Source organism: Phyllobates terribilis, unplaced genomic scaffold (assembly GCF_046119375.1).
Source record: "Phyllobates terribilis strain yellow unplaced genomic scaffold, ASM4611937v1 Scaffold_19__1_contigs__length_20705806, whole genome shotgun sequence".
Lineage (NCBI taxonomy): Eukaryota > Metazoa > Chordata > Amphibia > Anura > Dendrobatidae > Phyllobates > Phyllobates terribilis.
This window is the reverse complement of record NW_027362779.1, coordinates 8,908,079-8,980,167: the sequence shown is the minus strand read 5'-3', so window position 1 is coordinate 8,980,167 and position 72,089 is coordinate 8,908,079.

Sequence of the window (72,089 nt, the reverse complement as noted above, 5' to 3'; positions counted from 1 at the left end):
AGTAAATGCTCTGCGGGGATGTAACCGTCCACAGGGACAAGTCCTAATGATATGAGCGGTGATAAGATGTCAGCAGACATGGGCTGAATATAATACATGTACATGTCCTACCTCCTACATACTCCATGACCATACACAGGTGAGATCTAGTAGGGAAGGAGCAGAGCATGGAGGTCACAAAGGGACAGTCAGCGAATGTCAGGATGTCCCTCTCCAGATAGGCCCCTTCCACATGTTTTGGAGTATCCAGGTCCCGCTTGGAAATTTTCTTCATAGCGAAGATCTTCTGTGAGTCTTTATGGTGAACTAAGTGGACGGACCTGGAGAGAAGAAGAAACCATGGTTTATAGTGAATCCTTATTAACAGTCCTTCTATAGAAGTCATTATATGATCTTCTGTTCTAATGTTTAATACCAGAAGTCCGACCATTACTAGAAATCCACATCTAGAAATACATGAGATAATACTACATAGACCATCTATGGGAGGGTCTGCACAATACCACGTCTGCCAGACCCTCACCCAGGTCAAATTATCATCTATGGGAAGTCTGCACAATGCCACGTCTGCCAGACCCTCACCCAGGTCACATTATTACCTGTGGGAAGTCTGCACAATGCCACGTCTGCCGGACACTCACTCAGGTCACATTATCACCTGTGGGAGGTCTGCACAATGCCAAGTCTGCCAGACCCTCACCCAGGTTACATTATCACCTGTGGGAGGTCTGCAAAATGCCACATCTTCCACACCCTCACCCAGGTCACATTGTCACCTATGGATGTCTGCACAATGCTACGCCTGCCATACCCTCACCTAGGTCACATTATCACCTATGGGAAGTCTGCACAATGCCACGTCTGCCGGACCCTCACCCAGGTCACATTATCACCTTTCACCTCAGATCATGTCCCTATGATAACACTGAATGGCAGAGCACAGAGGCTGAAGCATTGTCATAGGGAACCCTGAGAAATGTGGCTTATGCCAACTGAAATCTCACCCAAAAGATCCGCTGCTGATCAGCTTAGATGTTTCGTAGTCGCTCATACGCGGCTTTCTCGCCGGGATCAATGATTCCATCAAGTCCTAGAAAAGAAGAAGAAGAAGAAATGATATTAAGATCTAGAACAGACCTGGGCAAACTGCGGCCCGCGGGCCACATCCGGCCCTTTGACAGCTTCTGTGTGGCCCGCTGACACAGTCAGCCAGACGCAGGAGAAAGCCTGAGCTATTATCTTACTCAGACTCAGCATTCTGATTGTAGCTCCGCCCCCCTGTGGATGCCATCTTCTCATTGGTGGATGTGGGGATGCTCAGTTCCTTGCTTGCAGAGCAGAGCTACTGTAATGTCTTCAGGTCAGGAGTGTTCAAGAAGAGGGAAACTTGGACTACTACACCCATCTGCTGCACATAGTGGGCAAGTGACATCTAAGTTGAGCCCCATGGTGTAAAATAACAGCTAGGAGTTGACATTGTGTCTACTGTGCTGATCAGTTCACAGCACAGCACTGCCTCCTTTCTCAGACCGCAGCTTACACTCAGTGAGAGCAGCTAATTATCTGCAGCTTACTGAGTCTTCCCCTGGCAGCTCAGACTGATCGGAGAGAACATTTGTATTCCTAGTGAATGACTCCAACAGTGAAGTGCCCCTCCTCACCTGGGATATTCTATGTGCTCCCCAAACTGCACCCCACATACTCTGCTGCCTCTCCACCTTTGAGTGAGGGTTAACCCTTACCTCACCCTTTACACTGAGCTTTTGAGTTATTGCGCTGTGTTCTATGTCCTGTGCAGGTGAGGTAAGTGTTAAGCTCCTCACAATGCTCCCTGCTGTGATCTGTGACTTATCACAGCCATAGACTTTAATAAAGATCCCCCCCACCTGCCTGTTACCTCCTGCCCCACATGTGATGTGGATCTATGCATGTGGAACAGGGGTGGGCAAACAACTTTTTTTTTCCACATGCTCCCAATTTATGTATTGATTGATCAATTGCCAATGCTTGCTATGATAAACTTTATTGTAGCAAGTATTATCAGGGTGTGTTCACACAACTGTATTTTCGGTCCTAGTGCTTTTCGTGAAAAAAATAAAATAAACCTGACTTCACACGGACAGGACTAGTAGCAATGCTTTGCAATTGAGCTATTCAGATTACAGTTTAAGTCCATGGCCCCCACTATCAGTATTTGGCAGAATTTTTTTCTCAGGAGTGGGAGCCAAAACCAGGTGAGGAACAATCAGAGAATAATAGAAGATATAATAGAAACAAGTCACCAGTTCTGCATTTATCACCCACTCCTGAGAACAAATACTGACTGAATACTGATAGTGGGGCCGTGGCCTAACACAGACCAAATATCCGTGTGAAAAAGATCACAGCACACACCAGTTTCTTCTGTGTATCGGATAACACTCACTTATTGAAGTCAGAGTTTGCAAAAAAAAAATTGAATCACATATTAATCATCTGTACGGCATCTGATTTTTACAGATACATTTTGATTACAATCATACGAAACTGTATTTGTTTTTGTACATTTTATTCACTTCTGATATATAAAAATGGATCACAATACAGATGATAAAAATAGTCTGCCTTTCTGGATGACAATCATGACATCGCTCGTGTAAACGTAATCATATAATCACCTTCTTTTTATAAAGCGATAAAATTAATATTGAGCAGAATTAAAGGGGCGGCCTAAAACAGAAGGTAAATTTCATACTAAATGTCTATTTAATTCAATCCAATCACTTATCTAGTACAGTTCAATTAAAAATTCCCTACCATTTCCTCTCTACTCTAACTTCTTGTTTGTTTTTTCTCATCCAATGATGTTTTGTTGAGAATTCCAGTGCATTTTGGGATACTCACATGGGACGTCATCAAGGGGAAAAGGATGCAATCACTGACGCTGCTTTCCTCACATTTAAACGAAGCACCATCAGTGACCTCTGTTTCGGAGTCTGGGTTAGTCCCTGCTTGCTGCGTGGTGTCCTTACAATTTCCACTGACAGCGCACTCTCTTGCTGGCTCATCACTTCTCTTTAGAGCCAGCAAGGGAGTGCACTGTCACTGTTCATTCAAAGGAATATAGTGCCGGGAGCTCATACTGTCCATAGGTCATAATTTATAACCGATGCATTATCAGTAGAGCAGGGACTAGCCCAACCTCTGAAACAGACATAATTGATGCCACTTCATTTCATGGAGGGGGCAGAAGCTGCGGAAGTGACCACAGCTTCTACCACCTTATGACGTCCTGTGTGAGTATTCCAAACAAAATGCCATTGGAGGTTAAAAAAAAAAGACTGGAAGTCAGACTGGAGAGGGTATATTAGGGAATTTTCAATTGAAGTATATAAAAAAAGGAGATTAGAAAATTACATTATTTAGATAAATGTTTAGTATGAAATTCACCTTTGGTTTCAGACCACCCCTTTAAGTTCATCCGACTGGTTCGGCCCTCAAAAGCAGTGCCAGTTTCTCATGTGGCCCCTTGGGAAAATTAATTGCCCACCCCTGATCTAGAAGCTGCTGGAGAAAATCTCCAGATGCAGAAACGTCTCCTCCTATATTATGTCCCAGCTGATGTCACTGATCCGATAGGTGAGCAGAAACCTGCTGACGGATTCCCTATAATATAAACGCTATTATCTAATGCAATAGTGTCATCTCCTCTAATAATAGAGGCGCCCCCTGGTTATATGGGGGATAATACTGGACGGGTCATTCACACCCCGTGATCTGGTGATACACAGACATCTACCTCTATAATACTTACACCGGCAGGTTCTTGGATCTCCGGGATCTCTAAGATTACACTGTCAGGATCCAACAGCTCAGTTGTTTCTAAAATAGTGATAAAATGATGAAGAAATAAAATGTATTAGAGGATATTAATCCTACAGACATAATACAACAATATAATGGAGAAATGACTATTCTGTATGGAGGACTATGTGGGGCCCATTATTCTGTATGGAGGGCTATGTGGGGCCCCTTATTCTGTATGGAGGACTATGTGGGGCCCATTATTCTGTATGGAGGACTATGTGGGGCCATTATTCTGTATGGAGGACTATGTGGGGCCCATTATATTGTATGGAGGACTATGTGGGGCCCATTATTCTGTATGGAGGGCTATGTGGTGCCCATTATTCTGTATGGAGGGCTATGTGGGGCCCATTATACTGTATGGAGGACTATGTGGGGCCAATTATACTGTATAGAGGACTATGTGGGGCCCATTATTCTGAATGGAGGGCTATGTGGTGCCCATTATACTGTATGGAGGGCTATGTGGGGCCCATTATTCTGTATGGAGGACTATGTGGGGCCCATTATACTGTATGGAGGACTATGTGGGGCCCGTTATACTGTATAGAGGACTATGTGGGGCCCATTATTCTGAATGGAGGGCTATGTGGTGCCCATTATACTGTATGGAGGACTATGTGGGGCCCATTATTCTGTATGGAGCACTATGTTGAGCCCATTATTCTGTATGGAGGGCTATGTGGTGCCCATAGTACTGTATGGAGGGCTATGTGGGGCCCATTATTCTGTATGAAGGACTATGTGGGGCCCATTATACTGTATTGAGGACTATGTGGGGCCCATTATAATGCATGGAGGACGGACTATGTGGTCCCATTATACTGTATGGAGGACTATGTGGGACCCATTATACTGTATGGAAGACTATGTGGGGCCATTATACTGTATAGAAGACTATGTGGTCCCATTATACTGTATGGAGGACTATGTGGGGCCATTATACTGTATGGAGCACTATGTGGAGCCCATTATTCTGTATGGAGGACTATGTGGTGCCCATTATACTGTATAGAGGACTATGTGGGGCCCATTATTCTGTATGGAGGACTATGTGGGGCCCATTATTCCGTATGGAGGACTATGTGGGCCCATTATTCTTTATGGAGGACTATGTGGGGCCATTATTCTGTATGGAGGACTATGTGTTGCCCATTATACTGTATGGAGGACTATGTGGGGCCTATTATTCTCTATGGAGGACTATGTGGGGCCCATAATACTTTATGGAGGACTATGTCGGCCCATAATATTGTATGGAGGACTATGTGGGGCCTATTATTCTCTATGAAGGACTATGTGGGGCCCTTTATACTGTGTGGTGGACTATGTGGGGCCCATAATACTGTATGGAGGACTATGTGGGGCCCATTATTCTCTATGGAGGACTATGTGGGGCCCATTATTCTGTATGGAGCACTATGTGGGGCCCATTATACTGTATGGAGGACTATCTGGGGCCTATTATTCTCTATGGAGGACTATGTGGGGCCCTTTATACTCTACGGTGGACGATGTGGGGCCCATAATACTGTATGGAGGACTATGTGGGGCCCATTATTCTCTATGGAGGACTATGTGGGGCTCATTATTCTGTATGGAGGACTATGTGGGGCCCATTATTCTGTATGGAGGATTATGTGGGGTCAATTATCCTGTATGGAAGACTATGTGGGGCCATTATACTGTGTGGAGGACTGTGTGGGGCCATTATTCTGTATGGAGCACTATGTGGGGCCATTATTCCGTAAGGAGGACTGTGTGGGGCCATTATTCTTTATGGAGTACTATGTGGGGCCATTATTCTTTATGGAGTACTATGTGGGGCCATTATATTGTATGGAGGACTATGTGGGGCCATCATTCTGTATGGAGGACTATGTGAGGCCTATTATTCTGTACGGTGTAATATGTGGGGTCCATTATTCTGTATGGAGGACTATGTGGGGCCCATTATTCCGTATGGAGGACTATGTGGTGCCGATTATACTGTATGGAGTACTATGTGGTGCCCATTATACTGTGTGCCGGACTATGTGGGGCCCATTATTCTGCATGGAGGGCTATCTGGGACACATTATTCTGTATGGATGACTTTGTGGGACCCATTATTCTGTATGGAGGACTATCTGGGGCCCATTATTCTGCATGGAGGACTTTGTGGGGCCGATTATTCTGTTTGGAGGACTTTGTGGGTCCCATTATTCTGTATGGAGGACTATGTGGGGCATTATTCTGCATGGAGGACTATGTGGGGACCATTATTCTGTATGGAGGACTATGTGGGGCCCATTATTCTGCATGGAGCACTATGTGGGGCCAATTATTCTGCATGGAGCACTATGTGGGGCCCATTATTCTGCATGGAGGGCTATCTGGGGCACATTATTCTGTATGGATGACTTTGTGGGACCCATTATTCTGTATGGAGGACTATCTGGGGCCCATTATTCTGTATGGAGGACTTTGTGGGGCCGATTATTCTGTTTGGAGGACTTTGTGGGGCCCATTATTCTGTATGGAGGACTATGTGGGGCATTATTCTGTATGGAGGACTATGTGGGGCCCATTATTCTGTATGGAGGACTATGTGGGGCCCATTATTCTGCATGGAGCACTATGTGGGGCCCATTATTCTGCATGGAGGACTATGTGGGACCCATTATTCATTATGGAGGACTTTGTGGTACCCAGTATACTGATTGGCTCGTGACTTTTTCCAAGTTTTTCATTTTGGCTCTCTGTATGTTTGATTAGAGAGTGGAAAGAGTAAATGTGAAATGATCCCATGTTCTCTATAATATCCGGATTTTTCCTGTAGAAGGTTGTGTGATCGGCTCACCTGTAGTCAGATCGCTGCTCGGTCCCGGCTGACTCTTATTAGGGTCAGGGGTTTCTGGGGTCACATTTTGCTCATCTTCGGTGTCGCCTTCTGGTGTCTCCTGATTGATAGAATATATAGAATTAGCACGAGGAACCTTCCACTAAATCACCAAATCCACAAATCAGGAAGGACTGAACCTGCATTTACAGACACACCAACTGTAACTATACAGATCAGACGCCATCATGAGGACTTTTCTCAGATAAAATGGATTAAGATGAGGTAACATTGCAAAAACATTAATATGGATAATAGAGGGAGACAGAGGCGGAAATACAGACTTCCCACCACTGAGCTGTGACTACATCAGCAGAATACAGACTGCCATCAGCAGAGACAGGCGGCCATATTACCTCCTGTGCTTGCCAGGGGCTGACAGGGAGGCCGATAAGATCTAACACCAGATCTTCTGATATCTGACTGGTGATCTGGAGAAGATCAGAAAACAAGGACGTGTGATAGAGAAGATGATGGATCCTTACCGGGCGTTCCGATGAGCGGGCCGGACCTTCCAGTACACACAGGACTTTTTCGGCCAGTTCTTTAACAAAAGACAAATCTCCATATTGAGATCTTTTTTCAGCCTAAAAAGAAGAAAAGAAACACAAATGAAAAATCTCGAGATGAGAAAGATCACAATGAAGGCGGCCATTGTATCTGACGTCTGCTCCTCTCTGCAGATACATTGACTACATATCTGGGGTCTTGTCCTGTTTTATATTGGAAGAAAGAAGAAGCTTCTATCCCACCGTTATTATCCATTATTGTGGAGAAGATTTGTGCGGAGCGTCCACCATTTACCTGCTGTGGAATGTCCTAATGTTCCATAGCGAGAAACTGCAAGTGCTCAGTCACTATGGAGCCAACAACGGCAGCCATGACCCTGTGTAGATTGTACACAGTGACTGTGAGCTCTGATGTCATAATGGCCGACCATCACTAGTGATGTCATCATAGAATCTTGTGATGGAATCTTATAGCGGCTGCTCTGCACAAATACATGCTGCCAAGCAATATTTAAAGTGTGTGGGGGCTCATGCTGTATATAGGGGGCTATGTGACGGCTCAGCTATTTATAGCGGGCTATGTGAGGGCTCATACTGTATATAGAGGGCTATGTGAGAGCTAGGCTGTATATAGTGAGCTATGTGAGGGCTCATACTCTAAATAGGATTCTGTGTGTGAGCTCATACTGTACATTGGTGCTATGTATGGGCTCTTACTGTATAAAGGGTGCTGTGTGTGGGCTCTTACTGTATATAGGGTATGTGTGTGGGCTCTTACTGTATGTAGGGGGATGCCAGCACACTTAATTCTGCTCAATAATAAGTGATACAGTTAATAATATAAAATATAATTAATATGTTAATATTGAGCAGAATTAATTTCAGCCTATTGGTTCGGCCTCCACAACAGTCACATTTCTCATGTGGCCCCTCAGTAATATTACTTTCCCACCCCTGCTCTATTATGTATAGCGCTCAGTTATGTGTAGTGCACCCGAGCACCTGCATGTTAATCGAATGACTTATCACATGATCTATCAAAGGCAATCTTGTGCCATGTCATGCGATACATCGGGTGCTGTGGCCCCACACCTCCTAAACTGCCCAGGGCCCTGGCTACTCTTAATCAGCCCCTGCTTCTATCCCACCATTATTATCCATTATTGAGAAGTTTTATGCGGAGCGTCCGCCACTTACCTGCTGTAGTAATGTCCTGATGTTCTGAGGTAAATCCGTCAGATACTCTGAGGTGAGATGACCTCGGTGGTATTTGGTCAGGCAGTCTCTTACGAGCTCCATCACCAGCCGGTGAGTGAAGCTGAGGACGCCATCGGGTGGTAGAAGCACAATCTCAGGGCGATTGGTGGTAAGAATCTCCCATAGAGCTTCTACTTGAAGATTGTCCAAAAGTAATTCAGCCATAGAAGCTGCAAGTGCGATCAGTCACTATATATAATAGCGAGAAACTGCAAGTGCGCTCAGTCACTATGGGATAGCGAGAAACTGCAAGTGCGATCAGTCACTATAGAATAGCGAGAAACTGCAAGTGCGCTCAGTCACTATGAAGCCAACAAAGGCAGCCGCGACCCTGTGTACATTGTATATATAGTGACTGTGAGCTGTGATGTCATAATGCCCGACCATGACCTGTGATGTCATCATGGAATCTTGTGATGGAATCTTCAAGGAGTGGCTCTACACACATACTTGCTGCCTAGCAATATGCTTTTTTGGCTGTACTGTTTTATTTCCAAATACAACACAACCAGGATAAGGGAATGTTCACACGTTGCGTTTTTGCAGCATTTTTTTCCACACCAAAAACCAGGTTGTACTCAGGAAAAACACTGCATACAATCCACACTTATTTGCTGTGTTTTTGCAGTGTTTATACTTGTGTTGTTTTTTTTTCATTCATTTGAATGGGTGAAAAATGCTGCAAAACCCCTGAAAGAATTAACATCCTGCAAATTTAAAATAAAAAAAGGAAAAAAACGCAGCATATGAATGAGACTTTAGAAATCTCATTCACTAAGCTGGTACTGTAAAACGCAATGTTTTAGCAGCAGAAAAATAACCCTGAAAAAAATGCCACTTGTGAACATTCCCCAAAGATATAATAGTCATATTATGGGAAATATTGTGTATATTTATTCCTCGCGTGTCTTTTTTTTACCAAATAACATTTACCTCATTGGTTGGAGACTTTACTATTAACAACTGTGACAAATATTGAAGAATTAATGATAAGTGACCCAAGTGATCAATCATTTACGTCATTAATGGTGATGAGCGAGCACTAAAATGCTCGGGTGCTCGTTGCTCGGGTCGAGCACATTGGAATACTCGGGTGCTCGACCCGAGTAACGAGCCCATTGTAAGTCTATAGGAAACTCGAGCATTTTTCAGGCGGCTCCCCGCGGCGGTCTACAGAGGGCCTAAAAATTGCCCAAATCGATGGGAATAATGCTCAAATGACATGGTAACAGCATGGGGAAGACCCCTGGAAGCATCTATGACTCCCAGATCACTGCTGTCAACAACGTGGTCAGAGGTATTACGCCACTTTTACAGACTCACAATAAAACTTACAAAAACGAAACCAAAATGGATTTTCCTGGGAAATATGTTAAGGAACATCCTTTCCAGGGTAATGACTTGTATATAAGGCAAAATAAATAACCAAAAACAAAAATGCTCCTCCACACCTTGGGCTATGTTCACACGTAGCGTTTTTGATGCGTTTTTACACTTTTGCATTGCTTTTAACCAACACAAATGCATTCACCTGGGAATGTCATTTTAACATTTTACAACATTATCTGGCCATGTGGTGTGTGACACATCATCAGACACATGCATACAGTGCTGAAAAGACGTGGGAACAGCATGGGGAAGACCTCTGGAAGCATCTCTGACTCCCAGGTCACTGCCTAAAAGTGTGCCCATCATAAAAGATGCTTGGCGCATGCGAAGATGCCTCCCGCCATGCACCTGTCGTTGCAGACTTGCAACAATCACCGTCCACGTCCTTGTCCCACTGCAGCGTTCACTTGTCCCTTCTCCATTCCTTGGAATGCAAGCGCAAGTATGCAGGTAGCCACCCACCTACCCACCCACAGGCTGCAATACTATACTGCCAAATTTTTGACAGCTGCTTGCACTTGAAATGTAGCCTTTTAGGCTCGTGGAGGCGGAAGTTTTTCATAACCTCATGCCGGCGGCGGCTGGGTGTCCATACTCGGTCCCCAGCCGCCAATATATTTCCCAGTATCGCCTCTGCCTTCCACAAGCACGGGTCCCACAACATTACCCGTGCCCCCCCAGTGCACTTACTGGGAACGACCGCCTAACCAAACACATGTGGACAGGTGAATGTGGCCAGGGACGGTACGGAGCCAGTCCGCAACTTTTTTTTGCTGACAGTTGTATTTAGCTCGGTGAAAGGACTGGCATAGAGGGAAACCGTATCTACCCTGGGTGTCATTTCTCCCAGGAAGTCCTGTAATTGAGCTTGTTGCAGAAGCAATGGCAGCCCGTCCAACATCAACTCGCACTTGTCGGTGGTGCTTTGACACACACACATCTTTCTTTGCGCATTTAATTTCTTGAATACAGAGTTGGACAATGGCCTGATCTGTAATGCATTTTGAGAAATAACATGCATAAGCATGGCCGATCAACATTAAAAAAGCAGCCACAGAGTGTCCGGAAACCTTCCCCCACACTTTTATTAGCCAGGGCTGCTTTTCGGCAGGGTTGGACGGGCCCACCAGAGAGGGAAACCGTATCTACCCCGGCTGTCAGTTCTCCGTCACCAGGTTCCGCCCATTGTCACACACGACCATGCCTGGCTGTATGTTCAGCGGTGAGAGCCACAGATCAGGCTGCTGTGTTACAGCTTTCAACAACGCTGCAGCGCTGGGCGGTTTGTCACCTAAGCATTAAGCATGTTATCTTCAGCACAGCCTGTTGCCGCTTGGCCAAGGCAGTGCTGCAGTTCTGTCAGCTTGTGACTGATGTGGTCATTACTGCTGGTACTTTTCTGTGGGAATTTGCTTGCCTCCTACCAGCCTGGTATATTTCCAGTAAACTATGGTACGACGCCATGGTATTAGCACTGCCCCAGTACCAGTAGCGAAGCCTTCCCCAATTTCCTTCTCAGGAATTTTATTTGGTAGACTGAGTGGCTGCCCAAATACATTTTCTCACAAAGGAGCTGAAGATAGCGTGGCAGTAGGTGCAAGTTTCTCCAGCCTGTTAGATATTAGAGGGTGAATGGCAGCATTGGATCAGTGGTTAGCACTGAAGACTTGTAGCGCTGGGATCCTGGGTTCAAATCCCAGCAAAGTCAACATCTGCAAGGACTTTGTATGTTCTCCCCGTGTTTGCGTGTGTTTCCTCCTCAGTAAAAAAGCAGCCATAGAGTGTCCGGGAACCTTCCCATACACTTTTCTTAGGACTGCTTTTCGGCAGGGTTGGACGGTCCCAGCAGAGAATCCTCTGGTGTGCCTTGGCTTCTACCTCAGGAGAGTTCATGATAGCGCTAACTTTGCAGCTGCTATGGGGCTCTTGAGCAGGTGAGAAAGGTCAGAATCAAATCCTCTGGTGGGCGCAATGTTTTTCAATCTGAAACAGCTTATCAGTGGGAGTTGTATTTCACCACAGCCATATTCTTTAGCTCGGTGAAAGGACTGGCATAGAGGGAAACCGTATCTACCCCGGCTGTCAGTTCTCCGTCACCAGATTCCACCCATTGTCACACACGACCATGCCTGGCTGTATGTTCAGCGGTGAGAGCCACAGATCAGGCTGCTGTGTTACAGCTTTCAACAACTCTGCAGAGCTGGGCGGTTTGTCACCTAAGCATTAAGCATGTTATCTTCAGCACAGCCTGTTGCCGTTTGGCCAAGGCAGTGCTGCAGTGCTGTCAGCTTGTGACTGATGTGGTCATTTCGGAGATGGAGGAGGAGGTGCAGGAGCTGAACAATGTGATTACATTGAGGTTAAATTGGTGACGCTGCTTTTTATACTAAAGAAATATCCTATTGTTTTGTTTACGTTATTTTTTAAGACAAATGCATTCACTGGGAAATGTCATTTTAACATTTTACAACCTTATCTGGCAATGTGGTGTGTGACACATCATCAGACACATCCTGTTTTATTTATGATGGAGGGACTCTGAAAGTCATAAAGCCTATTTTTATAGGGACATCAGATGGCCCTCACTATTCTTAAAAGGTCAGCAGTCTGCCCTAGCTATTGTTAGACAGCCATCAGCCGGTTATGCTTTGTTGTTCCCATTATTAACAAGTGGGTCTCCTATACTGTTTTTGCGTATCCAGTGACTGCAAGGGCTGCCAAAAATTTGGACACAACCCAATACCCCTTTGAAGAGACATAGAGGAGGGTCTCAGTAAAAGAAATGTTCCCATTATAAAGGTGCAGGTCTCCTATAGTGGTAATGCCCATGCTGTGACTGCAAGGGCTGACCAATTTTAGGAAAAAGCCCACTAAGAATTTAAAGACACACAGAGCAGGGCCACAGTAACAAGGTACGACATGTTCCCATTAGAAAGGAGAGGGTCTGCTATACAGTTATAGGGTATGCAGTGAGTCCAACGGCTGAAAAATTTTAAGAAATACCCCACAAAGAATTTAAAGACACACAGAGCAGGGCCACAGTAACAAGGTACGAAATGTTCCCATTAGAAAGGAGAGGGTCTGCTATAAAGTTGTAGGGTATGCAGTGAGTCCAACGGCTGACCAATTTTAGGAAAAACCCCACTAAGAATTTAAAGACACACAGAGCAGGGCCACAGTAACAAGGTACGACATGATCCCATTAGAAAGGAGAGGGTTTGCTATACAGTTATAGGGTATGCAGTGAGTCCAACGGCTGACCAGTTTTAGGAAAAACCCCACTAAAAATTTAAAGACACACGGAGCAGGGCCACAGTAACAAGGTACGACATGTTCCCATTAGAAAGGAGAGGGTCTGCTATACAGTTATAAGGTATGCAGTGAGTCCAACGGCTGACCAATTTTAGGAAAAACCCCACTAAGAATTTAAAGACACACAGAGCAGGGCCACAATAATGACAATTTCCCATTAGAAAGGAGAGAGTCTCCCATAGTGTTGGCCTATGCAGTGAATGCAAGAGCTGCCAAAAATTTGGAGGCACTTCAATGCCCCTTGGAAGAGACGTGGAGGAGGGCCTCATAAAAAATGTTCCCATTAGAAAGCAGCGGGCCTCCTATACTTGTAATGCCCATGCACTAAGTGTATGGGCTGACAAACATTTACCCCTGGGGGGTATACATGAACATACTGTATAAAAAAAATTTTTTACGGGCATCATAAACACCCTTTAAAAAAATTATGTGGGTGTTGCATCACGGACCACGGTCACCCTGGTGATATGGTGGTGGAGGATGAAGAGAAGGAGGAGGACAAGAGCAAATAGCCAAAATCAGTAAGTGTATACCCATGTGTGGGTGTAAAAAGGTGCATGGGAATACATCTCCCAAGAAAAGACACTGGATTGGAGTTTATGTTACGCTGCTATCATTTGGTGGTGATGAGAAGTCTGGCCCAATCCACCCCTTGTTCATTTTTATAAGAGTCAGCCTGTCAGCATTTTCAGTTGACAGGCAGATGCGCTTATCAGTTATAATTCCACCAGCGGCACTAAAAACCCGCTCTGATAAAATGCTGGCGACAGGGCAGGCCAGGCCAGGACCTCCAAGTCATAGAGAGCCAGTTCATTCCACGTATCCAGCTTGGATGCCCAATAATTATAAGGCACAGAGGAATCACGGAGGACGTTGGTACGGTCGGCAAGGTACTCCCTCAGCATCTTCCCAAACTTTGCACTCCTTGTGATAGTACCCCGCGCTTCAGGGCCTGTGCGATGGGAGGGTCTGAGAAAACTCTCCCAGAACTTTGACAGTGTTCCGCTGCCTCTGCTGGATTGAAGTTGTGTCTCTCTCGCCTGTACTCCTTGGTTGTCCAACAAAGTGTGCCCTCTGCCCCCAGCGTTTTCAGATGGGAATTTTCTTAATAGTTCCGCAACAAGGGCCTTCTGGTACTGCCCCATTTTTGTACACCTGTCTGCCTCAGGAATAACAGATATAAAGTTCTCCTTGTAGCGTGGGTCTAGAAGTGTCACCAACCAGTAATGACTGTCACCCAAAATTTTGAGAACGCGAGGGTCATGGGAAAGGCAGCGTAACATAAACTCAGCCATGCGTGCCAGACTACTAACAGGCAAGACTTCAGTGTCCTCACCAAGAGGATGACTGACCATGCTCTCCTCCTCCTCCTCTCTGTCCTCTGGCCATCCACGCTGAACAGACGGTATGACAGCTGTGCAGGTAGTACCATCTATAGTGCATGAAACTAGCTCCTGTCCTTCCTACTCCTCTTCCTCATTGTCACCCAATCTACGTTGGGATGAGATGAGGCTGGGCTGTGTGTAATCACCCTGTATGGTTCCTTGCTCCATCTCATCATGCTCTGCCTGCAATGCATCCTCTTTGATTGTGAGCAGAGAGCGTTTCAGAAGACAGAGAAGTGGGATGGTGACGCTAATTGTGATGTCATCGTCGCTCACCATCTTGGTGGAGTCCTCAAAGTTTTGGAGGATGGTACATATGTCTGACATCCATGTCCACTCCTGAGGTCTTATGTGTGGAGTCTGAACTGAATACCGACGGCCTTGTTGATGCTGGTAGTCAACAACTGCCCTCTTCTGCTCACAATTCCTTCCCAACATCTGCAGTGTAGAGTTCCAACGCGTGGGGACATCACACAGCAGTCTGTGAGCCGGTAGCTGCAAACGTTGCTGAAGCACTGCAAGGGCGGCGGAAGCTGTAGCTGACTTTCTAAAATGGGCACACTGGTGGCGTACTTTAACAAGCAGATCTGGCAGCTCCGGGTAGGATTTGAGAAACCGCTGAACCACGAGGTTAAGCACATGGGCCAGGCATGGTACGTGTGTGAGCTCGCCTCGCCTCAGAGCCGCCACCAGGTTCCGGCCATTGTCACACATGACCATGCCTGGCTGAAGATTCAGCGGTGTGAGCCACAGATCTGCCTGCTCTTTCAGAGCTGTCCACAACTCTTCAGCATTGTGGGTCTTTTCACCCAAGCATATTAGCTTCAGCACAGCCTGTTGCAGCTTGGCCGAGGCAGTGCTGCAGTGCTTCCAGCTTGTGACTGATGTGGTCATTTCGGAGATGGAGGCTGAAGAGGAGGAGGAGGCTAAGGAGGATGAGGTGCAGAAGCTGTAGACCGTGGGGGCAACGCTGATTGACCTAGGGCCCGCAATCCTTGGCGTCGGTAGGACGTGTTCCGTCCCAAGGTCCGACTGGGTCCTGGCTTCCACTATGTTAACCCAGTGTGCCACCAGCGAGATGTACCGTCCCTGCCCACAAGCACTTGTGGATGATATGCATCTCCTGCTTTAACAGACACAAGAGAGGACAAATCTTGCCAAGTAGCTGAGTATGTCTTCTGAATAGCCAAAACTGCACGGTAGAAAGGCATGGGTTGTTTCTCTGGGTCTGGCAATTGGTTGCAGAGTGTCATGGCTTGAGTCGGTGTGAATTTTACATACATGATAGGTTCTGGTTTGCCAAGAGCAGGTGGTGGTATGATAGGCTTAAGGGTTAAATTAGATGGTGGTCTAGGTAGGCTTGGCAGCAACTTTTCTTCATCCACATCATTTTTAATTGGTACTGGTGTGATGGGAGTCACATGTGTTTGACAAGCATCTTTCATTGCCCTTGCAGTGTCAGTCTGTTTACTGACTAGACATATCTCGGTTAGATGGCAAGAAGGCTTAGAGGCCTCTTCTATCACTGTCTGTACTAGCTCCCTTGCACATGCTCTGACTGGGTATCCAAAGATACCGGAGCTAATTAAAGGAAGTGCTATAGTCTTAATGCCAGCAGTCTTGTTTGCAATGTCTAATGCTGCGTGTACAGTCTGGCACAAGAGCCGTGCACTATTATCTGGATAGGAAGGGTCATAGATGGGCCCCACTGCATGAATAATAGTGTTACAGGGTAAATCGCCTGATTCGGTAACTGTGACCATTGCTGGCTGGAAAGGACCATGTCGTCATACAATATTATCACTTTCCCTTTGAATACTGTCTCCCCCTGCCATGACAATATCTCTAGCCAGGCCACCCCTGTGCTGCAGGTGGCTATTGGTAGCATTCACTATAGCATCCACCCGCTGAGTGACCATGTTCCCTACACCCACAGAGATTAGTACCCCAGCCCCTGTCTGACACTGGGCAATCATTTTCTCAAAAATAGGATCCCAGTCCTCTGGGGGGCCCGACACAAAGCTGCCATTATCCACATGTTGATATGATGGGGCAACAGATGGAGCCCCTTCACCCGAATGAGGGACAGGTGATGTAAGAGCTGGGAACATTGGTGTCGGAGGTGGGGAAGATGCTGAGGTAGATTGCTGAGGTGGGGTGTAATATTGTCCTTGCATAGTCACAACCGGATATATAGAAACTGGTGGAGAAACTAATTGGGCATTAGGCTTTGGAATATCTGTCGTCTCATTGTTATCAGGCCTTCCGGGTGGAGTAAGATGGCCGCCACAGAAAGTACCTGTGGGTGGGACTTCCTTTGAGTCATGCATTCCAAAGGTGGGAGGGCACCTGGGTGGTGTGTCTGTCCAAGAGCAGTCAAGAGAAGGCGCTGTGGCTACAAAGTCACTGGGGAGGGGGGATGGTCTATGAACTCCACAATGTAAACCATTGTCACCAGAGTCTAAAGTTTGCACATCACTCCTAGAACATGTCCACCCCCTGAGGCCATTATAAGGTGGTGGCTCAACAGTTTTCAAAGCAACATTAAAAACATGGTTCTTAACATACATGTAATATACATCATCATTATCATCTGTTCTCTCTTCCTCTTCCCATCCCTCTTTTGCTATGTCATTTGCCATAGCCACAGATAATAAACCTGTTTCCTCTAGTTTACCCTTTTTTTTTTTTTTTTTTCTTTAAAGCTATTTTCCACAGCCCCCGCTGAAGTCTTCCCCTCCTATTCATTCCTACAATGTCCATTAACTGTTTAACCCTAGCAACATACTTAACCCCTTCCCTGTCAGCTACCAGTGTTTGAGCCGTATAGCTGTTATTCGACACCAACTTTCTTTGTGAACAGTCTCAAGAATTTATGCATGGCTGACGAACGTTGACACAATACAAACAGAAAGACGGACCAGACAAAGTGAATTCTTGTGTCAGTATGACTCAATGAAACAGAATAATCTCCTTATTAATAACCGCAGATACTAGCTGGCCAGCCTAGCTTCTGTTTCCTACCCTCGTGCGTTCTATCTTCCAAGAACAGGATGTTTTTTTAGGGAGCGATACAGAACTGCAAAACTTTCTTTTTTTTTTTTAAACCTTCCTCACATCATCCCCCCTACGTTCTCTCAAGAACAGGAGGTATATGGAAATGCAATGTGGGATTCCATCCAGGAGAATACTCCGTTCACAAGTCACACACGACAGCTCATCCACTAAGTCAGTCTCAAACACAAACAAATTAGAATAAGCAAAGGTTACAGTGGATTGGAATGTGAGTGGGTTTCGATAACACCAGCAGGGTCACCCCTATCCCCACTTAAGGATTACCACAACAGACCGACTCGTGCCCTCTGCTAATCTATGAACGACTGGAAACACAAGCAAGTCTGTAATTACAGTGTAATTAACTAGAGTTACCGTGTAAGGGGGGTGATCAGGCCCATCCAGTCATCCACGATCCACAGCTGGACACCTTCATTCGGTCTGCCCTGGTGTGGTGCCCGTGTGGTGCCCCAGTTGGGCGCCAATTGTGGAAGTGAGGTTCAAAGGACCCCAACCCTTTGCTTATCCCTTGCCAAATTAAATTATTCAAGTGTATACGTGAAGCTTTGATATCGGACAGACAGAGTCAGATACTGAACTTCTCTTGAAGAGAAATGGCGCAGGAAAGATGTGTTTATTATTCCAGCATAACATATATATGTTCAGTATGGAGGAAAGTCCCAATAGGGTGTTGCCCTGAGGCAATTGAGCAATCACAGTGGTCTCTGGCCCATGGTATAGATAAGTCTCATTATCTTGTCCTATGGGGTTAAATGTTTCCTCCCCAGATATTCTCCTCATTCCTCAGGATATTCTCTTGGGAGGTGTCATGTTGAATCCTTTGTCTCGTCTCCTTCTTGTAAACAATTTGAAAGTCCACCTCTATAACCAGCTCCAACTAATCCTTTCAGGATATTTATATAGTGACACACGAGTACAGATATCTGATATATATATATATCAAGGTTTTCATAATATATATTAAAGTGAGGGTATATATGACTAAATGATATCCAATATAACAGATATATGCAAAACAAGATTCATAACATATAACAGAATATAAGTATAGATATTTAGTATACATCAGAGTTTCATATAATGTTTTTTAGTAGATTTTAGAATCTTATCTTTAACACACTTATCCACGTCTCCGTGGTTAGGTGGACTTTACCGGTAACTGCATTGTTGAGAGCACGGCTAATGTTTTGGGACACGTGCTTGTGTAATGCGGGGACGGCACACCGGGAGAAATAGTGGTGGCTGGGGACCGAGTACCGAGGGTCGGCTGCCGCCATCAGGATGCGGAATGCTTCCGCCTCCACGAGCCTAAAAGGCAACATTTCGAGCACAAGCAGTCGTGAAATGTGAGAATTTAGCAGTGTGGCCTGTGGGGCGTTGGCTGCATTATCGCGCTTGCATTCCAAGGACTGGGGTATGGACAACTGAACGCTGCGCTGGGACAAGGACATGGACTTGCTTCCTGATGCTGCTACTTGAGAGTGTGCAACGACAGGTGCAGGGCAGGAGGCATCTTCACATGCACTATGGACAGGGGATTGGCTTGCATGCACAACAGCGGAAGAAGCAATGGTGCCACCCGCAGACACTGTTCCTGGACCCTGGGGTTCGGCCCACAAAGTCGGGTGCTTTGCTGCCATGTGCCTGATCATGCTGGTGGCGGTCAGGCTGGTCGTTTTGCCACAACTGCTGATGCTGGCCTGGCAGGTGGTGCAAATGGCCTTTTTGGGGTTATCGGCAGAGTCTTTAAAAAACAACCAGACTCGGGAAGACCTAACAGTTGTACTGGCAACTTCCTTCGTGTTGGTGTTACGGGGAACGGTAGCCTGCCTTCTGTCTGCGGCCACCACACTGCTTCTTCCTGCCTGTTGGGGTGCTCTGCCTCCCTCCCCCTGTGTGCTGCTGTGCTCTCTCTGAATGTCCTCCTGCCAGGTTGGGTCAGTTACTATATCATCCACCACCTCGTCTTCCACTTCCGCACCCTGGTCCTCCTCCTGACTTTCTGGCAATTGTGTCTCATCATCGTCCATCTCTTGTGACACTTTCCCACCGTCGCCTTGGTGTGACCGTGGCTGCTCAAATACTGTATTTGGGCATCGCTACACGCGATCTCCTCTTGCCCCGCTTCAAATGGACAGGGCGAGAGGCCCGAATCTATAAATGGAAAAGTGAACAGCTCTTCAGAGTGTCCAAGTGTGGGATCAGTTGTCTCTGGGTACTCAGCATGGTGGGAGGAAGGAGGATCAGGGTGAGGAATATGCTGTCCAGACTCACGGCTACTGAGACTTGACCGTGTGGAAGACAGGGTGGTGGTGGTGGTGGCTAAGTGACTGGAAGCATTATCCGCTATCCAACCAACAACCTTTTGACACTGCTCTGGGTTCAATAGTGGTGTGCTGCGGTCCCCTAGTAATTGGGACAGGAAGGTCAGGCGAGAAGATGTGGGTGTTTGTTGTGGCACAATTTTGGCTTGCCCACGGCCTTGTCCTCGGCCTCTGCATGCACCATTACCATCACGTCCAGTTCCCCGTCCCTTGCCACGTGCCTTGCCCATTTTAAATGGAGGACAGTATCTTCCATGCTCACTACAAATGACTGAGTTTGGACTGAACTTATATGTGATCCGTGTGATGGAGAAAACAAAGTTTTAAATACCTGGCCTGTAGGTAAGTAGTTTGAACAGCAAACTGCTGTGAATTGCTTCACTGACACACTAAAGGAAATTTTTAATGGAGGCCAGAAATGGCAGTATTTTCTGACAACGTATATGTGATCCGTTTGACGGAGAAAACACAGTTTTTAATAGCCGAATTTCTAGAGCTCTAATATGGAAAGGACCTGGCTGTATTCTGCCGTGCCAACAAGCAAAAAAAAACCCGTGTTCTCTGGATTGCTTTTTAAGCAAATAATGAGGATTAAGATCCAAAGAAAAGTATTCCTGGCCCCTGAGACCTGGGCCTTTGTATAGAAATATCTAACAGCATCAGAAGGCAGAAATGGAATGGAGACTCTTGTGCTATATGTACTGCAGTCTGCTATATACACCGTCTGCCTATACACCCTGCCTGCCTGATATCTCTGCAGATGAATTAGTCCTCAGAAGGACTGTTTGTTAAGACGGATATGTGTAATGTACGGTTTTTCTCCCTACACTACCTAATACACAATCAAATCTCTCCCTATCGCAGCAGCAGCTCTCCCTACACTGCCTGATTCCGAAGGGACTGTGACGAACATGGCGGCGCCAGGTCTGATATAGACCTGATGACACTGTGCGACCAGCCAATCACTGTAATGCCCACAACCAACATGGCTACTGCATTACAGTGCATGGCAGGCAATCCCTGCATGTTCATTGACTCTCTAAAGAGCGCCAAACATGCAGGGAGGGGACCCGAGTTCCCCCCCGAGCAACCCGAAAATACTCGGCGAGCACTGAGCATCTCGAGCAGTGAGATGCTCGGGCGAGCACCGAGCAGTAGCGAGCATGCTCGCTCATCACTATTTACTACCTTATTTGGCCATGTGGTGTGTGACACATCATCAGACACATGCATACATTGCTGAAAAGACATGGGAACAGCATGGGGAAGACCCCTGGAAGCATCTCTGACTTCCAGGTCACTGCCTAACACTGTGGTCATCAGACTTGATCCTATATTACTGCGGTAATAATACAGACATTTTTGTCAACGTGACAAATATTAAACTCCATTTAAAATGGGCAAGATGTGTGGCAAGGGACGGGGAAGTGGATGTTATGGTGATTGTGCACGCAGAGGCCGAGGCCGTGGGCAAGATGAAACTGTGCCTGCTGAGGGAGCACAACAAACACCCTCATCATGTCGAACTACCTTCCTGTCCCAATTTCTAGGGGGCCGCGGAACACCACTATTGAAGCCAGAGCTGTGAGAAAAGGTTTTTGGTTGGATAGCAGATAATGCTTCCAGTCACTTTGCCACCACCACCCTGTCTTCCACATTTTTGTTCAAGATTATTGTAATTGTTTTTGCAATGTATACCCCTTTTTCACATCTAAAGCGCCATGGAATAAATGGCGAAAAAGTAACAATAATAATGTGGTCCAGTCTCATTAGCCGTGAGTCTGGACCACATTATTATTGTTACTTTTTCGCCATTTATTCCATGGCGCTTTAGATGTGAAAAAGGGGTATACATTGCAAAAACAATTACAATAATCTTGAACAAAAATGTGACAGTGACTGGTACAGGAGAGGAGAGGACCCTGCCAGCGAGGGCTCATAGTTTACAAGGGATGGATGAGGATACAGTAGGTGAGGACACAGCTGATCGTGCAACGGTGTGGTGGAGCGAGGGTTCCTGCAGGTTGTACGCTTGTCGGAAGAGGTGGGTGTTCAGCTTCCTTTTAAAAGTTTCAACAGTAGGTGAGAGTCAGAAATGGTGGGGTAGAGAGTTCCAGAGTTGGGGGGATGCACGGGAGAAATCTTGTATGCTATTGTGGGAAGAGGAGATAAGAGGGTAGAGAAGGTGATCTTGTGAGGATCGGAGGTTGCGTGCAGGTAAGTACTGGGAGACTAGGTCACAGATGTATGGAGGAGAAAGGTTGTGAATGGCTTTGCATGCCAAGGTTAGGGTTTTGAACTGGAGACAGTGAAGGGATTGACAGAGAGGAGAGGCCAGGGAATAGCGGGGGGATAGGTGGATTAGTCTGGCAACAGAGTTTAGGATATATTGGAGAAATGCGAGAGTGTTAGAAGGGAGGCCACAGAGCAGGAGGTTGCAGTCATCGAGACGGGAGATGATGAGGGCGTGCACTAGTGTTTTTGTAGATTCGTGGTTGAGGAATGTGCGGATCCAGGAGATTTTTTTACTTAAGTCGGCATCTTCCTCACCCTCTTTCCTCCCACCATTCCGAGTGCCCTGAGACAACTGATCCCATACTTGGACTCTCCGAAGAGCTGTTTTGTTCATATTTCCATTTATAGATTCTGGCCTCTCGCTCGGTCCGCACGGAAGTGGAAAGAGCTTGGATATGTGGTTTGAAGGAGAGATTAGAGTCCAGGGTTACCCCAAGAGCTGTTCACTTTTCCATTGATAGATTCGGGCCCCTCGGACGGCCAGTTTCAAGCAGGGCAACAGAAGATCGCATGTAGCGATTTGAGCAGCATTGGTCACCCGAAGGTGACTGTGGGAAACTGCAATTACTGTTGAAAAGATGGTTGATGATGAGACACAATGGACAGAAAGTCAGGAGGAGGACCAGGGTGCGGAAGTGGAAGACGAAGCGGTGGACAATGAAGTCACTGATCCGACCTGGCAAGGGGACATGCAGAGCGAGGACAGCAGCATACAGGGGGAGGGAGGCGTAGCACCACAATAGGCAGGAACAAGCAGTGTGGTGGCCACAGACACAAGGCGGGCAACTGCTCCGCGGAACACCAACATGACGGAAGTTGCCAGTTCAACTGTTAGGTCTTTCCAAGTCTGGTTCTTTTTTAAAGACTGTTTAGATAACCCCAAAAAGGCCATTTGCAACATCTGCCAGGCCACCATCAGCAAGAGCACCAAAACTACCAGCCTGACCACCACCAGCATGCTCAGGCGCATGACAGCAAAGGACCTGACTAGCTGGGCCGAATGCCAAGGTCCAGAAACAGTGTCTGTGGGTGACACCACTGCCTCTTCCGCTGTTGTGCGTGCACTCCAATCCTTTTCCATGGTGCATGTGAAGATGCCTCCCACCCTGTACCTGTCATTGCAGACTTGCAACCATCACCGTCTACGTCTTGTCCCTTTGCAGCGTTCAGTTGTCCCTACCCCAGTCCCTGGAATGCAAGCGCAAGTATATAGCCAGTCGCTCACCCACCCACCCACAGGCTGCAATACTATACTGCCAAATTTTTGACAGCTGCTTGTGACTCGCCCCCTGAGCCGTGGGGCACTCGGATCCGGGCAATTAGGGAAACGGTGGGAGTAGTAGTGGCAACCCGGTTCCGTGGCTCCGGGTGGTCAGGCCAGTGGTAGTCCGTTATGTGCTGATGTTTATGTCCGACTACGCCACCCGTGGATTGCGGTTATTAGGAACCGCCGCTGCATGCAGACCGCTGGGGCTGATGAGGTGTGCAGCTAGGGTAGTGTGACTCCCCACGGGAAGAGTGCGGCCCCAGGGCAGTATAGTGGATGGTGGGAGTGATGGTAGTGAGAGTCCCAGTGCTGATAGTGCTGGAGGAGCAAGGAGCACACAGACAACAGGTTGCAGTCCAGGGTCTTTACTAAAACAGGTAAACTGACCCACAAACAGTCCCAGCTAGGAGGGGACCTGGATGTCTGAGAGCAACGGGGAAATTGGCCCTGGTCAGGGTGAGGGTGTAGGCCTACCGTGCTTTCTGCGCTCCTTCTGGCTATCTCCTCGTTTCCGAGCTTTCCGTGTATTCTCGCCTGTATGGCCTGCGACGTGGGTTCCTTTCTGCTCCCAGCCTTGTACGGCTTTACTGGTCCCTTCGGTTGTGGCAGGGCCTCCAGGCTTCTTAGGCCAAGGAATATACAGTCCCCTGCGGACTGGTTATCTGCTGGAGGATGTAGAATCCTCCCAGCCTCAGACACCAAAGTCTGGTAAATTAAGTCCTTTATCTGCCAGGACAGGCTCTCTTCGCCTCTTGTCTCTGGCTTGTGGCTCTCGTCCTGCCACACTTCCTCTTAGGTGCAATACAACTGTCTGTCCCTGCTCTGCTCTGGGACACGTCTCATTGCTGAGACAGGCCATCAAGTTCTCCCTAACCCTGCCCCCAGCACCAGCTTTTCTGGGGCAGCCTGCTCCCCCTACTGGCCTGAGACAGGAGGCATTGCATGCTAATGTTCCCCTGACTAGAGAACCTCCCCCTTGCTCTCAGACACAGCTTTATTTACACTTGTGGCATCCAGGCCAGGGTGACACATTCCCCCCTAGTGAAATTTAGTACTCCGGGACTAAACAATAAACAAAGACAATATTCATAACAATAAAATATTAATAGACAGACGACGCACAAATTGAGTTCTTAAGGTCACAGTGTGGTCTGTGACCGGGTGTCCATATCACCAGCACAACGGGGAGCCTTAACCAGGTGGGAGTCTGTCCTACCCCAAGTCCTTCACAGTCTTAGTTCATTCCTGGGTTAGGCTCCGAACGCAGTCCATACAAGGTCCCGGTTATAAAAAGTCCATAACCTTTGAGTCCTTACGGTAGCTGCAAGAAACTGAAACACAGAATTACCAAACAAGCATGTAACTTGGCAAACAATTCAACATTTGGCAACAGGGTCATTTACAATTTTAGCGCGCTCTATATTCTCCAGCGAGCGGGTATCTGCCCCTTTGTGCTCCTGGTTGACCTACGTAGCCCACTGTCTGGTGGTGGACCAACCTGGCTTTCCCCACTAGCGTTAGGGGTACAGCTACCAGCTGGGTGTACAGGTAGGGCAGGCAGCTATCTGCGAGTCCTTTGGCTTACCGCAGGCATGGCAGGCTCACTGTCAGCAGAGGGTTGACTCTCCTGGGCTGCTGGTACAGGCTCTTCTGCCCTGGAACTGCTTGCTCCTCTTCACCTTCCGGCTCTGGTGTTGGTTGTTGCTGTGCCGGTTGCAGGAAATGCAGGACGGGTACCACTATGGCATCATTTATGCGAGTCCAGGACTGAGGGAACTCTCCGAGAACGGTGCTGATCATTTCTTCCTTGTCCTCTGCGGGTTCAAGGTCACTCTGATCCTCTTCTGCACTACAGAGTTGCTCGGGGCACCTTTTGAGGTGGTCTCTGGAGACGACACTAGTGGTTTCTCCTCCGTCCTTGGTGATTACGCACACCTTTGGGTTGTCGTGGTCAGACTGCAGTACGGTGTAGGGTTCCCTTTCCCACTGGTCGTCCAACTTATGTAGCCTTCTTTTTCACTTTAGGACTTGCTCACCAGGTTCTAGGGGACCAGCAGGGGCGTGTTGATTGAAGAGTTTTTCTTGCCTCTCTCTCACCTGGGCCAGGCTCTTCTCCACACTCTCCTGTACCTTCTTGTACTGCAGTTGCCTTTCCGTATCCCAGTCCGCATCCGGGGAGGTGTCCTCAGGTATTAGGACTCCCATCTCCAGGTCTACGGGCAGCTTACCTGGTCTAGCTCGCATCAGGTAAGCCGGGGTGCAGTTTGTAGCATTCACCGGGATATTGTTGTATAGGTCTATTAGGTCCGGCAGTTTTTCTGGCCACAGGCTGCGTTCCTCCAGGGGCAACGTCTTCAGGAGATCAATGACCATATTGTTCATCTTCTCACACATCCCGTTGGTTTGTGGATGGTAAGGCGTTGTCCGAATCTTCTTACAGCCATAGAGGTTGCAGAACTCCTGGAAGATTTCAGCCTCGAACGCTGGACCCTGGTCTGTCAGGACCTGTTCCGGATACCCGTGTGGATGGCAGAAATATTGCTGGAAGGCTCTGGCCGCTGTTTGGGCTGTCAAGTCCTTTACCGGGACCACCACTAGAAAACGGGAATAGTGGTCCACGATTGTCAGGGCATAGATGTATCCAGACCGGCTTGGAGCCAATTTGACGTGGTCCAGAGCTACCAGCTCAAGAGGCTGCGTGGTGACGATGGGCCTCAAGGGTGTCTTCTGGCTGGTGCGGTCCTTCCTCCTCAGGTGACAAGGGCCACAATCTCTGCACCACTTTTCTACAGCTCCTCTCATGCCGACCCAAAAGAACCTTCCTCTTAGCAGGAACTCCAATTTCTTCCATCCGAAGTGTCCCGCTCTGTCATGGTAAGCCCCCAGGACCATGGCTGCATCCCGTCTTGGGACCACGACTTGCCAGGGCAGCTCGTGCGTCCGGTGGTTAACAATCCTTCTGCACAACTTGCCTTCGTAGAGGAACAGCTTGCTCTTCTCCTTCCATAGCTGCTTGGCTTCCTCTGGGGCATCTGGATCTAAGCGGGCGTCTTCCCAGGTCAGCAGATCTTTCACCAGGCGGACTGCAGGGTCACTATCTTGGGTCTCGGCCCAGCTGTGGTGAGGTAGGGGATTGATTATCACAGTGGTTAGATCCTCCTCCTTCACGCGGTGAGAGTATTGAGCGGCTCCATACCGGTGAAACGCGGGGAGTTCTACCTCCTCCAGCTCTTCTGGGTCTTCGTCACCTTCAGGTAAGTGAGGCATCCTTGATAGGGCGTCCGCGTTGGCATTGGTTTTGCCTGCCCGGTACTTGATCACGAAGTCATAGTTTGAGAGACGGGCCATCCACCGCTGTTCTAGGGCACCCAGTCTTGCATTGTCCAGGTGTGTCAACGGGTTGTTGTCCGTGTACACGGTGAACTTCGCGGAGGCCAGGTAATGCTTGAAGCGTTCCGTCACGGCCCATACCACCGCCAAGAATTCTAGCTTGAAGGAGCTGTAATTCTCCGGGTTCCTCTCGGTGGGCCTCAGCTTCCGGCTGGCGTACGCGATCACCCTTTCTCTGCCCTGTTGGTTTTGGGACAGTACGGCTCCCAGTCCCACATTACTGGCATCTGTGTGGAGAATGAAAGGCTGGCCATAATCAGGGTAGGCCAAGATCTCGTCCCCTGTGAGGGCCATCTTTAGCTGGCGGAAGGACTCCTCTTCCGGTTTATCCCACTTGAAGGGCGGCTTTTGGCTCCTGGACTTAGACTGTCCGATCAGGAGGTCCTGCATAGGAGCTGCCATCTTGGTGAACCCGGGGATGAACCTTCGGTAGTAGCCTACCAACCCGAGAAACTGTCTCACCTCTTTGATGTTCGAGGGTCTTGGCCAGCTCTTGATTGCCGTGACCTTGTCAGGGTCGGGGGCCACTCCTTCCGCGCTTACCACGTGCCCTAGGTACTGGACCTTTGGTTTCAACAGGTGACACTTCAATGGTTTCACCTTCAGGCCGTAGCCTGCCAGGGTTTCGAACACCTCGGCCAGGTGCTTTAGGTGGTCCTCGTAGGTCTTCGAATAGACGATCACGTCGTCCAGGTAAAGGAGAACCGTCTCGAAGTTTAGGTGCCCTAGACAGCATTCCATCAACCGCTGGAAGGTCCCTGGTGCGTTGCAGAGCCCGAAAGGCATACAGTTGAACTCACTCAGTCCCATCGGGGTGGTGAAGGCGGTCTTCTCCTTGTCAGCCTCTGCCACAGGAACCTGCCAGTACCCGCTAGTAAGGTCCAAAGTAGAAAAGAAGTTAGCTGATTTTAGTGCGGCTAAAGACTCCTCTATTCTAGGCAACGGGTATGCGTCTTTGTGGGTGATACGGTTGATTTGTCTATAGTCTACACACATTCTCATGGTGCCGTCTTTCTTTTTGACCAGAACCAAGGGGGCTGCCCAGGGGCTACAGCTGTCTCTAATGACCCCAGCTTCTTTCATCTCTCTTAGCATGCCCTTTGCGTTCTGATAATGTGCAGGGGGTACAGGTCTGTGCCTCTCTTTTATTGGTGGGTGGCTCCCTGTGGGGATGTGGTGTTCTATCCCTTTTACTCTGCCGAAGTCTAGCGGGTGCTTACTAAAGACTCTCTCGTACTCCTGTACCACCCGGTAGACTCCTTGTTTTTGGTGCAGGGGAGTGGAGTCAGCACCCACATTGAGTTTCTGGCACCAGTCCTCCTTTTGTTTCTGGGAGCCATTACCCTCCGCCTGAGGAGATGGAGGCAAGGGTTCCACGGCCCTGATAGCTTTGTGTTCGACAACAAACAGTTTGGCGAGTGTAGCGTACCTGGGTAAGTGTACCTCCCTCTCCCCAATGTTGAGGATGCGGACGGGCACCCTCCCATGACGGACATCAACCACCCCCCGGGCTGTCAAAATGGTGGGCCTGCTGTCTGAGTACACGGGTTCTACCATGGCTTGGTAGTCTCTACCTCTCAACCCGATTGCAGTCCGACACCAGATCATCATTTCACTTTTGGGAGGCATGGAAATGGGGAATGGGTCACTCAGTCTTACGCTACCGATCTCACCACCAGACAGTTCTACCTGCTGCCGTCTCATCAGGGCTTTTATCTCCTTGTTGAGGACTCTCTGTTGGCTGGAACTAGCATTCACCGCCACCTGTTGTAAGATTACAATTACCTCTGAAAGACAATTTTCAATTACGTTAGTACCCACAGTTATTTTAGGGTGACTTTCACGACGGTCAATGTCCACAATAATTACTCCCTGTGCCGGCAGTTCAACTTTACCAATTTTAATGGTCATCTCCTTGAACCCCATCTGCGGCACGGGTAAGCCATTAATAGCGATGATGCTCAAGTTACTGTATGGATACCGTGTGATATCAGCATCAGTCCAATACTGCTTAAAAAGTACATAAGGGATAGTGGTTACTTGCGACCCAGTATCCAGCAAGGCGCTCATGGGGATACCGTCCAGCACCACGGGTAAAACCGGGCGCCCCCCAACGTACTTATCACGCCAATTATAAGGGCCTGGTGATCTTATGCCTGGGGGTTGGCCCTCTGCCCCAGGTTGGACCCGTTTAAATTACAGTACCTGGAAATGTGTCTGGGCTGGTTGCATCGACGGCAAATGGGCTGTCCATCCTCTGCGTAGCGGTCTGTGGGCCTCCCTCGGAACGACGGGATCCTCCTCTGTCGACGCCACGGGACATCCTCCGGACTTGAAGCCAGCTCGATGGGTCTTGACGGGTCCACTTGCAACGCCTGGACGGTCCTGGTCAATGCCGCGACACTCCTGGTCAGCTCCTGGACTTGGTGGTGCAGGTCTTTCGACGGGGCTTGGTTCAGGGCCTGTGCATCAGCCTCCACGGAGTCCATAGAGGAGGGCGCCGCCTCCTGGTGGTAGGTGAGAGCAGGGCACCGGGGGTTTATAGCGCCACTAGTTGCAGATTCACGGAGCACCCTTATGGCCCTGTCCTTAAATTGGGCAAAGGTCAGGTCGGGGTTCTGAAAGAACATGAGGCGCAGTTGGGCCCTGTGGGCGCTAGACAGCAGACCTTCTATGAATTGTTCTGTTAGCAGCTTATCCGTTTCCTGCACACTGCCAGGGTCAGTTTGTTGAATAGCCCTCAAGGCTTCCTGCAGATTTAGGGCATAGTCTCTGATGCTGTCCTGTGCCCGCTGCTTACATCCATAGAACCTCATTTTAATCTCAGCGGAGGTACGTGTGTCAAAGGTACCCTGTAGCCGGGCCAGAATACCCTTCACAGTCCTTTTCTCCTCAGTGGGCCATGATTTTACCTCCCTTTGGGCTGCGCCAGTTAACTGCCCTGTCAATATGCTGACCTTCTGTTCCTCTGTCAGGGGGTAAACGTGGAACAAACTGTATAGCCTTTCCTTGAAGTCAGTTAGGGCATGGGGCTCCCCTGAGTATTTGGGCAGCCAGGCCGCTCCAGGGATGTAGGGCAGGGAAAAGGGCATCAGCGCTGCTGCAGCTGCTTTGGTGGTAGTGGGGGCCTCTGTGTCCGACATCTTCCTCCCCCCTAGTCAAGCGTGGCCTACCTTCCGACGATCCTCTTCTGTAGGCCGCGGCTCCGCTGCTGCTGCTATGGACGAGGACCTGGCGTCGCGTCCTGATGACGTCAGCGTCGCTCTCTCTCCCTTCCAGGACCTTGCGCAGCGTCGGTGCGTGGGGCGGAGCTTCGGATCTCGCGCGGTTTTGACGTCCACGCCCCTCTTCTTCTCGCGCGGCGTCCTGGAGATGGCGTCCGATGGCGGGAAACAGCTGCAGATGGCGGGAAGACGGCAGAAGACGGCAGGAAAAGGTCCAAGATGGCGTCTGATGGCGGGAATCGGCTCCGGATGGCGGGAAACGACTCCGGACGGTGGGAAACTTCGCCACAGGGAAATTACAAAAGTCTTTTTCAGGCACGCAGTACCCGGTGGTTGCGGGCACGAAATCCTGCCGACTACGCCAAAGCTGACTCGCCCCCTGAGCCGTGGGGCACTCGGATCCGGGCAATTAGGGAAACGGTGGGAGTAGTAGTGGCAACCCGGTTCCGTGGCTCAGGGTGGTCAGGCCAGTGGTAGTCCGTTATGTGCTGATGTTTATGTCCGACTACGCCACCCGTGGATTGCGGTTATTAGGAACCGCCGCTGCATGCAGACCGCTGGGGCTGATGAGGTGTGCAGCTAGGGTAGTGTGACTCCCCACGGGAAGAGTGCGGCCCCAGGGCAGTATAGTGGATGGTGGGAGTGATGGTAGTGAGAGTCCCAGTGCTGATAGTGCTGGAGGAGCAAGGAGCACACAGACAACAGGTTGCAGTCCAGGGTCTTTACTAAAACAGGTAAACTGACCCACAAACAGTCCCAGCTAGGAGGGGACCTGGATGTCTGAGAGCAACGGGGAAATTGGCCCTGGTCAGGGTGAGGGTGTAGGCCTACCGTGCTTTCTGCGCTCCTTCTGGCTATCTCCTCGTTATAGGGTAACTGCCCACGTTTCCAAGCTTTCCGTGTATTCTCGCCTGTATGGCCTGCGACGTGGGTTCCTTTCTGCTCCCAGCCTTGTACGGCTTTACTGGTCCCTTCGGTTGTGGCAGGGCCTCCAGGCTTCTTAGGCCAAGGAATATACAGTCCCCTGCGGACTGGTTATCTGCTGGAGGATGTAGAATCCTCCCAGCCTCAGACACCAAAGTTTGGTAAATTAAGTCCTTTATCTGCCAGGACAGGCTCTCTTCGCCTCTTGTCTCTGGCTTGTGGCTCTCGTCCTGCCACACTTCCTCTTAGGTGCAATACAACTGTCTGTCCCTGCTCTGCTCTGGGACACGTCTCATTGCTGAGACAGGCCATCAAGTTCTCCCTAACCCTGCCCCCAGCACCAGCTTTTATAGGGGCAGCCTGCTCCCCCTACTGGCCTGAGACAGGAGGCATTGCATGCTAATGTTCCCCTGACTAGAGAACCTCCCCCTTGCTCTCAGACACAGCTTTATTTACACTTGTGGCATCCAGGCCAGGGTGACACACTTGCACTTGAAATATGGCCTTTTAGGCTCGTGGAGGTGGAAGCTTTCCAGCCGGGTATCCATACACGTCCCCAGCCACCATTATTTCTCCTGGTGTTGTCCCCGCCTTCCACCAGCACGGGTCCCAGAACTTTACCCGTGCCCTCCTCAGCGCACTTAGTGTGAAGGACCGCCTAACCACAAACACATGGACAAGTGAATGTGGCCAGGGATGGTACATCTCACTGACACATTTCACTGGGTTAATATTCTGGAAGCCGGGACCCAATGGGACCTTGGGACGGAATGCGTACTCCCGACGCAGAGGATTGCAAGCCCTGGGTCAACCAGGGTTGCCCCCACATTCTACAGCTCCTGCACCACCTCCTCCTCTTCAGCCTCCATCTCCATCACTTGATTCATTTTTTTCAGGAGATATTCCAGATTATGTACTAAAACTTTGTGGGTGCCAATAACAATAAGCAGGACTGTATGCTTAGTTGACAAACCACACACCATTGCAGAGTTGTTGAAAGCTGTGTCAGAGAACCTGGTGGCGGCTCTGAAGCTAGGCAAGCTCACACGCGAGCCATTCCTGGCCCATGTGCTCAACTTAGTGGTTCAGCTGTTTCTCAAAACCTACCCAGGTCTGCCACAGCGACTTGTGAAAGTACGCTGCATGTGTGCCCATTTCAGAAAGTCAGCTACAGCTTTCACCGCTCTGGCAGGGCTTCAGCAGCTTTCAGATCACCGACTAGTGTGCGATGTGACCACGGATTGGAAATCAAAGTTGCAGATGTTTGGAATGATTTTGAGCAGCAGAGAGCAGTTGAGTACCAGCTTCAATACGCCCGTCGGCATTCAGGTCAGCCTCCGCACATAAGAGCTGATGAGTGGGCATGAATGTCTGACATCTGTGCCGTCCTCCAAAACTTTGAGGACTCCACCAAGATGGTGAGCGGCGATGGCGCCATAATTAGCATCATCATCCCGCTTCTCTGTGTACTGGAACAATCGCTGCTCACAATTAAAGAGGAGGCATTGCAGGTGGAGCAAGGAGCTATACAGGGTTATGCTACTCAGCCCAGCCTCATCTCATCCCGACGCGGATTGGGTGATAATGAGGAGGAGGAAGAGAACATGGACAAAAGTCCTCTTGATGAGAACAGGGAAGTCTTGGCTGTTGGCAGTCTGGCACACAAGCCGACTTGGGCATTACAGAAAACTGGCACGGCACGAGAGAAGTCTTGTAGACAGAGGTGTGAGGTTCTGATTAAGGAGAATGTCAGTCTTAGATCAGTTGCAGAACGGAGGGCATGGGAGGGGTGATACACAGAAATGAGGGAAGAGATATAGGCCGGTGCAGAACTGTGGAGAGCTTGGTGGGTGAAAGAGATGAGTTTGTATTGTATTCTGTAGTGATTGTTTAACCTAACCAGTGCAATGACTCGCAAAGGGTAGAGGCTTCGGTGAAGCGGCTTAATAATAATAATTAGGGTTGAGCGAGTATGTTCTGTCCGAGTATGCTCGGGCCGAGCTCCAAGTATTTACAGCTGCTCAGTGATATGGTTGAATCGCTCCCGGGTGCATGATTTGCAACTGTTTGACAGCTTTATTACTTGTGAGGAATGTGTAAGAAATAGACATTACTTCCATGTAATAAAACTGTCAAAACAGTCGCAAATCATGCACACGGGAGCGATTCAACCATATCACCGAGCAGCTATAAATACACGGAGCTCGGCCCGAGCATACTCGCCGAAAGGGTTAATAGAACATACTTGCTCAACACTAATAATCTTTTTATTTATATAGCGCCAACATATTCCACAGCGCTTTACAATTCAGACAATTTATAGACATTATGGGCACTGTCCCCATTGGGGCTCACAATCTACATACCCTATCAGTATGTCTTTGGAGTGTGGGAGAAAACCAGAGAACCCAGAGGAAACCCATGCAAACACAGGGAGAACATACAAACTACTTGCAGATGTTGTCCTTGGTGTGATTTGAACCCAGAACCCCAGCGCTGCAAGGCTGCAGTGCTAACCACTGAGCCACCGTGCTGCCCTTTATAGAAATACGACTCTGGCTGCTACATTCAGAAAGGATTGGAGAAGAGATTTTGTTTAGAGGGAAATTGATTAGAAGATAGCTGCAGTAATTAATCAGAGACACAGTAAGAGTTTTTACAGTATCAAAGGTGCGAAAAGGTTGAATTCTGGATAAGTTTTTAAGGTGCAGGTGACATGTGTGGGAGTTATGGTGGCACCACCTAAAAGAAATTGCAAAGTCAGGTATAGGTAGGATAGTAAAAGTCAGATATAGGTAGGTTAGTAAAAGTCAGGTAAAGGAAAGGTAGGTTAGATGGCTACGTGCGGCCTCCTGCTGTGTATAGATGGCTACGTGCGGCCTCCTGCTGTGTATAGATGGCTACGTGCAGTCTCCTGCTGTGTATAGATGGCGCCGTGCGGCCTCCTGCTGTGTATAGATGGCGCCGTGTGGCCTCCTGCTGTGTATAGATGGCGCCGTGAGGCCTCCTGCTGTGTATAGATGGCTATGTGTGGCCCCCTGCTGTGTATAGATGGCTATGTGCGGCCTCCTGCTGTGTATAGATGGCATCGTGCGGCCTCCTGCTGTGTATAGATGGCGCCATGCGGCCTCCTGCTGTGTATATGGCTACGTCCGGCCTCCTGCTGTGTATAGATGGCTACGTGCGGCCTCCTGCTGTATATAGATGGCTACGTGCGGCCTCCTGCTGTGTATAGATGGCTACGTGCAGCCTCCTGCTGTGTATAGATGGCTACGTGCGGCCTCCTGCTGTGTATAGATGGCTACGTGCAGCCTCCTGCTGTGTATAGATTGCGCCGTGCAGCCCCCTGCTGTGTATAGATGGCTACGTGCGGCCTCCCGCTGTGTATAGATGGCTGCGTGCTTCCTCCCGCTGTGTATAGATGGCTACGTGCTTCCTCCCGCTGTGTATAGATGGCTATGTGCGGCCCCCTGCTGTGTATAGATGGCTACGTGCGGCCTCCTGCTGTGTATAGATGACTACGTGCTGCCTCCTGCTGTGTATAGATGGCTACATCCGGCCTCCTGCTGTGTATAGATGGCTACGTGCGGCCTCCTGCTGTATATAGATGGCTACGTGCGGCCTCCTGCTGTGTATAGATGGCTATGTGCAGCCTCCTGCTGTGTATAGATGGCTACGTGCGGCCTCCTGCTGTGTATAGATGGCTACGTGCAGCCTCCTGCTGTGTATAGATGGCGCCGTGCAGCCCCCTTCTGTGTATAGATGGCTACGTGCGGCCTCCTGCTGTGTATAGATGACTACATGCAGCCTCCTGTTGTGTATAGATGGCGCCGTGCAGCCCCCTGCTGTGTATAGATGGCTACGTGCGGCCTCCTGCTGAGTATAGATGGCTACGTGCGGCCTCCTGCTGAGTATAGATGGCTACGTGTGCTCAATATTAAGTCATCCAATGTTAGGCTGTGTGCCCACGATGCAGAAATGCTCCAGATTTTTTTTGAGCGTTTCTGCATCTCCCTGGCAGAAAAAACGCATGCGGATTGTACATGCGGATTGTACATGCGGATTGTACGTGCGTTTTTCCTGCCAGGGACAAGCGGATGTGATGCGTTCTTCACATGCATTTTCGCATGCGGGTTGTAAAGCGTTTTCCAAGCGATTTTAGCATCACTTGGAAAAGTACTTGACAACTTGGTCACACTATATAAATACATGCAACCGGCAAGGATTTATATAGTGTGACCGAAAGAATGGTAAAAAATAAATATACTTACCTTCTGATGGCCTGCCGACGTCAGCGGTCGCGTGACCCGTCACATGACTAAATGACGTCACCACAGGTCCTTTAGTCTACCGCGAGCTGCCGGCGAGCCAGGACGCATCGGATAAAGACACTTGGGGCCATCAGAAGGTAAGTATAATATTTATTTTTTATTTTATTCTTTTTTTTACAGGTTCCATGGTACTCGGGTCCGGAGGAGAGTCTTCTGTTCTCCAAACCCGGGTACCATCCGCACATTGAAACGCATGGAATCCGCATGTACAGATGCAGTGATGCGGATACCATGCGTTCCAATGCAAGTCAATGGCGGCGAAAACGCAGCTCTTCCGCAAAATAATTGGTAGTGCTGCGGATTTTTCCACAATGATACCAAGCGGAAACGCTTAAAAAACCCATAGTGGGCACACAGCCTAAAAAAAAATATTATAAATTATTATTATAATTAATATATTAATATTGTGCCAAATTAATTTCACGTGAACTATCACATGATCTATCACAGGTGATCATGTGACATGTGATACATCAGGTGTGCGTGTGTGTGTGTGTGTGTGTGTGGGGGGGGGGCGCGCCTTCTAAACTGCCCGGGGCCCTTGCTACTCTTAATCCACCCCTGCACCCTCCACACTACTTATATGCACATGTAGCTCTTTCACGGACTGTTCCTCCATTACTGAGAAATCAGCTTTTAAATTGGTATGCAAATGAGGCTGAAGAGCTATGGTAGATCTGAAGCCTCTGAACGGTATAAGTATATACAGTACAGATAAATCCAGAGTCTTATCGGTGACATGTTCTTGCTGATCATAGTCATTCACTTTCCCTTCTCTCCTCTATTTAGCCCAGATCACCGTGATAACTTCTTCCATCCACGATGTGTCTCTGCAGAACTTAATGCACAGACGTCTTTGGATTATTATTTAACCGGCACTTTTCCCACTTTTTCCCACCTCTACACAAACTGCATAATGCTATAACCATCTCTAGTGCCCTGGAGAGTAATAATGCCCTCTCTGTTGCCCCACACAGTAATAGTACACCCCTCTTTGCCTTTATACAGTAATTGTGTCCAGCTCTCTGCCTCCATATACTAAAAGTCTCACGTCTGAGCTTCCACATGGTAAAAATGCCCCCATTGTGCTACTATATAGAAATATTAATCTTTCTAGGCACATTAAGGAATAGTTCCCACTCTGTGCCTCTATATAGTAATAATGCACCCCTCTGTGCCTCCATATAGTAATAATGCCCCCTCTCCCCTCTGTGCCTCCATGTAGTAATAGTGCCTCCTCTGTGTCTCCATATGGTAATAATGCCCCCCTATGTGTCCCCATATAGTAATAGTGCCCCCTCCGTGCCTCCATATAGTAATAGTGCCTCCTCTGTGTCTCCATATAGTAATAGTGCCTCCTCTGTGTTTCCATATAGTAATAGTGCCCCCTCCGTGTCTCCATATAGAAATAATGCCCCCTCTGTGCCTCCATATAGTAATAGTGCCCCCTCTGTGTCTCCATATAGTAATAGTGCCCCCTCCGTGTCTCCATATAGAAATAATGCCCCCTCTGTGCCTCCATATTGTAATAATGCCCCCTCCGTGCCTCCATATAGTAATAGTGCCTCCTCTGTGTCTCCATATAGTAATGATACCCCCTCTGTGTCCCCATATAGTAATAGTGCCCCCTCCATGCTTCCATATAGAAATAGTGCCTCCTCTGTGTCTCCATATAGTAATAGTGCCTCCTCTGTGTTTCCATATAGTAATAGTGCCTCCTCTGTGTCTCCATATAGTAATAGTGCCCCCTCCGTGTCTCCATATAGAAATAATGCCCCCTCTGTGCCTCCATATAGTAATAGTGCCCAATCTGTGTCTCCATATAGTAACAGTGCCCCCTCCGTGTCTCCATATAGAAATAATGCCCCCTCTGTGCTTCCATATAGTAATAATGCCCCCTCCGTGCCTCCATATAGTAATAGTGCCTCCTCTGTGTCTCCATATAGTAATAATGCCCCCTCTGTGTCCTCGTATAGTAATAGTGCCCCCTCCGTGCCTCCATATAGCAATAATGCCCCCTCTGTGTCTCCATATAGTAATAGTGCCTTCTCTGTGTCTCCATATAGTAATAGTGCCCCCTCCATGTCTCCATATAGAAATAATGCCCCCTCTATGCCTCCATAAAGTAATAGTGCCCCCTCTGTGTCTCCATATAGTGATAGTGCCACTTCTATTCCTCCATATAGTAATAGTGCCCCCCTCTGTTTTTCCATATAGTGATAGTGCCCCCTCTGTGCTTCCATATAGTGATAGTGCCCCTTCTATTCCTCCATATAGTGATAGTGCCTCTTCTGTGCCTATATGCAGTATGTCCATATACCAGGCATAGTGCTCCTCTGTAATTCTATATATTACTAGTGCCTCCATACAATTGTAATCCCCCCTTTACATCCTCCCATCCAGTGCCCTGGCAATAAAATAAAAATAAATGAAAACTCCCTTCTCCCACAACGAGTGGTGCTGTCCTTGTGCCGCAGTCTGTAGCTGCAGGCGGTGCGATGGAGTGATGTCATTGCGCTGGAGAAGCCTATAATTCAGGCATGTGCTGCGAGGACTGGCAGATGGTGGTGCAGGGGGCTGTATATAATGTATGGACAGACAGGTGGGAGGTATACAGACATGTAATATGTGCACCGCTCATTTAGACATAGACAACAGAATCAATTACATTTTATAATATATATTTGGGATAAGAAATTTTTACCCCAAGGAGGCGGAGGCTCGTAAAGTGCCTGCCGCACCCAGAGCACTTAAAGGGAAGTTGTCATGTCAGATAACGCTATCAACCTGTTTGGTTTTGAACCTGCAGGTCGTATTACAGGTAAGAGTGCTATCTATGAAAAACACTGTTAGCTTTCCTATGCAGAAAATTCACGAGCTTTTATCAGAGCGCTGACTGCTGTTATGTTCTGCAGCTTAGAACTAAAGAATAGGAGGGAAAAGCTGTCCCTGCACTGAGACTCAGCTAAACTCTACGCTGGGGTGGGTGCTCTATTCCTTGTGAATAGCCCCACCGAAACTCCTGCACTGAACTCAAACAAAGACCTGAAGGAAGGGGAAAAGGGGTCCCTAACAGATCTAAGGACTAGGAGAAAAAACAGGAGACCTCCTAATAGAAAAGTTAGTTGCAGAAACGAAGATTAAAGGGAACAAAACTGGTGGAACAAGAAGTCCCAGCATATCAATTGTCCAAAGCACAGAGAACTTAGCAAGGAAACTTAGCCAGAGCACAAGCGTAACAACACTGATGTCTAGCGGGGAATGGGAGACAGGTGCTGAGTAATAAAGAGTGAAGAGATCACGTGACCAAGACACCCAGCACCAGAGGAAAAGACTAGAAGCCAGCAAACCACAACAAGATGGCCGATAGTAAAACAATATAGATTCTAACACCTGCCTTTTTTATATTTTATACAGTGGACCTCACTACGGTTTCGAGGGGATCGCACCCAATATTCCACGGTGCGGCTATTATTTGTTTTCACATATTTTTCTCTATCTATCCAGATCATCCTAATTTCTAGTTTTCATCTTTATGTATCTCATTTTCTATGTTATCTATCTATGTCAGATCAATATATTTATTATGGTTAATAAAAGGCTGTAAAAGTAAGTATAAGTAATGAAAAACAAATGGAGGGTCAATTTCTAACTAAATCACATGACTGTGTATAAAAAAAAGCATGTTAGAGAGGCAGAGCCTCCCAGAAGCAAAGATGGTCAGAGGTCACCGATCTGTGAACAACTGCGTCTAATAATTGTAGAATAATTTCAGGAAATTTTTCCTCAATGTGAAATTACAAAGACTTTGAATATCTTCCATCTACAGGCCATAAAATCATCAAAAAATTCTGGAAAAATCCATGTGCACAAAGAATGGGGCTGATGGTCAATATTGAATGCTCATGATGTACGGACCCTGAGAAGGCTCTGCATGATATCAAGACATGATTCAGTCATCCAAGTCACTGCATGGGCTCAAAAAAATTTCCAGAAATCATTGTCTGTGATCACAGTTCACCATGCGTTCCACAAATGTAAATGACAGCTCTATCATGCAAAGAAAAAGCAGAATATCAGCACAATCCAGAAACGCTGTAGTCTTCTCTGCACTCATTTATAATGGACTCAGGCGAAATAGAAAACTGTTCTGTGGTCAGAAAAATCAAAATGTGAAATTCGTTATGGAAACCACAGACGCTGTGCCCTCAGAGTGAGAGGGACCATTCAGCTTGTTATGGAGGAGACGGACCATCCAGCTTGTTATCAAGGAGAGGGACGATCCAGCTTGTTACGGAGGAGAGTAAACATCCAGCTTGTTATGGAGTTAAAGGATCATCCAGCTTGTTATGGAGAAGAAGGACCATCCAGCTTGTTATCATGGAGAGGGACTATCCAGCTTGTTATGGAGGAGAGGGACCATCCAGCTTGTTATGGAGGAGAGGGCATTTGCAGCTTGTTATGGAGGAGAGGGACCATCCAGCTTTTTATCAAGGGGAGGGACCTTTATCAAGGAGAGGGACCATCCAGCTTGTTACGGAGGAGAGTAAACATCCAGCTTGTTATGGAGTTAAAAGATCATCCAGCTTGTTATGGAGAAGAGGGACCATCCAGCTTGTTATCATGGAGAGGGACCATCCAGCTTGTTATGGAGGAGAGGGACCATCCAGCTTGTTATGGAGGAGAGGGCATTTGCAGCTTGTTATGGAGGAGAGGGACCATCCAGCTTTTTATCAAGGGGAGGGACCTTTATCAAGGAGAGGGACCATCCAGCTTGTTACGGAGGAGAGTAAACATCCAGCTTGTTATGGAGTTAAAGGATCATCCAGCTTGTTATGGAGAAGAGGGACCAGCCAGCTTGTTATCATGGAGAGGGACCATCCAGCTTGTTATGGAGGAGAGGGACCATCCAGCTTGTTATGGAGGAGAGGGCATTTGCAGCTTGCTATGGAGGAGAGGGACCATCCAGCTTTTTATCAACGGGAGGGACCTTTATCAAGGAGAGGGACCATCCAGCTTGTTATCGAGGAGAAAACACATCCATCTTGTTATTGAAGAGAGGAACCATCCAGCTTGTTATGGAGGACATGAACCATCCAGCTTGCTGTGGACGAGAGAGACCATAAAGCTTGTTATGGAGGAGAGAGACCATAAAGATTGTTATGGAGTAGAGGAACCATCGAGCTTGATATGGAGGAGAGGAAACATCCAGCTTGATATGGAGGAGAGGAACCATCCAGCTTGATATGGAGGAGAGGAACCATACACCTTATCATGTAGGAGAGGGTCAATCCACCTTGTTATGGAGGAGAGGGACCATCCAGCTTGTTATTGGCACACAGTTCTTTATCTCTGATAGTATCTGGCTGCATTAATGCCTATTATAGGGACAGCACTCACATGAAATGCACCATCAATGCTGAGCCTTACGTGTAGAGATGTTATAACAACATCTGCTCCATCCAGACAACGTCTATTTCAGGGAAGACCTTGTATATGTTGACAGGACAATGGTAAACCACATCCTGCATCCATCACACACCACGGCTCTGCAGAAAAAGAGTCCTGGTGATGAACCGGCCACCTGCAGTCCAGACCTTTCACCAATAGAAAATATTGTGAGCATCATGAAACAAAAAATCCGACAAAGGAGGAGCAGTGAGAATCCGACATCAGACAAGAATGGGTCAACGTTCTTCCCCCAGAACTCCAGCGATTATGTCCTCCCTTCCCCAATTAGGACAACAGTAGAGAAAAACAGGAGTTAAATACCCCATAAGTAATAGCAACAACAAATATAATGCGCATAAAATATGTATTAACTTTATTAAACACTTAAAAAAAATAATAGAGTATCATGAAAAGTATACATGGTTGCTGGTGAAAAACACAAAAAAGTGTAACCACACTGGCAAAGTTCAGATGTCAATACAACAGAAGCAACTGAATAAATATATAACACATGAAACCACATGAGTGTATCAGTCATGTATGGTGACAATCACTGATACAAAAAAAATCCCATCTCAAATGAGTGGTAATAAGATGTTAGGCATAATAGATCCCAGGTGGGAAAAAGGCTCTGTCACAAGGCAAATGCCAGACAGTCCTCATGCTATGATAGCAGTAGTGTGTATAATGCCATACGAATAGCGTCACATGTAGGAGTATGTGCTGTCATGTGTCAAAAGGACACACATTCAGCTGAAGTGTATTGCAGCGCACAGACCCTTCGGGTCCATGCACGGCGATACATGCTGCCAGCCAATCAGAGGCCAGACGCTGACGTCATGCGCTCCCGTCACTTGTACTCTGAAGTCAGCTGCCGGCTTCAGAAGAGGATGCCGCTCGGAGGGGGAGCGCAGGGCAGGGGAGTATTTATTTTTTTCTTTCTAAACCAGTGAGTACATGGTGACCATACTTCTACACAGGTGACTATGGGGAGTGCATTATACTATATGGAGGATATGGGCTTTGTATTATACTAAGATGGAGGACTATGGGCTGTGCATTATATTATATGAAGGATATGGGCTGTGATTTATACGAATACGGAGGACTATGGGGGTGCATCATATTATATGGAGGTGCAGTATACTATATGGAGGACAATGGGGAGTGCATTATACAATATGGAGGACTATGGGAGTGCATTATACTATATGGAGGACTATAGAGAGTGCATTATACTATATGGAGGACTATGGAGAGTGCACTATACTATATGGAGGACTATGGGGAGTGCATTATACAATATGGAGGACTATGGAGAGTGCATTATACTATACGGAGGACTAAGGGGAGTGTATTATACTATATGGAGGACTATGGAGTCCATTATTCTATATGAAGGACTATGGGGAAGAGCATTATACTATATGGAGGACTATGGGGTGCATTATACTACATGGAGGACTATAGAGAGTCCATTATACTATATGGAGGACTATGGAGAGTACATTATACTATATGGAGGACTATGAGGAGTGCATTATACTATATGGAGGACTATGGGCTGTGCATTATACTATATGGAGGACTATGGGGAGTGCATTATTCTATATGGAGGACTATGGGGAAGTGCATTATACTATAAGGAGGACTGTGGGCTGTTCATTATACTATATGGAGGACTATGGGCTGTGCATCATACTATATGGAGGATTATGGGGAGTGCATTTTTCTACATGGAGGTCTATGGGGAAGTGCATTTTACTATATGGAGGACTATGGGGAGTGCATTATTCTTTATGGAGGACTATGGGGAAGTGCATTATACTATATGGAGGTCTATGGGGAGTACATTATTCTATATGGAGGACTATGGGGAAGTGCTTTATACTATATGGAGGACTATGGGGATTGCATTATACTATATGGAGGACTATGGGGAGTGTATTATACTATATGGAGGACTATGGGGTGCATTATTCTATATGGAGGACTATGGGGAATTGTGCTATACTATATGCAGGACTATGGGCTGTGCATTATACTATATGGAGGACTATGGAGAGTGCATTATACTATATGGAGGACTATGGGGAGTGCATTATTCTATATGGAGGACCATGGGGAAGTGCATTATACTATATGGAGGACTATAGGGAGTGCATTATACTATATAGAGGATTATGGGGTGCATTATTCTATCTGGAGGACTATGGGGAAGTGCATTATACCATATGGAGGACTATGGGGTGCATTATTCTATCAGGAGGACTATGGGGAAGTGCATTATACCATATGGAGGACTATGGGATGCATTATACTATACGGAGGACTATGGGATGCATTATACCATATGGAGGACTATGGATGCATTATACTATATGGAGGACTATGGGGGTGCATTATACCATACGGAGGACTAGGGGGAGTGCATCATACTATATGGAGGACTATGGGGAGTGCATTATTCTAAATGAAGGACTATAGGGAGTGCAATATAATATATGGAGGACTATGGAGAGTGCATTATACTACATGGAGGACTATGGTGAGTGCGTTATACTATATGGAGGACTATGGGGTGCATTATTCTATATGGTGAACTGTGGGGAAGTGCATTATACTATATGAAGGACTATGGGCTGTGTAGTATACTATATGGAGGACTATGGAGACTGTATTATACTATATGGAGGACTATGGGGAGTGCATTATTCTATATGGAGGACTGTGGGAAGTGTATTATGCTATATGGAGGACTATGGAGAGTGCACTATACTATATGGAGGACTATGGGGAGTGCATTATACTATATGGAGAACTATGGGCAGTGCATTATACCATATGGAGGACTTTGGGATGCATTATACTATATGAAGGAGTATGGGGGTGCATTATACAATATAGAGGACTGTGGGGAGTGCATTATACTATATGGAGGACTATGGAGAGTGCATTATACTATATGGAGGACTTTGGAGAATGCATTATACTATATAGAGGATTATGGAGAGTGCATAATACTATATGGAGGACTATGGGGAGGGCATTATACTATAAGGTGGACTATGGGGTGCATTATTCTATATGGAGAACTATGGGTTGTGCATTATACTATATGGAGGACTATGAGTTGTACATTATACTATATGGAGGACTATGGAGAGTGCATTGTACTATATTTGGGACTATGGCGAGTGCATTATTCTATATGGAGGACTATGGGGTGCGTTATACTATGTAGTGGACTATGGAGAGTGCATTATACTATATGGAGGACTATGGGGAGTGCATCATACTATATGGAGTACTATGGGGAGTGCATTATACCATATGAAGGACTATGAGATGTATTATACTATATGGAGGACTATGGGGTGCATTATTCTATATGGAGGACTATGGGGAAGTGCATTATACTATATGTAGGACTATGGAGAGTGTATTATACTATATGGAGGACTATGGGGAAGTGCATTATACTATATGGAGGACTATGGGGAGCGCATTATACTATATAGAGGACTATGGGGAGTGTATTATGCTATATGGAGGACTATGGGCTGTGCATTTAACTTTATGGAGGACTATGGAGAGTGCATTATATTATATGGAAGTCTATGGGGAGTTCATTATTCTTTATGGAGGACTATGGCGAAGTGCATTATACTATATGGAGGACTATGGAGAGTGCATTATACTATATGGAGGACTATGGGGAGTGCATTATACTATATGGAGGACTATGGGAAGTTCATTATAACATATGGAGGACTATGGGACGCATTAAACCATATGGAGGACTATGGGATGCATTATACTATATGGAGGACTATGGGGGTGCATTATACAATATGGATGACTATGGGGAGTGCATTATACTACATGGAGGACTATGGGAAATGCATTATTCTATATGGAGGACTATGGGGAGTGCAATATACTATATGGAGGACTATGGGGTGCATTATACTAAATGAAGGACTATGGGCTGTGTATTATACTATATGGAGGACTATGGGAAGTGTATTATACTATATGGAGGACTACGGAGAGTGCACTATACTATATGGAGGACTATGGGGAGTGCATTATACTATATGAAGAACTATGGGGAGTGCATTATACCATAAGGAGGACTATGGGATGAATTATACCATATAAAGGACTATGGGGCTGCATTATACAATATAGAGGACTATGGGATGCATTATACTAAATGAGGACTATGGGGGTGCATTTTACAATATGGAGGACTATGGGGAGTGCATTATACTATATGGAGGACTATGGGGAGTGCATTATTCTATATGGAGGACTATAGGGAGTGCATTATACTATATGGATGAATATGGGGAGTGATTTATACTATATGGAGGACTATGGGGAGTGCATTATACTATATGGAGGACTATGGGGAGTATATTATACTATATGGAGGACTATGGGGTGCATTATTCTATATGGAGGACTATGGGTTGTGCATTATACTATATGGAGGACTATGGAGAGTGCATTATACTATTTTTTGGACTATGGGGAGTGCATTATTCTATATGAATGACTATGGGAAAGTGCATTATACTATATGGAGGACTATGGAGGTGCATTATACGATATGGAGGACAATGGAGAGTGCATTATACTATATGGAGGACTATAGGGGTGCATTATACAATATGGAGGACTATGAAGAGTGCATTATACTATGTGGAGGACTATGGGGAGTGCATTATTCTATATGGAGGACTATGGAGAGTGCATTATACTACATGAAGGACTTTGGGGAGTGCATTATACCATATTGAGGACTATTGGATGCATTATACTACAAGGAGAACTATGGGGGTGCATTATTCAAAATGTTGGACTATGGGGAGTGCATTATACTATATGGAGGACTATGGGGAGTGCATTATTCTATATGGAGAACTATCGGGAGTGCATTATACTGTATGGAGTATAATGCGGAGTGCAGTATACTGTATGGAGGATTATGGGGAGTGCATTATACTGTATGGTGGACTATGAGGCACATTATACTATACGGAGGACTATGGGGAGTGAATTGTACTCTAAGATGGACTATGGGGCACATTATGCTATATGGAGGACTATGGGGAGTGCATTATACTATAAGGAGGACTATGGGATGCATTATATTATATGGAGGACCATTGGGAGTGTATTATACTATATGAAGGACTATGCGGACTGCAGTATACTATATGGAAGACTATGGGGAGTGCATTTTACTATACAGAGGACTATGGTATGCATTATACCACATGGAGGACTATGGGATGCATTCTACTATATGGATGACTAAGGAATGCATTATATTATATGGAGGACTTTGGGGAGTGCATTATGCTACATGGAGGACTATGGGATGCATTATACTATATGGAAAACTATGGGGATTGCATTATGCTATATGGAGGACTATGGGATGCATTATACTATATGGAAGACTATGGAATGGATAATATTATATGGAGGACTATGGGGAGTTCATTATACTGTATGGAGGACTATTGAGAGTGCATTATACTATATGAAGGACTGTGGGATGCATTATACAACATGGAGGACTATGGGATGCATTAAACTATATGGAGGACTATGGGGAGTGCATTATACTATATGGAGGAGTATGGGGAGAACATATACTATATGGAGGACTATGGTATTCATTATACTATATGGAGGACTATAGGGAGTGCATTATACTATATGGAGGACTATGGGATGCATTATGTTTTATGGAGGACTATGGGGAGTGCATTATTCTATATGGAGGAGTATGGGGAGAGCATATACTATATGGAGGACTATGGGATTTATTATACTATATGGAGGACTATAGGGAGTGCCTTATACTATATGGAGGACTATGGGATGAATTATGTTTTATGGAGGACTATGGGGAGTGCATTATACTATATGGAGGAGTATGGAGAGAGCATATACTATATGGAGGACTATAGGATTCATTATACTATATGGAGGACTATAGGGAGTGCATTATACTATATGGAGGACTATGGGATGCATTATGTTTTATGGAGGACTATGGGGAGTGCATTATTCTATATGGAGGAATATGGGGGTGCATTATACTATATGGAGGAATATGGGGAGTTTATTATACCATATTGTGGACTATGGGGAGTGCATTATACTATATGGTGGACTATGGGGAGTGCATTATACTATATAGAGGACTATGGGGAGTGAATTATACTATATGGAGGACTATGGGGGTCCATTATACTATATGGAGGACTATGGCGAGAGCATTATACTATATGGAGGACTATGGAGAGTGCATTATACTATATGGAGGACTACGGGGAGTACATTATACTATATGGAGGACTATGGGGAGTGCATTGTACTGTATGGAGGAGTATTGGGAGTGCATTATATTATATGAACGGCTATTGGGCACATTATACTATATGGAGTACTGTGGTGAGTGCATCATACTGTATGGAGGACTATGGGGAGTGCATTATACCATATGGAGCACTATGGGGAGTGCATTGTACTATATAGAGGACTATGGGGAGTGTATTACACTATATGGAGGACTATGGGGTGCATTGTACTGTATAGAGGACTATGGGATGCATTATACTATATGGAGGACTATGGGGAGTGCATTATACTGTATGGAGGACTATGAGGAGTGCATTATGCTATATGAAGGACTATGGGATGCGTTATACTATATGAAGGACTATGGGATGCATTATACTATATGGACGACTATGGGGAGTGCATTATACTATATGGAGGACTATGGGATGCATTAAACTATATAGAGGATTATGGGGAGTACATTATACTATATGGAGGACTATGGGATGCATTATGTTATATGGAGGACTATGGGGAGTGCATTATACTATATGGAGGACTATGGGATGCATTATATTATATGGAGGATCATGGGAAGTTCATTATAATATATGGAGGACTATGGGGAGTGCATTATACTATATGGAGGACTATGGGATGCATTATATTATATTGAGGACTATGGGGAGTGCATTATACTTTATGTAGGACTATGGGATGCATTATATTATATGGAGGACCATGGGAAGTTCATTATACTGTATGAAGGACTATGGGGAGTGCATTATACTATATGTAGGACTACGGGATGCATTATTTTATGTGAAGGACTATGAGGAGTGCATTATACTATATGGAGGACTATGTGGTACATTATACTATATGAAGGACTATGGGGAGTGCATTATGCTATATAGAGGACTATGGAGAGTGAATTATACTGTATGGAGGACAATGTGGTGCATTATACTATATGGAGGACTATGAGGAGTGCATTATACTGTTTGGAGGACTATGTCATGTATTATACTATATGAAGGTCTATGTGGTGCATTATACTATATGGAGGACTATGGGGAGTGTATTATACTATATGGAGGACTATTGGGAGTGCAGTATGCTATATGGAAGACTATGGGGAGTGCATTATACTATATGGAGGACTATGGGGAGTGCATTATACTATATAGAGGACTGTGGGGAGTCTATTAAACTATACGGAGGACTATGGGATGCATTATACCATATGAAGGAATATGTGATGCATTCTATTATATGGAGGATTATGGGGAGTGCATTATACTGTATGGAGGAATATGTGGTGCATTATACTATATGGAGTACTATGGGGAGTGCATTATACTATATGGAGGACTATGGGGAGTGCATTATACCATATGGAGGACTATGGGATGCATTATGTTATATGGAGCACTATGAGGAGTGCATTTTACTATATGGAGGACTATGGGGGTGCATTACACTATATGGAGGACTATGACGAGAGCATTATACTATATGGAGGACTATGGAGAGTGCATTATACTATATGGAGGACTATGGGGAGTACATTATACTACATGGAGGACTAAGGGGAATGCATTATTCTGTATGGAGGACTATGGGGAGTACATTATATTATATGGAGGGCTATGGGGCACATTATACTATATGGAGGACAAGGGAGAGTGCATTATACTGCATGGAGGACTATGGGGAGTGCATTATACTATATAGAGGACTATATGATGCATTATATTATATGAAGGACTATGGGGAGTGCATTATACAATATGAAACACTATGGGGAGTGCATTATACTATATGGAGGACTATGGGGAGTGTATTATACTATATGGAGGACTATGGGATGCATTGTACTATATAGAGGACTATGGGATGCATTATACTATATGGAGGATTATTGGGAGTGCATTATACTGTATGGAGGACTATGAGGAGTGCATTATACTATATGAAGGACTATGGGATGCATTGTACTATATGGAGGACTATGGGGATTGAATTATACTGTATGGAGGACTATGAGGAGTGCATTATACTATATGGAGGACTATATGAAGTGCACTATACTATATGGAGGACTTCGGTATGTATTATACTGTATAGAGGACTATGGGGAGTACATTATACTATATGGAGGACTATGGGATGCATTATGTTATATGGAGGACTATGGGGAGTGCATCATACTATATGGAGGACTATGGGATGCATTATGTTATATGGAGCACTATGGGGAGTGCATTTTACTATATGGAGGACTATGGGGGTGCATTATACTATATGGAGGACTATGGCGAGAGCATTATACTATATGGAGGACTATGGAGAGTGCATTATACTATATGCAGGACTATGGGGAGTGCATTATACTATATGGAGGACTATGGGGAATGCATTATTCTGTATGGAGGACTATGGGGAGTACATTATATTATATGGAGGGCTATGTGGCACATTATACTATATGGAGGACAATGAGGAGTGCATTATACTGTATGGAGGACTATGGGGAGTCCATTATACTATATAGAGGACTATATGATGCATTATATTATATGAAAGACTATGGGGAGTGCATTATACAATATGAAACACTATGGGGAGTGCATTATACTATATGGAGGACTATGGGGAGTGTATTATACTATATGGAGGACTATGGAATGCATTGTACTATATAGAGGACTATGGGATGCATTATACTATATGGAGGATTATTGGGAGTGCATTATACTGTATGGAGGACTATGAGGAGTGCATTATACTATATGAAGGACTATGGGATGCATTATACTATATGGAGGACTATGGAGAGTGCATTATACTGTATGGAGCACTATGAGGAGTGCATTATACTATATGGAGGACTATATGAAGTGCACTATACTATATGGAGGACTACGGGATGTATTATACTGTATAGAGGACTATGGGGAGTACATTATACTATATGGAGAACTATGGGATGCATTATGATATATGGAGGACTATGGGGAGTGCATTATTCTATATGGAGGACTATGGGATGCATTATATTATATGGAGGACCATGGGGAGTTCATTATAATATATGGAGGACCATGGGGAGTGTATTATACTGTATGAAGGACTATGGGAAGCATAATATTATATGGAGGACTATGGGGAGTGCATTATACTATATGGAGGACTATGGGATGCATTATATTATATGGAGGACCATGGGGAGTTCATTATACTTTATGGAGGACTATGGGGAGTGCATTAAACTATATGTAGCAGTATGGGGAGTGTATTATACTATTTGGAGGACTATGGGATGCATTATTTTATATGAAGGACTATGAGGAGTGCAATATGCTATATGGATGAGTATGTGGTCCATTATACTATAATGAGGACTATGGGGAGTGCATTATGCTATATGGATGACTCTGGGGAGTGGATTATACTGTATGGAGGACTATGTGGTGCATTATACTATATGGAGGACTATGTGGTGCATTGTGTAACGGGTCTGGGAGGCGGAACCTCTGGGCTACTATACAAGGGAGCGGTCCTTGTAAGGGAGCGGGTGGCGACCAGGCAGGCAGTCACAGCAGGTGACCGGGACAGTCTCCGGGTGTACGGGCAGGAGGTCACGGCAACTGATCAGGGCAGTCTCTGGAAGAACGGGCTGGAGGTCACGGCAAGTGACCGGGGCAGTCTCTGGAAGAACGGGCTGGAGGTCACGGCAAGTGACCGGGGCAGTCTCTAGGTAAAGGGTAGGTACGACCTGTGATGGCTGAACCTCCAGGTAGGCTAGCAAGGCAGATGGAGGATGTGTGCTCCCAGGTGAGCAAGCGAGAGTCTCTGGAATAGCAGGTGGTCACAGCACGTGACGGCGGAGCCTCCAGGTAGGCAAGCAGGCAGGTAGCGGAGAAGCGCTCCCAGGTGAGCGGGCAAGAGTCTCTGGAATAGCTGGTGGTCCCAGCACGTGACAGCGGAACCCCCGGGCAGGCAAGCAGGCAGGTAGTGGAGAAGCGCTCCCAGGTGAGCGGGCAAGAGTCTGGAATAGCTGGTGGTCACAGCACGTGACAGCGGAGCCTCCGGGCAGGCAAGCAGGCAGGTAGCGGAGAAGCGCTCCCAGGTGAGCGGGCAAGCTGGTCCATAGACAGACTGACCGGAGTTGTAAGGCAGACCGTCGGACCTCAGGCAAGCAGGCAGGTAGCTGATGTGCGCTCCCAGGTGAGCGGGCAAGTTGGTCCTTAGACAGACTGACCGGAGTTGTAAGGCAGACCGTCGGACCTCAGGCAGGCAGGCGGGTAACAGGAAATCAGGCAGGATTAGGACAGCAAGCTGGCAGGAATCTGGCAGGTAACTGGCAGGTAACTGGCAACGGGACCTGAGGGCTGAAGCAGAGTAGAACGGTGCAACAACATTGCTCGGGCACCTCCATTTTGGAGGAGGTGCCTTATATATGGTAAAGTCCTCCGGCCATTGGCCGGGGACTCCTTAGGACAGCGCGCGCGGCCCCTTTAAGAGGGAGGGAGGGCGCGCGCGCGCACCCTAAGCACAGTGGCCGGGAAGGAGCGCGCGCTGCCAGCAGAGCGGGAGAGGGACGCCGGGCACGGAGCAGAGCGGTGAGGGGAACAGCGTCCCTGCCTAGCAGAGGGCAGGGACGCCGGCACTACAGTACCCCCCCCCTTTAGGCCCCCCCTTTTTTAGGCCAGATAGAAATTTAGCTAGGATGAGAGGGGCATGGATGTTCTCCCGGGGCTCCCACGTTCTCTCCTCAGGACCAAACCCCTTCCAATCTACCAGAAAAAAGGTCTTTCCTCTTACCCTTTTGGTGGCAAGAATGTTCTCTACCTCAAACTCGTCCTCAGCAGAAACCGGAGCAGGAGGCGTACCTGTAGACTTGGAAAAAGAGTTAAGCACCACGGGTTTGAGGAGAGATACATGGAAGGAGTTAGGGATCCGTAAGTTGGCCGGGAGTTTCAATTTATAGGCCACCGGGTTGATCTGACTGATGACCTCCAGAGGACCGATGAACCGAGGCCCTAACTTGTAAGAAGGTATCTTGAGTCGAACATATTTAGATGAGAGCCAGACTTTATCTCCTGGACGAAATTGTGGAGGATCCAGGCGTTTTTTGTCAGCGTGTCTTTTCATACGCTCGGATGACAGAAGGAGTGCGGACCGGGTACTCTCCCATATGGAGGAAAATTTGCTAACGAGAGATTCCGCAGCCGGGTTGTCCACAGAGGTGGAGACAGGAAAAGGAATCCGAGGATGCTGACCAAAGACTACAAAAAACGGGGATTTGGAGGAGGATTCGCTCTCGTGATTATTATAAGAGAACTCGGCCCATGGTAGGAGATCCACCCAGTCAGAATGGTGGGCATTAACGAAGTGCCGGAGGTAACTGGTCAGGTTCTGATTGATCCGCTCCACTTGACCATTGGACTGTGGGTGGTAAGCGGAAGAGAAGTCCAGGGTGACGTCTAGTAGTTTACAAGTGGCTCTCCAGAAACGTGAGGTGAACTGTACCCCACGATCCGACACGATGTGGAGGGGCAGGCCATGAAGACGGAAGATGTGGCGGATAAAGTCTTTAGCCAGCTCGGGTGCAGACGGAAGGCCTGGCAGGGGAATAAAGTGAGCCATCTTGGAAAAGCGGTCAGCGACCACCCAAATGACCGTACAACCGGCAGAGACGGGGAGATCAGTTATAAAGTCCATTGCTATATGCTGCCAGGGGGCAGCAGGTACAGGAAGCGGAAGGAGGCGTCCGGCTGGCAGATGTCTCGGGACTTTGTTGCGGGCGCAGGACACACAGGCAGAAACAAAGTCTATTATGTCCTTGTGCAGGGTAGGCCACCAATAGTGCCGGGCAATAAGCTGGAGGGTCTTTTTCTGACCGGTGTGGCCAGCTAGTTTAGACGAATGGCCCCAGTGTAGGATCTTCTCCCGATCAGGTACTGAAACAAACGTCTTACCGGGAGGGAGACGATTTAGACTCACGGGAGCCACCTGCATTACTCTGGCGGGATCGATGATATGTTTAGGTTCTTCCTCGAGATCGGACACCAGAAAGGATCGGGACAAGGCGTCTGCTTTGACGTTTTTGTCAGCCGGGCGAAAATGAAGAACAAAATCAAAGCGAGCAAAAAACAAGGACCACCGGGCTTGGCGCGGGTTAAGTCTCTGGGCATGCTGGAGGTAAGCCAAGTTCTTGTGGTCAGTGTAAATTATTACCGGATGAAGAGCCCCCTCGAGTAGGTAACGCCACTCCTCCAACGCCAGCTTGATGGCCAATAACTCTCGGTCTCCTATGGAATAGTTGCGCTCAGAAGAGGAGAAGAGTTTGGAGAAGAAGCCACAAGTTACCATTCTCCCGGAAGATGATTTTTGAGTAAGTACCGCTCCGGCTCCAGAGGAGGAGGCGTCAACTTCCAGGAAGAACTGCTTGTTGCCGTCCGGGCGATGCAGCACCGGGGCGGAAGAGAAGGCCTGTTTTAGGGAAAGAAAGGCCTCCTCTGCTTCGGGCGGCCACTCTTTGGGATTAGTACCCTTACGGGTGAGCGCGGAAATTGGGGCAGTCCGGGAAGAGAAGTGCGGGATGAAGAGGCGGTAATAGTTGGCGAAGCCCAGGAACCGTTGAATAGCCTTCAACCCCTCTGGTCGGGGCCATTTCTCGATGGCAGACAGTTTCTCAGGATCCATTTGTAGGCCGGTCTGAGAGATAATGTAGCCCAGAAACCGAAGCGAGGTCTGCTCAAAGAGGCACTTCTCATATTTAGCGTAGAGATGGTTCTGCCTGAGCCTGAGCAGGACCTGACGAACATCCCTCCGGTGAGTCTGGAGATCCGGAGAGAAGACCAAGATGTCGTCCAGGTACACCACTACGCAGGAGTAGAGAAGGTCCCGGAAGATGTCATTGACCAACTCTTGAAAGACGGCAGGAGCGTTACAGAGGCCAAAGGGCATTACCAGATATTCATAGTGGCCGTCCCGGGTGTTGAATGCCGTCTTCCATTCATCCCCCTGACGGATACGAACCAGGTTGTACGCCCCACGGAGGTCCAGTTTGGTGAAGATTCTAGCCCCCCTCAGACGATCAAATAACTCCGGAATGAGCGGAAGGGGGTACTTATTCTTCACCGTGATCTGGTTAAGGCCTCTATAGTCTATACAGGGACGGAGAGAGCCGTCCTTCTTTTTGACGAAAAAGAAGCCTGCTCCCGCCGGGGAGGTAGATTTCCAGATGAATCCCCTGGCCAGATTCTCCTCAATATATTCGGACATCGACCGGGTCTCAGCAGCGGATAATGGATAAATACGCCCACGGGGAGGAGAAGTACCAGGTAACAGGTCGATAGGGCAGTCGTATGGTCTATGAGGGGGTAGTGTCTCTGCCTCCTTTTTATTAAAGACATCAGCATAAGACCAATAAGGAATCGGAAGTCCAGGTAGATTAGCTGGGGTAGGAGAAGGACGGACGGGATGAACGGGAACCAGACAGGTCTTATGACAGCCCTGTCCCCAGCGAAGGACTTCTCCGGTCTGCCAGTCAAGAACGGGTGCATGTTTCTGGAGCCAAGGTAGGCCTAGCAAGAGGGCGTGAGAGAGTCCAGGCAGAACATGGAAGGAGATACTTTCAGAATGCAGCATTCCCACCTGCAGAGTAATGGATTCGGTGATGAGTTGGATGGGGCGTGGTAAGAGCCCCCCATCCACGGCAGCAACAGACAAGGGTACAGCCAGAGGTTTGGTGGGGATGCGGTATTTCTCTACCAGGGACTGTGAAATAAGATTCCCGGCTGCTCCAGAGTCCAGTTGGGCTAGTTCGAAATAAAGGTTCTCCCCGTAGACGATTGAAACTGACAACAGCAGGGATGGAGAGGATTTATTCTTGTCTAGGTGGACCTCTCTGAGCGAACCTAGACACAGGCGTTTCCCGACCTCTCCGGGCAGGCACGGATCCGGTGCTCTTTACTGCCACAGTAGAAGCAGGTCCCCTCGGCACGGCGTAAGTCCTGACGGGTCTTGACCATCTTGGTCTGGTCGACCTGCATAGGCTCAGGAGGGTGTACCTGGTTAGAGACAGAAGGAGTGACGGGTTTCTGAAAAGTAGGAGCTAGACGTGGTAACCTCCTCTCACGGGTGACCTCTCTGGCACGCTCCTGGAACCGTAGGTCAATCCGGGTGGCAAGAGTTATTAAGTCATCGAGAGTGGTAGGAATGTCCCGACCGGCAAGTTCATCTTTAATACGGCCGGACAGACCCTCCCAGAAGACGGAAACCAGAGCGTCGTTATCCCAGGCCAGCTCCTAGGCAAGGGTACGGAACCGTATGGCATATTGGCCCACGGTGAGACTTTCCTGACGGAGGCGTAGCAACGATGATGCGGATGAGGTCTTCCGTCCGGGTTCGTCGAAGACTTTCCGGAAGGCCGTGAGAAAAGCAGGCAAGTTGGACACCAGGGGGTCTCCTCTCTCCCATAGAGGATTTAGCCAGGCCAGGGCCTCCCCGGTGAGATGGGACATGATGAATGCAATTTTGGCTCGGTCGGAGTTAAACTGGTGGGACAATAGTTCAAAGTGCAGGGTGCACTGATTTATGAAGCCCCGAGCCTGGGCTGAGTTGCCTCCGAAGCGAGGAGGTGCAGAAAGCCGAGGTCCGGGGTAGGATATCATGGTATTAGTGGACAGCGGAGCTGCCGGATTGCGAGACATGGCACTGGCGGAGGTTGTTGGTGGAACAGTCAGAGTGTCAAGGCGAGTATTGACATTCCGCAGGTGACCCAGGATGGACTCCTGTTGGGACCTTTGACGGGACAGTTCATGACACAGGTCCGAGAGCGAGGGAGCTTGGGTGCCACCGGGTTCCATGGCCCGAGCAAACTGTAACGGGTCTGGGAGGCGGAACCTCTGGGCTACTATACAAGGGAGCGGTCCTTGTAAGGGAGCGGGTGGCGACCAGGCAGGCAGTCACAGCAGGTGACCGGGACAGTCTCTGGGTGTACGGGCAGGAGGTCACGGCAAGTGATCAGGGCAGTCTCTGGAAGAACGGGCTGGAGGTCACGGCAAGTGACCGGGGCAGTCTCTGGAAGAGCGGGCTGGAGGTCACGGCAAGTGACCGGGGCAGTCTCTAGGTAAAGGGTAGGTACGACCTGTGATGGCTGAACCTCCAGGTAGGCTAGCAAGGCAGATGGAGGATGTGTGCTCCCAGGTGAGCAAGCGAGAGTCTCTGGAATAGCAGGTGGTCACAGCACGTGACGGCGGAGCCTCCAGGTAGGCAAGCAGGCAGGTAGCGGAGAAGCGCTCCCAGGTGAGCGGGCAAGAGTCTCTGGAATAGCTGGTGGTCCCAGCACGTGACAGCGGAACCCCCGGGCAGGCAAGCAGGCAGGTAGTGGAGAAGCGCTCCCAGGTGAGCGGGCAAGAGTCTGGAATAGCTGGTGGTCACAGCACGTGACAGCGGAGCCTCCGGGCAGGCAAGCAGGCAGGTAGCGGAGAAGCGCTCCCAGGTGAGCGGGCAAGCTGGTCCATAGACAGACTGACCGGAGTTGTAAGGCAGACCGTCGGACCTCAGGCAAGCAGGCAGGTAGCTGATGTGCGCTCCCAGGTGAGCGGGCAAGTTGGTCCTTAGACAGACTGACCGCAGTTGTAAGGCAGACCGTCGGACCTCAGGCAGGCAGGCGGGTAACAGGAAATCAGGCAGGATTAGGACAGCAAGCTGGCAGGAATCTGGCAGGTAACTGGCAGGTAACTGGCAACGGGACCTGAGGGCTGAAGCAGAGTAGAACGGTGCAACAACATTGCTCGGGCACCTCCATTTTGGAGGAGGTGCCTTATATATGGTAAAGTCCTCCGGCCATTGGCCGGGGACTCCTTAGGACGGCGCGCGCGGCCCCTTTAAGAGGGAGGGAGGGCGCGCGCGCGCGCCCTAAGCACAGTGGCCGGGAAGGAGCGCGCGCTGCCAGCAGAGCGGGAGAGGGACGCCGGGCACGGAGCAGAGCGGTGAGGGGAACAGCGTCCCTGCCTAGCAGAGGGCAGGGACGCCGGCACTACACATTGTACTATATGAAGGACTATGGTGAGTTCATTATAGTATATGGAGGACTATGGGGAGTGCATTATACTATATGGAGGACTATGGGGAGTTCATTATACTGTATGGAGGACTATGTGGTGTATTATACTATATGGAGGACTATGTAGTGCATTATACTATATGGAGGACTATGGGGAGTGTATTATACTATATGAAAGACTATGGGGAATGCAGTATTGTATATGGAAGACTAACGGGAGTGCATTATACTATATTGAGGACTATGGGGAGTGTATTATACTATATAGAGGACTGTGGGGAGTCAATTATACTATACGGAGGACTATGGGATGCATTATACTATGTGGAGGAATATGGGATGCATACTATTATATTAAGGACTATGGGGAGTGCATTATACTATATGGATAACTATGGGGAGTGCATTATACTGTATGGAGGACTATGTGGTGCATTATACTATAAGGAGTACTATGGGGAGTGCAATATACTATATGGAGGACTATGGGGAGTGCATTATACTGTATGGAGGACTATGTGGTGCATTATACTATAAGGAGGACTATGGGGAGTGCATTATACTATATGAAGGACTATAGGGAGTGCATTATACTATATGGAGGACTATGGGGAGTGGATTACACTGTATGGAGGACTTTGTGGTGCATTATACTATATGGAGGACTATGTGGTGCATTATACTATATGGAGAACTATGGGGAGTGTATTATACTATATGGAGGACTATGGGGAGCGCAGTATGCTATATGGAAGACTATGGGGAGAATATTATACTATATAGAGGACTGTGGGGAATCCATTATACTATATGGAGGACTACGGCATGCATTATATTATATGGAGGACTATGTGGAATGCATTATGCTATATGGAGGACTATGGGATGCATTATACTATATGGAGAACTATGGGGAGCATATTATACTATATGGAGGACTATGGGATGCATTATACTATATGGAGGAATATGGGACGCATTCTATTTTATGGAGGACTATGGGAAGTGCATTATACTGTATGGAGTACTATGTGGTGCATTATCCTATATGGAAGACTATGGGGAGAATATTATACTATATAGAGGACTGTGGGGAATCCATTATACTATATGGAGGACTACGGCATGCATTATATTATATGGAGGACTATGGGGAATGCATTATGCTATATGGAGGACTGTGGGATGCATTATACTATATGGAGGACTATGGGGAGTGTATTATACTATATGGAGGATTATGGGATGCATTATACTATATAGAGTACTGTGGGGAGTCCATTATACTATATGGAGGACTATGGGATGCATTATATTATATGGAGGACTATGGGGGGGTGCATTATGCTATATGGAGAACTATGGGATGCATTATACTATATGGAGGACTATGGGGAGTGTATTATACTATATGGAGGAGTATGGGATGCATTATATCATATGGAGGACTATGGGGAGTGCATTATACTTTATGGAAGACTATGGGGAGTCCATTATACTATATGGAGGACTATGGGATGCATTATTATATGGAGGACTATGGGGAGTGCATTGTAATACACTGCTCAAAAAGATAAAGCAAACACTCAAATAACCCATCCTAGATCTGAAAGAATGAAATATTCTCATTGAATATTTTGTTCTGTACAAAGTTGAATGTGCTGACAACAAAATCACACAAAAATCATCAATGGAAATCAAATTTATTAAGCAATGGAGGCCTGGATTTGGAGTCACCCCCAAAATTAAAGTGGAAAAACACACTACAGGCTTAAATGTCCTTAAATGTCCTTAAAACAAGACAAAATGAGGCTCAGTATTGTGTGTGGCCTCCACGTGCCTGCATGACCTCCCTACAATGCCTGGGCATGCTCCTGATGAGGTTGCGGATGGTCTCCTGTGGGATCTCCTCCCAGACCTGGACTAAAGCATCCGCCAACTCCTGGACAGTCTGTGGTGCAACATGACGTTGGTGGATGGAGCGAGACATGATGTCCCAGATGTGCTCAATCAGATTCAGGTCTGGGGAACGGGCGGTACAGTCCATAACCTCAATGCCTTCATCTTGCAGGAACTGCTGACACACTCCAGCCACATGAGGTCTGGCATTGTCCTGCATTAGGAGGAACCCAGGGCCAACCACACCAGCATATGGTCTTACAAGGGGTCTGAGGATCTCATCTTGGTACCTAATGGCAGTCAGGCTACCTCTGGCGAGCACATGGAGGGCTGTGCGGCCCTCCAAAGAAATGCCACCCCACACCATTACTGACCCACTGCCAAACCGGTCATGCTGAAGGATGTTGCAGGCAGCAGATCGCTCTCCACGGCGTCTCCAGACTCTGTCACGTCTGTCACACGTGCTCAGTGTGAACCTGCTTTCATCTGTGAAGAGCACAGGGCGCAAGTGGCGACTTTGCCAATCCTGGTGTTCTAAGGCAAATGCCAAGCGTCCTGCACGGTGTTGGGCTGTGAGCACAACCCTCATCTGTGGACATCGGGCCCTCATTCCAACCTCATGGAGTCGGTTTCTAACCATTTGTGCAGACACATGCAGATTTGTGGCCTGTTGGAGGTCATTTTGCAGGGCTCTGGCAGTGCTCCTCCTGTTCCTCCTAGCACAAAGGCGGAGGTAGCGGTCCTGCTGCTGGGTTGTTGCCCTCCTACGGCCCCCTCCATGTCTCCTGGTGTACTGGCCTGTCTCCTGGTAGCGCCTCCAGCCTCTGGACACTATGCTGACAGACACAGCAAGCCTTCTTGCCACAGCTCGCATTGATGTGCCATCCTGGATGAGCTGCACTACCTGAGCAACTTCTGTGGGTTGTAGAGTCCGTCTCGTGCTACCACGAATGTGAAAGCACAACCAACATTCAAAAGTGACCAAAACATCAGCCAGAAAGCATTGGTACTGAGATGTGGTCTGTGGTCCCCACCTGCAGAACCACTCCTTTATTGAGGGTGTCTTGATAATTGCCAATAATTTCCATCTATTGTCTATTCCATTTGCACAACAAAATATGAAATTAATTGTCAATCAGTGTTGCTTCCTAAGTGGACAGTTTGATTTCACAGAAGTTTGATTTACGTGGAGTTATATTCTGTTGTTTAAGTGTTCCCTTTATTTTTTGAGCAGTGTATATGGAGGACTATGGGGAGTGCATTATACTATATGGAGGACTATGGGATGCATTATATTATATGGAGGACTATGTGGAGTGCATTATACTATATGGAGGACTATGGGGAGTGTATTATACTATATAGAGGATTGTGGGGAGTCCATTATACTATATGGAGGACTATGGGATGCATTATACCATATGGAGGACTATGGGATGCATTATATTATATGGAGGACTATGGTTTGCATTATAGTATAGAGAGGACTATGGGGAGTGTATTATACTATGTGGAGGACTATGGAACGCATTATACTATATGGAGGACTATGGGGAAAGCTTTATACTATATGGAGGACTGTGTGGTGCATTATACTATATGGAGGACTATGGGGAGTGCATTATACTGTATGGAGGACTATGTTGTGCATTATATTAAATGGAGGACTATGGGGAGTGCATTATACTATATGGAGGACTATGGTGTTGTGGTGTTGCTATCAGAGTGTCAAGAGTGGGAGAAGAGGGTTGCATTGACAATCCAACACAATGGGCAGCAATTTGAACACATTTTATAAGTGGTCATAAAGTTACATTAAAACCAAGCACACCATTGTTTTTCTTATCAAATTCTCAATAAGTTTGATGTGTCACATGACCCTCTTTCCTTTGAAAAAAATAAAGTTGGATCCAAAATGGCCGACTTCAAAATAGCCGCCATGGTCACCACCCATCTGGAAAAGTTTTCCCCTCACATATACTAATGTGCCACAAACAGGAAGTTGATATTACCAACCATTCCCATTTAATTTAGGTGTATCCATGTAAATGGCCCACCCTGTATATAATCAGAATGGGGGGGTCCAAATCTTGCTCCGGGACCCATCAGCCTCGTTACGCCACTGGTTATATATTATACTAGCTATTGAACCCCTTCTACGCCCGGGTGGTGAGCATTTTTATTGGTATATTTCTGGCGCCATTTTTTTTTAAGACACTGTCTGCAAATTCGCATATACATTGTCTTCAATAAAATAGCGCCGGATAAGCGCCATTTTACTGAAGTAATGTACTACAACGTCAACACAGCAGTGCACACGTGCCAGCCAAAGGGATAATGGTGATGGGTGGTGCATGCGCACTGCTATGTTGACGTTGTAGTACATTACTTCAATAAAATGGCGCTGGAGTCAGCGTTTGCGCTTATCCGGCGCTATTTTATTGAAGACACTGTATATGCGAATTTGCAGACAGTGTCTTAAAAAAATGGTGCCGGATAGCATGGTATAGGCATACACTGAGTCCGGGTCATTCTATTGAAGTATTGTACTACAAAATTAAAGGGAACCTGTCACCAGAAATAACACCGTTAACCTGCACATATATGATTAATCTGCAGGTTAATAGCGTTATTATGTTGCCCGACGCCTGCACGTAGTCGAATGCAGCAGGGAGAAAATAAACCTTCCTGGTATATGATCCCCCAATCCTGGTCCCCTTCTTGGTATATGCTCCACCCCATCCTTGTATATGTTCCCCCAATCCTTGAATATGCTCCCCCCATACTGGTATAAGCTCCCCCCATACTGGTATATGCTCCCTCCATCCTGGTATATGCTCCCTCCATCCTGGTATATGTTCCCCCATCTTGGTATATGCTCTCCCCATCCTGGTATATGCTCCCCCATCCTAGTATATACCCCCCCCATCCTGGTATATGCTCCCCCCATCCTGGTATATGCTCCCTCCATCCTGGTATATGCTCCCTCCATCCTCGTATATGCTTCCCCTATCCTGGTATATGCTCCCCCAATCCTGGTATATGCTCCCCCAGTCCGCGCATATGCTCCCTCCATCCTGTTATATGCCCCCCCATCCTGGTATGTGCTACACCCATCCTGGTATATGCTGCCTCAATCCTCGTATATATGCCCCCCCACCCTGGTATATGTCCCCCCATCCTGGTATATGCTTCCCTACCCTGGTATATGCTCCCCCAATTCTTGTATATGCTCCCTCCATCCTGGTATATGTTCCCCCATCCTGGTATATGCTTCCCTATCCTGGTATATGCCCCCCCATCCTGTTATATGCTCCCTCCATCCTGGTATATGCCCCCATCCTGGTATATGCTCCCCCCATCCTGGTATATGCTCCCCCCATCCTGGTATATCCCCCCATCCTGGTATATGCTCCTCCCCATCCTGGTATATGCTCCCCCCATCCTGGTATATGCTACCGCTATCCTGGCATGTGCTCCCCCCATCCTGGTATATGCTCCCCCCCATCCTGGTATATGCCCCACATCCTGGTATATCCCCACATTCTGGTATATGCTCCCCGTTATATGCTCCCCCATCCTGGTATATGCTCCCCCCATCCTGGTATATGCCCACCATCCTGGTATATGCTCCCCCTCATCCTGGTATATGCTCCCCCCATCCTGGTATATGCTCCCCACATCCTGGTATATGCCCCCTCCATCCTGGTATATGTCCCCCATCCTGGTATGTGCTCCCCCCATCCTGGTATATACCCCCCATCCTGGTATATGCTCCCCGCATCCTGGTATATGCTCCCCCTATCCTGTTATATGCTCCCACCATCCTGGTATATGCTCCCCCATCCTGGTATATACTTCACCATCCTGGTATATGCTCCCCCCATCCTGGTATATGCTCCCCCCATCCTGGTATATGCTCCCTCCATCCTCGTATATGTTTCCCCTATCCTGGTATATGCTCCCTCCATTCTGGTATATGCCCCCCCATTCTGGTATACACTCCACCCATCCTGGTATATGTTGCCTCAATCCTCGTATATGCCTCCCCACCCTGGTATATGCCCCCCATCCTGGTATATGCTTCCCTACCCTGGTATATGCTCCCCCAATTCTTGTATATGCTCCCTCCATCCTGGTATATGCCCCCCATCTTGTTATATGCTCCCTCCATCCTGGTATATTCTCCCCCCATCCTGGTATATGCTCCCCCATCCTGGTATATGCTCCCCCCATCCTGGTATATGCTCCCCCTATCCTGATATATCCCCCCATCCTGGTATATGCTCCTCCCCATCCTGGTATATGCTCCCCCCATACTGGTATATGTTCCCCCATCCTGGTATATGCTCCCCCCCATCCTGGTATATGATCCCCCAATCCTGGTCCCCTTCTTGGTATATGCTCCCCCCCATCCTTGTATATGTTCCCCCAATCCTCGTATATGCTCCCCCCATACTGGTATAAGCTCCCCCCATACTGGTATATGCTCCCTCCATCCTGGTATATGCTCCCTCCATCCTGGTATATGCTCCCCCATCTTGGTATATGCTCTCCCCATCCTGGTATATGCTCACCCATCCTGGTATATAGCCCCCCATTCTGGTATATGCTCCCCCCATCCTGTTATATGCTCCCTCCATCCTGGTATATGCTCCCCCATCCTGGTATATACTTCCCCATTCTGGTATATGCTCCCCCCATCCTGGTATATACCCCCCCATCCTGGTATATGCTCCCCCCATCCTGGTATATGCTCCCCCCATCCTGTTATATGCTCCCTCCATCCTGGTATATGCTCCCCCATCCTGGTATATACTTCCCCATTCTGGTATATGCTCCCCCCATCCTGGTATATGCTCCCTCCATCCTGGTATATGCTCCCTCCATCCTCATATATGCTACCCCTATCCTGGTATATGCTCCCCCAATCCTGGTATATGCTCCCCCAATCCTCGTATATGCTCCCTCCATCCTGTTATATGCCCCCCCATCCTGGTATATGCTCCACCCATCCTGTATATGCTGCCTCAATCCTCGTATATGCCCCCCCACCCTGGTATATGTCCCCCCATCCTGGTATATGCTTCCCTACCCTGGTATATGCTCACCCAATTCTTGTATATGCTCCCTCCATCCTGGTATATGCCCCCCCAACCTGGGATATGCTTCCCTATCCTGGTATATGCCCCCCCATCCTGTTATATGCTCCCTCCATCCTGGTATGTGTCCCCATCCTGGTATATGCTCCCCCATCCTGGTATATGCTCCCCCCATCCTGGTATATGCTCCTCCCCATCCTGGTATATGCTCCCCCCATCCTGGTATATGCCCCCCATTCTGGTATATGCCCCCCATCCTGGTATGTGCTCCCCCCATCCTGGTATATGCTCCCCCTATCCTGTTATATGCTCTCTCAATCCTGGTATATGCTCCCCCATCCTGGTATATACTTCCCCATCCTGGTATATGCTCCCCCCATCCTGGTATATGCTCCCTCCATCCTGGTATATGCTCCCTCCATCCTGGTATATGCTCCCTCCATCCTCGTATATGCTTCCCCTATCCTGGTATATGCTCCCCCAATCCTGGTATATGCTCACCCAATGCTAGTATATGCTCCCTCCATCCTGGTATATGCCCCCCCATTCTGGTATATGCTCCCCCCTATCCTGTTATATGCTCCCTCCATCCTGGTATATGCTCCCCCATCCTGGTATATACTTCCCCATCCTGGTATATGCTCCCCCTATCCTGGTATATGCTCCCTCCATCCTGGTATATGCTCCCTCCATCCTGGTATATGCTCCCCCATCCTGTATATACCCCCCCATCCTGGTATATGCTCCCCCCATCCTAGTATATGCTCCCCCCATCCTGTTATATGCTCCCTCCATCCTGGTATATGCTCCCCCATCCTGGTATATACTTCCCCTTTCTGGTATATGCTCCCCCCATCCTGGTATATACCCCCCCATCCTGGTATATGCTCCCCCCATCCTGGTATATGCTCCCCCCATCCTGTTATATGCTCCCTCCATCCTGGTATATGCTCCCCCATCCTGGTATATACTTCCCCATTCTGGTATATGCTCCCCCCATCCTGGTATATGCTCCCTCCATCCTCATATATGCTTCCCCTATCCTGGTATATGCTCCCCCAATCCTGGTATATGCTCCCCCAATCCTCGTATATGCTCCCTCCATCCTTTTATATGCCCCCCCATCCTGGTATATGCTCCACCCATCCTGGTATATGCTGCCTCAATCCTCGTATATGCCCCCCCACCCTGGTATATGTCCCCCATCCTGGTATATGCTTCCCTACCCTGGTATATGCTCACCCAATTCTTGTATATGCTCCCTCCATCCTGGTATATGCCCCCCATCCTGGTATATGCTTCCCTATCCTGGTATATGCCCCCCCATCCTGTTATATGCTCCCTCCATCCTGGTATGTGTCCCCATCCTGGTATATGCTCCCCCATCCTGGTATATGCTCCCCCCATCCTGGTATATGCTCCTCCCCATCCTGGTATATGCTCCCTCCATCCTGGTATATGCCCCCCATCCTGGTATGTGCTCCCCCCATCCTGGTATATGCTCCCCCTATCCTGTTATATGCTCTCTCCATCCTGGTATATACTTCCCCATCCTGGTATATGCTCCCCCCATCCTGGTATATGCTCCTTCCATCCTGTATATGCTCCCTCCATCCTGGTATATGCTCCCTCCATCCTCGCATATGCTTCCCCTATCCTGGTATATGCTCCCCCAATCCTGGTATATGCTCACCCAATGCTAGTATATGCTCCCTCCATCCTGGTATATGCCCCCCCATTCTGGTATATGCTCCCCCCTATCCTGTTATATGCTCCCTCCATCCTGGTATATACTTCCCCATCCTGGTATATGCTCCCCCCATCCTGGTATATGCTCCCCCCATCCTGGTATATGCTCCCTCCATCCTGATATATGCTACCTCCATCCTCGTATATGCTTACCCTATACTGGTATATGCCCCCCATCCTGGTATATGCCCCCCATCCTGGTATATCCCCACATTCTGGTATATGCTCCCCCGTTATATGCTCCCCCATCCTGGTATATGCTCCCCCATCCTGGTATATGCTCCCCCCATCCTGGTATATGCCCCCCATCCTGGTATATGCTCCCCCTCATCCTGGTATATGCTCCCCCCATCCTGGTATATGCTCCCCCCATCCTGGTATATGCCCCCCATCCTGGTATATGTCCCCCATCCTGGTATGTGCTCCCCCCATCCTGGTATATACCCCCCATCCTGGTATATGCTCCCCCCATCCTGGTATATGCTCCCCCTATCCTGTTATATGCTCCCACCATCCTGGTATATGCTCCCCCATCCTGGTATATACTTCCCCATCCTGGTATATGCTCCCCCTATCCTTTTATATGCTCCCCCATCCTGGTATATGCTCCCTCCATCCTGGTATATGCTCCCTCCATCCTCGTATATGCTCCCCTATCCTGGTATATGCTCCCTCCATTCTGGTATATGCCCCCCCATTCTGGTATACACTCCACCCATCCTGGTATATGCTGCCTCAATCCTCGTATATGCCTCCCCACCCTGGTATATGCCCCCCATCCTGGTATATGCTTCCCTACCCTGGTATATGCTCCCCCAATTCTTGTATATGCTCCCTCCATCCTGGTATATGCCCCCCATCTTGTTATGTGCTCCCTCCATCCTGGTATATTCTCCCCCCATCCTGGTATATGCTCCCCCATCCTGGTATATGCTCCCCCCATCCTGGTATATGCTCCCCCTATCCTGGTATATCCCCCCATCCTGGTATATGCTCCTCCCCATCCTGGTATATGCTCCCCCCATACTGGTATATGTTCCCCCATCCTGGTATATGCTCCCCCCCATCCTGGTATATGATCCCCCAATCCTGGTCCCCTTCTTGGTATATGCTCCCCCCCATCCTTGTATATGTTCCCCCAATCCTCGTATTTGCTCCCCCCATACTGGTATAAGCTCCACCCATACTGGTATATGCTCCCCCATCTTGGTATATGTTCTCCCCATCCTGGTATATGCTCCCCCATCCTGGTATATACCCCCCCATCCTGGTATATGCTCCCCCCATCCTGTTATATGCTCCCTCCATCCTGGTATATGCTCCCCCATCCTGGTATATACTTCCCCATTCTGGTATATGCTCCCCCCATCCTGGTATATACCCCCCATCCTGGTATGTGCTCCCCCCATCCTGGTATATGCTCCCCCCATCCTGTTATATGCTCCCTCCATCCTGGTATATGCTCCCCCATCCTGGTATATACTTCCCCATTCTGGTATATGCTCCCCCCATCCTGGTATATGCTCCCTCTATCCTGGTATATGCTCCCTCCATCCTCATATATGCTACCCCTATCCTGGTATATGCTCCTCCAATCCTGGTATATGCTCCCCCAATCCTCGTATATGCTCCCTCCATCCTGTTATATGCCCCCCCATCCTGGTATATGCTCCACCCATCCTGGTATATGCTGCCTCAATCCTCGTATATGCCCCCCCACCCTGGTATATGTCCCCCCATCCTGGTATATGCTTCCCTACCCTGGTATATGCTCACCCAATTCTTGTATATGCTCCCTCCATCCTGGTATATGCCCCCCCAACCTGGTATATGCTTCCCTATCCTGGTATATGCCCCCCCATCCTGTTATATGCTCCCTCCATCCTGGTATGTGTCCCCATCCTGGTATATGCTCCCCCATCCTGGTATATGCTCCCCCCATCCTGGTATATGCTCCTCCCCATCCTGGTATATGCTCCCCCCATCCTGGTATATGCCCCCCATTCTGGTATATGCCCCCCATCCTGGTATGTGCTCCCCCATCCTGGTATATGCTCCCCCTATCCTGTTATATGCTCTCTCCATCCTGGTATATGCTCCCACATCCTGGTATATACTTCCCCATCCTGGTATATGCTCCCCCCATCCTGGTATATGCTCCCTCCATCCTGGTATATGCTCCCTCCATCCTTGTATATGCTTCCCCTATCCTGGTATATGCTCCCCCAATCGTGGTATATGCTCACCCAATGCTAGTATATGCTCCCTCCATCCTGGTATATGCCCCCCTCATTCTGGTATATGCTCCCCCCTATCCTGTTATATGCTCCCTCCATCCTGGTATATGCTTCCCCATCCTGGTATATACTTCCCCATCCTGGTATATGCTCCCCCCATCCTGGTATATGCTCCCTCCATCCTGGTATATGCTCCCTCCATCCTGGTATATGCTCCCTCCATCCTGGTATATGCTCCCCCATCTTGGTATATGCTCTCCCCATCCTGGTATATGCTCCCCCATCCTGGTATATACCCCCCCATCCTGGTATATGCTCCCCCCATCCTAGTATATGCTCCCCCCATCCTGTTATATGCTCCCTCCATCCTGGTATATGCTCCCTCCATCCTGGTATATGCTCCCCCATCTTGGTATATGCTCTCCCCATCCTGGTATATGCTCCCCCATCCTGGTATATACCCCCCCATCCTGGTATATGCTCCCCCCATCCTAGTATATGCTCCCCCCATCCTGTTATATGCTCCCTCCATCCTGGTATATGCTCCCCCATCCTGGTATATACTTCCCCATTCTGGTATATGCTCCCCCCATCCTGGTATATACCCCCCATCCTGGTATATGCTCCCCCCATCCTGGTATATGCTCCCCCCATCCTGTTATATGCTCCCTCCATCCTGGTATATGCTCCCCCATCCTGGTATATACTTCCCCATTCTGGTGTATGCTCCCCCCATCCTGGTATATGCTCCCTCCATCCTCATATATGCTTCCCCTATCCTAGTATATGCTCCCCCAATCCTGGTATATGCTCCCCCAATCCTCGTATATGCTCCCTCCATCCTTTTATATGCCCCCCCATCCTGGTATATGCTGCCTCAATCCTCGTATATGCCCCCCCACCCTGGTATATGTCCCCCATCCTGGTATATGCTTCCCTACCCTGGTATATGCTCACCCAATTCTTGTATATGCTCCCTCCATCCTGGTATATGCCCCCCCATCCTGGTATATGCTTCCCTATCCTGGTATATGCCCCCCCATCCTGTTATATGCTCCCTCCATCCTGGTATGTGTCCCCATCCTGGTATATGCTCCCCCATCCTGGTATATGCTCCCCCCATCCTGGTATATGCTCCTCCCCATCCTGGTATATGCTCCCTCCATCCTGGTATATGCCCCCCATCCTGGTATGTGCTCCCCCCATCCTGGTATATGCTCCCCCTATCCTGTTATATGCTCTCTCCATCCTGGTATATACTTCCCCATCCTGGTATATGCTCCCCCCATCCTGGTATATGCTCCCTCCATCCTGTATATGCTCCCTCCATCCTGGTATATGCTCCCTCCATCCTCGTATATGCTTCCCCTATCCTGGTATATGCTCCCCCAATCCTGGTATATGCTCACCCAATGCTAGTATATGCTCCCTCCATCCTGGTATATGCCCCCCCATTCTGGTATATGCTCCCCCCTATCCTGTTATATGCTCCCTCCATCCTGGTATATGCTCCCCCATCCTGGTATATACTTCCCCATCCTGGTATATGCTCCCCCCATCCTGGTATATGCTCCCCCCATCCTGGTATATGCTCCCTCCATCCTGATATATGCTACCTCCATCCTCGTATATGCTTACCCTATACTGGTATATGCCCCCCATCCTGGTATATGCCCCCCATCCTGGTATATCCCCACATTCTGGTATATGCTCCCCCGTTATATGCTCCCCCATCCTGGTATATGCTCCCCCATCCTGGTATATGCTCCCCCCATCCTGGTATATGCCCCCCATCCTGGTATATGCTCCCCCTCATCCTGGTATATGCTCCCCCCATCCTGGTATATGCTCCCCCCATCCTGGTATATGCCCCCCATCCTGGTATATGCTCCCCCTATCCTGGTATATGCTCCCCCCATCCTGGTATATGCTCCCCCTATCCTGGTATATCCCCCCATCCTGGTATATGCTCCTCCCCATCCTGGTATATGCTCCCCCCATACTGGTATATGTTCCCCCATCCTGGTATATGCTCCCCCCCATCCTGGTATATGATCCCCCAATCCTGGTCCCCTTCTTGGTATATGCTCCCCCCCATCCTTGTATATGTTCCCCCAATCCTCGTATATGCTCCCCCCATACTGGTATAAGCTCCCCCCATACTGGTATATGCTCCCTCCATCCTGGTATATGCTCCCTCCATCCTGGTATATGCTCCCCCATCTTGGTATATGCTCTCCCCATCCTGGTATATGCTCCCCCATCCTGGTATATACCCCCCATCCTGGTATATGCTCCCCCCATCCTGTTATATGCTCCCTCCATCCTGGTATATGCTCCCCCATCCTGGTATATACTTCCCCATTCTGGTATATGCTCCCCCCATCCTGGTATATACCCCCCCATCCTGGTATATGCTCCCCCCATCCTGGTATATGCTCCCCCCATCCTGTTATATGCTCCCTCCATCCTGGTATATGCTCCCCCATCCTGGTATATACTTCCCCATTCTGGCATATGCTCCCCCCATCCTGGTATATGCTCCCTCCATCCTGGTATATACTCCCTCCATCCTCATATATGCTACACCTATCCTGGTATATGCTCCCCCAATCCTGGTATATGCTCCCCCAATCCTCGTATATGCTCCCTCCATCCTGTTATATGCCCCCCCATCCTGGTATATGCTCCACCCATCCTGGTATATGCTGCCTCAATCCTCGTATATGCCCCCCCCACCCTGGTATATGTCCCCCCATCCTGGTATATGCTTCCCTACCCTGGTATATGCTCACCCAATTCTTGTATATGCTCCCTCCATCCTGGTATATGCCCCCCCAACCTGGTATATGCTTCCCTATCCTGGTATATGCCCCCCCATCCTGTTATATGCTCCCTCCATCCTGGTATATGTCCCCATCCTGGTATATGCTCCCCCATCCTGGTATATGCTCCCCCCATCCTGGTATATGTTCCTCCCCATCCTGGTATATGCTCCCCCCATCCTGGTATATGCCCCCCATTCTGGTATATGCCCCCCATCCTGGTATGTGCTCCCCCCATCCTGGTATATGCTCCCCCTATCCTGTTATATGCTCTCTCCATCCTGGTATATGCTCCCCCATCCTGGTATATACTTCCCCATCCTGGTATATGCTCCCCCCATCCTGGTATATGCTCCCTCCATCCTGGTATATGCTCCCTCCATCCTGGTATATGCTCCCTCCATCCTCGTATATGCTTCCCCTATCCTGGTATATGCTCCCCCAATCCTGGTATATGCTCACCCAATGCTAGTATATGCTCCCTCCATCCTGGTATATGCCCCCCTCATTCTGGTATATGCTCCCCCCTATCCTGTTATATGCTCCCTCCATCCTGGTATATGCTTCCCCATCCTGGTATATACTTCCCCATCCTGGTATATGCTCCCCCCATGCTGGTATATGCTCCCCCCATCCTGGTATATGCTCCCTCCATCCTGGTATATGCTCCCTCCATCCTGGTATATGCTCCCCCATCTTGGTATATGCTCTCCCCATCCTGGTATATGCTCCCCCATCCTGGTATATACCCCCCCATCCTGGTATATGCTCCCCCCATCCTAGTATATGCTCCCCCCATCCTGTTATATGCTCCCTCCATCCTGGTATATGCTCCCCCATCCTGGTATATACTTCCCCATTCTGGTATATGCTCCCCCCATCCTGGTATATACCCCCCCATCCTGGTATATGCTCCCCCCATCCTGGTATATGCTCCCCCCATCTTGTTACATGCTCCCTCCATCCT